The sequence below is a fragment of the Melozone crissalis genome, unplaced genomic scaffold (genome assembly GCF_028551555.1).
Source record: "Melozone crissalis strain CALT ecotype California unplaced genomic scaffold, PUWL_Pcris_2 ptg000008l_1, whole genome shotgun sequence".
Lineage (NCBI taxonomy): Eukaryota > Metazoa > Chordata > Aves > Passeriformes > Passerellidae > Melozone > Melozone crissalis.
In genome coordinates, this window is record NW_026535786.1 from 75,365 (window position 1) to 146,652 (window position 71,288).

Here is a 71,288-nt window from a genome sequence, read left to right on the forward strand (position 1 = left end):
TGATTAGATATAAGGAAAAAATTATTTGATATGAAGGAAGTGAAACAAAGGAAGAAGTTACTCAAAGTAGTGGATGTCCCATCCCTGGAAGTACTCAAGACCAGGCTGGATGGGGCTTTGAGCATCCTGGTTGGATGGAAGATGTCCCTGGCCAAGGCAAGGTGAGCTGGAAATAGATGATCTTCAAGGTCTCTTCCAACCCCCACCACTCTATGATTCTATAAGTAGGTGAGGTAGGATTTTCTCTTCATGACTGACTTCTGTGTCCTCTGACCCCAACACATGCCTGCTTTCAGGCAGACTGGCTCCTGTCAGCTCCCTGCTGTACTTGCAATGTCCTTCAGTTCCCTCCAATGCTCATTCTGAACAACAACTCACATCCAGAAATGGCTTCGTGTCTTTCAACAGGACAGCCTGAGACGTGGGTTAGAGTAGCAAATGTGTGGTCTGGGCATGTTTCCTCTGTTCCCCAGCCTGTGTTGATAGCAGTTTCACTCATGCTGCCTTCCTTACTCACCACTACTCAGTCAGTGTTAATGGAAAATAGAAATTACAAAATCATTATATTTGCTTCTGAATTTGCATTTGAATTTTTTGCCTAAAATATCATCATTCTAAGGTTTTCTTTCAGAGGCTAGACATATTGCCTCTTGTTTTGTCTATCTAGTTCCTGCCATGAACAACCTCTGAACCTGCTGTTTTCAAACAGCAGTATCTGCCACAGGTTTACAGATAGTTCTTCAGGGAGAGCTGAGAGAAATATGATCAAATTAATGCATACTTTCTGTTTCATATCCCTGGAAAGTTGGATGCTCAGAAAGTCACAAAGATAAACAGTGCCAATATGGAATTCCTGATGTGGAGACATAGCAATTTTCTCCCTCTTCTTGGTTTCATATGAATGCGACAGTTTGCTCTTTGTCATCCTTACACACTGGCTGCAGAGCTAATACTGGCTGCATTGCTCTAGAGTCGTAGAATTGTAGCACAGTAGAAAGGTGTCCTCTTTTGGTAATTACCTGGAAGGTTTTTCACTGATGAGAATTTAATCAAGTAAAAATTTTAAAAACAAAAAAAAAATCTATTCAACAAATTGAGTATGATCTGCCTTCTGCACCATCAGTGTGATTGCCATAGTCATACTCACATAACCTCACACCTTTTGAAATTCCAAAGGAACATCAACATGGTCAAAACGTACATGCACATTAAATAATGGAAGCGAGAAAGGAAAGAATAACCATGGTGCCCAGCTGAGCACTATGCAGTGTGTCTGTCAGCAGTTTCCTGCTCTGATGCCATCACTGTGCTGCTATACCCCTGGGAGCTCTCTGCTTAGACCTCCATCATTCCCCAGTGCATTCTCTTCTCCCTGAACTATTTTCTTGGGAGTCAACCTGAGCATCACTTCCTGGTCCTGCATTGCAAAAGCACATGTTCCTATTAGCATTTAATATTTGAATATATGTTTTGACCCTCAAAAGTGCTGGTCAGAAGAGAGATGGTGACACTCTAGCAACACCTCTATTTACTTTGTTATTCTGAAAGCATAAGTTGATGACATGACCCCAAGCAACCATAAAGTGATATAGACATGTTCCCAGAATTGTCTGAACAATAAAATACCACTGCATATAATTCAAAAGCAAGAACCCTTTTGCTCTGCTAGCTAGGGTAATGCTGTTATTATCATTCAAAGAAAATATTTGAAATAAATCTGACTAAGAATTTTGCTTTGACAGAAAGGATAAGGATAGTAAAATATAGAGATGTTGGGGATTTTTAGGGAGAAAAAAGCTTCTGACTTTTTTTTTTTTTAAAATCTGCTTCCTGAAGCCACACAGTCAGCCAAAATTTATTCTAGGTCAGCCTTCATTGCTCTGAGAAATTTGACCATTAGGCAATGCTGTTTTACAACACTCCATTTTCTGGCCACTACGGAACAGACACAGGATTTCAAAGCATGTGGCCAAAAGTCAATATTTTTAGCCTATTACCAGATTGCAACCTTTCCTTTATGATTGTTGTAGGCTTTTAGCAGTGCTCTATATCTCTGTCACCTTGATTTTAGATTGTAATGCAGCATTACCTTCAGAAGAATAAATGCATATTACAATAAATGTAAATATTATAAGAGGACACATGTAATATGTAAAATATATAAAAGGACACATTTTGTGTAATTCTCTTTAAACAATACCTAAAAGGACATTACAGTAACTCATCAGGATATGACAAGCACGTGTGGCTTCCTTGTATCAGCAGACAATCTTCCCCACACAAAGGGAAATTGCAATGTCAACAGCTTTGGATGTACTTAGCGCTACTTATATGCAGCTTTAAACAAAGCAGAACTTCCTAGACAGGATAATAAAATATTTGTATATCAATTAGATATTTTTTTAACTTTCAATGATACAAATACAATGATACAATGTACAAATTCAATGATACAGGTGCATCAGGAAGAGGTGACAAAGAGTTGAAAAGAGCTCTAAGGAACTCAAGGGATGTGACACCTCTAAACTCCTTATAACTGCAAAGTGAGGACACCAATATCAAAAGAAAAGTTGCTAAAGGTATTTGATTTCTCTGTGTTGGTGGTTTGTTTTTGTTTGGTTCTTAGGTTTTGGTTTTGTTTTGTTGGGGTTTTTTGTGTATCAGCTTTCAAAGAGAAGGTTTTCTTCTTAGAGAAGTGATGAGAATCTTCCTGTTATGTTGATGCCTTAAGTTTTAGCTTTCATATTTTTCATATTCTGTACTGCATTAGTAGATAACTCTGAACTTCAAAGAGAGTACTAGCAAGTTCTCCTCACAGTTCAGTTAGACAAAACAATCCTTTTCCAGCCTGAGAACCAAGGACACCATTGCTGCTTCAAGCCCAAGAAAGTATAAACAACAGTGAATTGAGGAGAGCAATCAAGGAGCAATCAGGGACTGCATAACCTGAAGCTTTAATTGGACAATTAACCCCAATATGTAAACAGATTAAAACTTATGGAAGTGTGAAAATTCATGACTCAGTGCCCAACTTGAGTGTAGCCTCAGCTGGGCTCTTGTACTGCCCAAGGTGCATCCTTTGAAGGCCTTTTTAATAAACACCTACTTCATTCCTTTAACTCTCTCTAGCCTCTGTTTTAGGTACCCCCTCATGGCATCAGTGTCACCTTCTCATGCAAGCACTGCTGAGGAAGGACAACTTATTTTGGTCTTAGCATGTACAGGGGATTTGAAAGTAAGTGAAGTTAACAGGGAAGAAAGATACAAGGATTATTATCCTCTAGGTTCAAATTACACTTGTTTCTGTTGAACCGAGGACAAGAACCGCCAGCTAAAATCCAATATGCATTTTGCTACAGCAACAAGAGAATTTTTCTTTCCATCTGATAGATGTCCTGTTGTGCTAGCACATGCATAAGGATGTGAAGGAGAGGAAACAGGAGACTATACTCACTGAGATGAAGACAAACTTTGGACAACAAACTATGTCCTACAAGCTCTGTCATCTGCCTCTTACCAGTAAAACCTTTCTGATAATTTCCATGAGCTCTGGATCCTGTCCAGAATGATGAAGTAGCAAACTAGGAAGTGTGAAAATCCAAAGCCACTTGTGTTCAGCCGCTAACAAACCTGTCACTCAGCAGGTAGGTCCACAGTGACCTTCAGTCAAAACTGGGGGTTTTCGATCACGGGTCTTCTTCTGCAGTATGTGCCAAAGGGTTGAAGAGCAATTCAAAAGAATCAGTGGGTTAAAATAACATATGAATTTGACCATTTCTTTGGTCATGTCCACAATATAGAAAGGTTTCAGCAGGGAGGAAATTCTACCCTGTTGTGCTCTTGGGCCGAATATATGTCCTGTATGGCAAGTTGAACTGAAATGCTCCCCATCTGTAGGGCTAAACTTCTCTTCCCCCCAAACATATCATAGTATATTAGCATTTATTCTAATCTACATATGGATGAATAATTTGCCAAGGCCCGGAGGTAATATAAAAATTATAGGTCAATGGAATATGTGAATGTCCTTTAAGAATATTAGTCCTCATTTAAGAAAAAAAAATTAGTAAGAGTCAACTTGCCTAGTGAGAACTTACATGTCCTCTGGAAAATTAGCTCAAGAGTATCTTTCACTGCATAACATTCTGGAAGAAATCTAAGTATTTTGATACATATATAACAGAAAAAAAATCTAGAATGCAGAATAATGAATAATTTATATACACTTATTTTTGCTCCAGCAAGAAAAAAAAATCCTGCTGATATGACTACTTGCACAGTGACCTTACAGAAAACCTTTAGATTAAGCTCACATTCCTCTTCACAGTATTATTTTCTTCTGTTTCTTCTACCTCCCCTTTAGGTGAGAATATTTACTATATATTGTTGGGAAGGGATAGTTCAATAAACTGTTGTCAAGTAATGTGCCACCTCTACAAGCTGTATCCAAAATAATAAATTCCTATTCTGCATTTGGTAAAATTGTCTTAGGCTTACAAAGAGATGTATGAGCTCTGGTCCATTTTTTTAAAATTTATTTTTAAGGCAAATCAGTGTTTTTTCAGTGTGTTTTCATCATTGTTTCAAAGTTTTTCACACCTCTGGGCTCTCACTCTTCAGGTCATCTGTGAACCAACACTCTCAGCAAGCCCCCAGCACTTCTTCACTCTCTCTAACACTGCAGGAATGCTTCCAGTAATATGTGAATAAAGGATACAAATGATTTGAAGATACCTTGAATATTTGCTAGTAAGAAATACCATGGGAATAGTTACAGACTGCTTATTTCCAGAATCAGCTTTTTCCATGAGGTTTTGATCCAGTTCTCTCAAGCAAAACTAGATGTAGACATTTCATTGTTGTGATGAAATTCACAAAATACTTCAAAGAAATATAGTAAGTTTTCTCCGGGATTAGCCGAAAATTCAGGTTTTGAAAGAGGACATAGTTGGCAAATGTAATGCTGAGAGAAAAGAAAAGGTGTAAGTGTAGTAGTTTTTTTACATGGACTTTTACATTTACTTCACTTTGCAGAATAAACCAATTGGCTTCATCAGTCAGCTGTCACTAACCCCTGTAAATTACTTCCATTGTGCTTGGAACAAAACCATGGATGTTCTATGATGGCTGTAGAGTCTTAAAACTATAAGCTGAGGCCACTAACATGCAGCAATCATTGTCACAGAACACAGGGAAGGAAAAGCAGATGTTCCATAGCCATTTACATTGACATCATGATGGTTTGCAGTCCAGAAAATCAATGCTGGCTGTGGTCCAGCACACTTTGTTTCCTTAATCTCAACAATGTTCATAGTCTTACATAGTTCATAGGAACTATGAGCAAGTAAAAATCAATTAAGGTTTGGTCAGCGATTTTTCTAGATTTCATTTTTTTTATTCACGTCTCTCATGAACATACATACAATTACAAATAGGAAAAAGTTCTGCCTGGATTTTAGTATCGAGAGGCATCAAATGGACATCAAATGCAGATGTTGATATGAATACAGAGCACTCCTTTACATGCATGCAACTTTGAGCACTTGTGTAGTTTGCACAAGTTCTTTCAGGATACTATCACCTCTTGTATTGCAAGAAAATGAAATGAAGCATGCAAAGTACATTTGGTCAAGAAAGATAGTACCTGATAGCACCTGAAAAAAATCACTCATTTTCTTTTGTACTACAGATCTAAAATTCAGACAATGTAGTTCTGGTTTTCTTGCTTCTGTTGGCCTTAAATCCAACTGTTCCTTAGGAATGAAGTTCCAGCTCTCCAGAGAGAGTGGTAGACAAATGAGTGGTGTCTTTTAACCCACATTTCTTACAAGTATCCTTATCAAGTAATCTGCTGCAACCTCAACTATCTTGGTGTTAGAGCATTTGCCCTACCTGCTAAGCTGAATCTATTCACAGCAGACACTTCCTTGCCCTTTTGCCAGTATCACCGTGTAGCTGTTCTTCAACTCTTTCTTCTCTAGATCTAGCAAACCTATTGTCTTCATCATTTCCGTGGAAGTTATGTTTAAAATAACATTCCTGTGGCTCAGGTCTCTGCCCTCTTCAGCTGGTTCCCACCTTTCTAGATAGATGGTGCACATAACTGTGTGTGAAACTCTCCTCAGAGATGTACCAGCACCTCTTGGGGCAGAACAATGACTTCATTTGTTTCACTTCCCGGAATAATGTTTGCCTTTTGCAAAAGAGCAAAACACTCTTTTTACTCCCATTCTACTTGTGATCAACTATTAACCAGTTACTCATTATGCCTGGTGATGTGCAATATTTAACCACAATCACAGCACATGATTCTAATTTCTTTTAAAACTGCACTGGCTGTTTGGCTGGATCTTGGAGGTCAAAGGATAGGTTTTCAACTAAAATGTGAATCACTGATTTAAAGCGCAACAGCAGATTCTTCAAGTCTCCATTGTTTCTAAATAGGATATTTGTACTTCACATGAAATTATTCATTTAAAAATTCATTATTCATTTAAAAATTCTCTACTTGATTGGGATTCAGAACTTGACAACTTATGATTGTCTTATTTTCTGTTACAGTGACTTCATATCAGCTATCTACTACTGTAGGATTCTCTTCCTTCAGTCCCAGAGGGATAAATATATTCTATAATCATTAAACACTAATGAAGCTGTTGGGAAGATGCTGGAATCAGAGAAGCAGCTGATTAAAGTCCTAGTTCACATGAGACCACTTCTAAGTACATCAGTGTAGCTCTTGCCTATCTAGTCCAGAAAAATTGCTTGTCCATCCTCACTCATACTGCAGCATAGTAAGCATGCTATAACTCTGCTCTGTTTGTAAGATAAACATAATTTAAGAATAAATAGTATAAATATTCAGATTGTTGTATTAGAAAAAACCCAAACAAACTGCTAGTCATAGAGTCAAACTGCTAATAGTCAAACACACCTGTTTTCCTCCTGCCTTACCACCTGGCTGCAGCTGTGCACCCTGTCAAACTAGAGCACATTCGTGGTTTTGAGGTCTCTCAGATTCTGCTTCTACAAATCCACAGACTTCTTGTAATTACCAAGTCATCTCGTTCACACATTTGAGATCACCTTTAACTGCCTGAAACATGCATCTGATATCTAGTCACCAGCCTTGGTCTAAAAGTTCTCCCATTCGTGACAGTGAAATGAAAGCTGTATTTTATTTCCTTTGGTAATGTTCAGAAGATGTCAGTGGCAGGAGTGTACACTTGCCTAGTACAGATGAAGTAAGTAAATCACTCCTCCCCCCAAGAAATTGCACTGCAATGGCTTTGTCTGATGGTGGCTGGAAAACTGCTGAAGAGGATACACATTCATGTTCAAGTGGGTTGCATTCCTAGCTCACTGAGCAAGTGTGGAAAACTTCCTGACCTTTGCAAGGGTGCTTTACATCCCATGATAGCTCAACAAGTGAAGCATTCACACAGTTCAATTGGTAAGTCAGTAAAGTTGCATGAGGTTGCAACCCTAAAGTGGAAGCTGGCAGAAACATGTTTTAAGTAGATTCATCATTACAGAAATTTTCCTTTTTACAATCCACAAAATTTTTCTCATTAGGTAAAGGCACATTCAGGTCTTTTCTCTCCACAATTTCTCCTCCTGTGTATCTCCAACCATAAAATTTCATCGTTCAAGTAGCATGATATCCCCTTAGCTGCTCAGCATATTCATTTCCTGCTTGTTCACCATATGAAAAGTGTATTGCAATCCTGATGTATACTCATGACACACTTTCTTCCATTCATAGCATTAAAATCTACTCATTTCATTTGCACTTATGTATAGTCCTTAATGACAGAACCTCTTTCTGTAGTCTTCTCTTACACTTGGCTTGCAAGATAGGGTTGTGCCACTATAGAACTACATGGCGTGAACAGCCTGTTACCATACATGCACTCTATAAAAAAATAAGTAAATAACCATATCTTCTAATTTCACATGTTTCTCCCCAGTTCAAGCTCTTATTACAACACAAAGTTGCAAAGAAATAAGGCACATAAAAATCCATAAAAATATTACGTAGAAATTAAGAATAATGAGAAATATCTGACTGCAACAGAGCCAAATTTTGTAGAGGTAAAGAAGACACTATAAGCCATAGAACAGGCCATCTATATATCAGGTCCAACAGAAAAAGCTGTCAATAACCATAAAAACAGTTGCTCAAACATTAAACCAAATTTACATCCTTAAGACCTCTGGTATAAGCATATGAACTTTGTTTTCATGCAACAGTGCTCACAGCTTTGGCTTGTTAAGCATCTCTAGAGCTGTTTTATGATCAGCTGCAGGTTTTGATTGGCACATATGGTTTAGGGGCTTTTTGAAGCCTGGGGGCAGGTGCTGCAAACCATGGCAGAGCTCTCCCGAAGCCCACTTCTCTCTTGCAATTAATGTAATTGCCCTCAGTGTTTTAGGTCAGAGGTCCTGAGTGAAATCAGAACAGTAAAAATTTTTATTTCTTCACAAGGAACAATGATAATAAGGCAAGAAATTAAGTCTATTAATTCTACAAATACTGGTATCACTAAGCACATGATGCAATTGCTCTTTAAAGATCTGTCACTTTTGTCTATATTAAGTGGGGGAAAAGTCACCCTTGCTTGCCAAAAACGTTCACATTTTTGAAATTATTACATATTTCTTCTCAGGTATTGGGAAGCTGTCAGAATTCACAGCACAGCAGGTAGAACAGCCTATACAGTCTAGTGTCCTGCTCTGACCTGGACAGAGAGCACATCCCTAGGGCAACACTGCTGGTTTCGCTGTACACAAGAGATTAATTTCAACTAACTGTAAACCATAGAAAAACATCTATTGCAGTTGTATTGCAGTTGTGTAAAGCATACTGGATTTGCTTTTTACCCCCCTCCTTGTCATGGTACAGCCATGGATCTATTATTAGTGTGATGTAGTCAAATTCCTTCCACCATCTGCAGAACAGTAATTGACAGCAACCTCCAGAGCAAGGCAGCAGGCTGGGGCAAATTAATTCTGCCTGCAAAGGTGCTGCTCATTTGTAGGAAGAAAAAAAGAAAATAAACCAAAACCAAATAAACTAACACACACACACACCCAAAAACATAGGTAAGTAGGCTAGTTTCCTTCTTTCATAAAAATTTAAACTTGCATTATGTAAAAATGCAAACTTGATTTACAGTAAATTTCAGGGACATAGAATGAGGACTGGAGTGAGTCCTCTTGCAAGGTGCAATCTCGTGTTGTTACACATTAATGCAATGGATAATTAAGGATTAACATATACAAAAGCCTATTGTTCCTGACCTGTGATCAGCCATAGTTACCTGGCAGTGAAAATTGCCTCTGGAGAAAATGTAATGATGTCAGTTAGATTTTAAAGGGCCAGGGTGCTGGGTGTGCCTCCAGAAGTGTTCCACACCGGACCAGGTGTGTGTTTCCAGCCTTGTAACCATCTGCTCTTGTTGCACTTGGGCTCACATCAGGATCAGCTGGGCATGAGCCAACTGCATCCCTTTGGGGTGGTGCTGAGCAATCCACTGAGGATGCTCAGCCTGCTGGAGGGGACATTCCTGAGCTGGTCTGGGACATTCCCCTCCCACACAGGCACCCAGGCCTCAGCACTTGCTGTTTCACCCTCTACAGCCACTTAACTCCTTGAAACAGACAGAGACTTTGGTTTACTCAAATGGGGTTTGGTTAAGCAATCACTCAGGCTACTGAGCAGCTGCATGAAAAAGTTTTCTAAAATCAGCAAGGCTTCTTTGTGACTCACTCCTCATCATCCCAGTGCTAACAGTCCTTATTTGGTTGTGCACTTTTTAATGGTTGGATTGCTTCTAAATGGTGCCAAAGTCAAAATCCACCATGTTGGAAAACTCAGTGTAACTTGATTTGTGGGGCACAGATGCTGCAAGTCTGTGCAAGGAAAGAAATTTTTTGTGAAAGAGAACCCCAGTGATATAGCCAGTTTTACCAATAAAGTGATGTTATTGTCTTTTTACTCAGTTACTGGAAACTAGACAGGGCAACAGAAAAGGACCCGTCCCACACCTGGAGTGGTGAGCAGCAAACAGCTTCCAGACATGAATCAATGCTGGGAATCAGGAATCATTTGAATAGTGACAATAGCATGATGAAACCTGACAACTTCCAGAGAAATGGTGTAGAGGTACACAAATTTTTTCACTTGTGTTCACATACATCTGGTTGTGGTCTTTTGTGAACTGGCTGAATCTCAGTTCCAATACACATGAGATAAATCAAACTTCTGCATTGAGCTTGTATTGACTACATTCAAATTCAATCTCACACTTCTATACTAGAGTATAACACCATGGAGGTAAGCCTGTAATTCCTCTGGAATTGCTTTACTGCATGTCAATTTGCAATGAAATCTTGTATCAACTCTTTGGTATTTCAGGGCCATTGAAATTTTGTATAGAAGCAAGATTTTTCAAATCAGACTAAAGGCAAAATTTTGGTTGATGTCATCTAGACTCCCAGAACATTTTCCAAATACTTATACAAGTCTATGAGGCTCAGCACACATCAAGTTCTGCAGTGTCTATCCTGTCTCTCAAACCCTGTTCTCCACAATCACCAAAGCCCAAACTCACCATGCTGTCTCAGCAGATCCCTACAGACCCCTGCAGATCATCAGGATGAGTCAGGAGGAGCTGTGCACATCAGCTGCTCCTCAGTTTGGGTTACAGTCAGTGTGGACAGGCCGAGCCCAGCATGCCTCCCATGCTGCCACAGCTTCTCTGCCCGTCCTTGCAGACAGAGAAGACCACTACAAGCTCAGTCTGTTTTAGATGGGACTCTGCAGCTCATTCACAGGGTTCTGCTGCAGGATTACAGGCAGTCTGAAGTTGCCTTAGTGCAAACGCTAAGTTAGGGGGTTCCTACACTAAGTAATATGGTTTTGTCAAGCCAAGATGTAGGCAGTGTTCTAGTTTACATCTTGTTTCAGTCATTTGAAGTATTGAGACAGACATACAAATGGATGGGGCTAGCCAACTACAAAAAGTGAATTCATGAATGAAAGATGACTATGGGAGGTTATGTAACTTTTCCTACCCAGGAAGGTTTCAAATCACGCTGCAGTGAAATGCAGCTGGCTGACTTCTGGCCCTCTTCCCTTCCCCATGTCCTGTGCACTACTGCTGGAAGACAGAATGACTGCATACAGCTAAAGTTTATGACTTCTACTTAAATAGAGTAAATTCAATTATTATGTAGACATTTTTGAGAGATCCACGTCTGTTAGCTGGAGGAAAGAGACTCCTTATCATTGACCAAAGGATAAAAGAAATCAAAGAATTGAGGGTGTCTGAAGGTCACACAGGTAGGTTACACTTACAGGAAAGCTATTTCCCTTGTGGTTTGTTGCTCAAGATTATTATTGTAAAGACTTATCTCTATACTTGCATCTTTTCCCACCAGATGTCCCAATTAAATTGTTGTAAATACAAAGTAATTAGAGAAACAAAGCACAACAATTCTAGACACTGTGAGAAGATGGTAAATTCACAAGCTGAGATGTGTTAAGTTTGATTGCTTAACTATTAGTGACATAGATGTGCTAGTTGTCATCACATTGTTTGTGCTGAATCTGAACATCTAATCCCTTCCTCGGGCCTTTCCCTAAAGCAGTGGGATCTTGCTGAGAAATATCTCAATGCAGCTTGATCCAGCCAAACAGGAGAGAAGAACTGGCTTGTCTTTCTCCTGAGACGAGCTGACGCAATGCTGAGGGGCCCTGGCACGACCTTGGTGCCCAGGCAGGAATGACTGGAGGGTTTTACCATCACACAGCATGAAAAAATGATACACAGCCCTGTATCACAGGTGCCAAGGTACTCCTTTGTAGAAAGACCCCTTGGATAAAATCTATGGAAATGGACTGCAGAAGCTAGGAAGATTCTGAATCAGATTGCGCCTCGCAGGACTTAGCTTCAGAAATTGCAATGCAGAAAACAAAACATTTTGCTCTGCAAAGATATTTACCATGTTTGAATTTTATTATAAGTTAGTCAAATTGAATAACCAGATAACAGAACAAAACCAGTCATGTGTCCTGCAGATCCTAAGAAAACAGGTCTATCCTGTTTGGTAGGACTTTAAGTACAATATTGCATAATTCACAAGTGAACCAAATGAAACATTTCTCAGGAATTTTTGGCAATACTTTTTTGCTTGATATTCACCACAGGGGGTAGAAACCAGCCAACATCTAATCACCCATACAGCCACTTACTTGCTCCCCATGCACAGCGGGAGAGATTAGGAAGTGCAGATAGTTTAATAATGAAAGGATGAGGTGAAGGTGGACGGAAGTGTTGCACAGGCTCACCACCTGCTGCAAACAGATTGATGTCCAACCAGCCTCCAGGCAATAAGCACCTTGGAAGACAACCCTCACTCCACCTCCTTCTTATGCTAGCTCAGTTTTATTGATGAAAATGACATTATATCATATGGAATTTTCCTTTGGAGAACTCAGGTGAATTGTCCTTGATGTGCCCCTTCCCAGCCACTTTTCCACCCAGCCTCTTCCATACAGTGTGAGAGCTAAGTGTGAGCAGAGAAAGTCATGACATTGTGGGAACACCCTTCACCAATACCCAGAGGATGGGAATAAGAACACAATGCATGCTGCTATTAATAAATTTAATCTATCCCAGATAGATCCATAACACCAATAAAGATTTTTTAACACTTCTTGACTAGTATGAACTCTTTTCTGCATTCAAATTGGGCAGAATCCAGCTGTGCCTTCTGCCCAAGTCAAATGACCAAGACAGTGATCATTCACTACTGAATCATTCATTTCTACTTCACTTTTTCATCCTAGTCATGCTCAAAGGAGACTCTGGTATTACTTTATACTGAAGTATTTTTCTCTATAACTCAAAAGGTCTGGTGTCTATCAATGAGTTACACCTAGGACATAGTTTTATGCAGCATTCTTAATCACAGCAGGGTTAATATCCTCAAAAATGTGACAGTATAAACTTTTCCATGGCAATGTTGTAAGTCTTCCTAATGGAATTTACAGCAATTTCTGTTATTAAATATCTCTACAGTGTTACTTTGGATCTCCTTGACCTTTGTTTACACAGGTCATACACTCCAACACAGACAGATTCTCTGCTGAATACAAGTCACATGACTATGATGTTTGTGCAGGAAATTATTTTTCCTGACCCATAATATTTTTTATTATTCAAGACCAAGACAAAGCAATAAAGTCTGCAAAATTCACACAGCTAAATCTAAAGGAACAGAATCTGTTCCTTTTTGATTTTCATTTTGAATTTCCATTTCCATTGAAGCCTAAAGTTCTTCAAAATCTTCTCACTTTTTTGAGAAAAAAAATACTAGATAGCAAGCTTCCAGCAGAAAATTAAATACAGCATAGAGCTTGTCCTTTTCCATCAGGGTCTTGTGTTTAAACCCTCCTTTTTAGTCTTGCTTATATACCAGTCAAAGATATATGTAAGTTGCTCAACAGTCTATCAGCTCTCAAGCCCTCAGATTCCTCTTGTGTCTATGAGGAAATAACCAATCCCACACACTGGAGTCATGGAGTTCAAAGTGTTTTAAACACATCCTCAACTCCTGCAACCCAGAACCTGGTCCAGAGACAACTTTATTAACACAGTCATACATAAAGGCAGCTGTTGAGGAAGAAGGAGGTGAACCTACTCCTAGCAATAAAATGTTTAGATTTTTTTAATCTAGCCTAAACATTTGGACATGGATTGATTTGCTGTAAGGTACAAAAACACACAGAAATGATCACATGTCAGTAAGTAGGCTGTTTTCAATAATAGGTGACAGCGTCATTCCTTTAGCAGCTGTTTCAGACATTGCTGTGTACTGCAGTCCTGTCCTGCATAGTTCAGCTGTGTGAGGTATAGATCATCTTTCTCTGAAATGAAATTTTTTCTGATCATCAGTCAGAAGTACATTGGATACAAGCTAATAACCCACAAACACTTCCATACACATTAAGCAATAGCCATAAAGAGCTCCCCAAGTGTGAGAAATATTAACCTTCTTTTCCTATTTATGCACATTTCCTTTCAGATTAGAGGTAATATGGTCACAAAACTGCACACCCTGAGATAAAAATCATAAGTCAGTCTGTGGACTGGTGTTTCCAGGCCCCAAAGCTATCCACTGGGATTTAGCAGAGCGAAGCTGGGACCAGTGTTGGTATCAGAGGGCCAGGGAGGTTACAGCTGCCCTGCTGTGTCAGTGCTTCATGCAGCTTTCTCATGTTGCACTGGTACAGCAGGAGGTCTAATATAGCTCCATATTGCTTAGGGAAAGCTCCTCTCTTACCCCTGAGAGGTTTCACCTACTTTTGCAAGCTATATTCTCTAAGAAGTTCTCAAATGTGAAGAGATTCTTCTGATAGGGCATCCAATTTGGAAGGAAAGGGACAAAGGCACTTGATGTCCTCCCAGTTCTAGAGTGCTTTTAAAGAGCTGTCTCCTGAACTGCAGGAACCTCTGCAAGTTTACTGAACGGGCAGTGCTGTAACATCAGTGGTTTCAGTGAGACACTGCTCATACCCATCTCCTCTCTGCCCCAACACAGACTGATACAGGCAGGCAGCCAAAGGGCTCTTGCAAAATGCCTTTGTGTATAAGGAACATGGGAAAAGCACAGTCTGAAGTGATTACACAGTAACTGTACCGATAAAGTTACAGAAAGTGAATTTCCCTATGACACTGTGGTTTCACTACTGGAATAACATAAAAAGAGAGAGACAAAGCTGGCTGCTAGCTGTGACGTGACATCAACAGGGAAGTTACAGCAAAGATTTGTTTAAGGTGATTTCATTTACTTCTTAAAGCATTGATGACATTACACTAACAGAACCAAAAAGTGACTCACATGCGTAATTGCTGCTTGGAGGTATCAGGATCTATATAAGGGTTTCAGCTCTGGTCTCGGGAGACAGAAAGTCAAACTCTTTCTGCTGCAGCAAGGCTCCTCATCAAGATGGGCACCATGCACTACCTCCTGCTTTGTGCTCTCATCTTCCTGCCCGAGACTCCTGCTTTTCCACTACAACAAAGACCACAACCACTGAGCATCATAGACCTTGAGAAAGTAAAGGTATGGTACATGGGGGGAAACAATACTGCATTAGGAGTAATCTGATTTTGATTCAATTTCTACATTCCTTTCCTACCTACTTGTATTATCCTTGCCTTACATTACAACAACAGTTTTTGCAGACATGATATAAAACAGTTTAAACTTGCTGACTAGCTTAAACCTCTTAAGGCTAACTTTAAAAGGAGACCAACTTCCAACTGGTAAATAAAGAGAAGCATTTTACAAATAAGTCCAAAATTTTATGTGTACTGTTTTAGAAGGCTGTAGATTTGAATGCTCAGTAAATTGTGGTCACTTGACAGGATTTCTTACTTACAGTGTCTCATTGCTATTACGATTCCTCTTATATATGCTGATCTCTATTACTGAGAGCAGAATTTGGAAAATTGAAATGGAAAGATTCAACTAAACCCAGACATGAATGATACAGGATGAAGAAACAATTCAAACAAATGCAAAATGCAATTGCCAAAATATCACAGATATATGTATTAATCTTTATTTTCCCTCTCTCCTTCCAGGGATATCTTGATAAATTCTTTCCAATTTTGTCAAAAACACAAAACCTAAGCATAGAAGAAAGGATTAAAGAAATGCAGAAGTTTTTCCACCTGACTGTAACTGGAAAACTAGACAAAGAGACAGAAGAAATTATGACAATGCCCAGATGTGGTATGCCTGATGTAGCAGAATATCAAACATTTCCTGGAACTCCAAGATGGAAAAAGACACATTTAACTTACAAGTAAGTGAGGTTTCAGATTTTCTGGGGAAGGGGATTGCTCTGTATTTGACTAGGTGGGTTTCCCTCACAGCCTGAATGAAATTAACCTGCTTTTCTTTCCTGACAGGATTCTCAGTTATACACAGGACCTACCCAGACGGAAAGTGGAAGATGCAATTAGAAGGGCCTTGATGGTATGGAGTGATGTGACTCCACTGCAATTCCGAAAAGTTGACAGAGGCCGTGCGGACATTGAGATTAGATTTGCTCGTCGTGGTGAGAATACCTGTCCTTTTTAACATACATTGCTCCATGTTTTACTGAAAGCATGTATTTTTATAGCCATAGCTTTAAGAAAGAACAAAGAGTTGGGAATTAAATCAAAGTCTGCATAAATTTTATCTACTTTATATCATGCCACCAACTTTCTATGCCATTCTTCAATTTTACTCCTGTAAGAGAGTTATACAAATCCTTTCAGAGTCACAGCTGTGAAATTAAGGGAGAATTCAGCTCCAGAATGAGACACTTAAACTCAGATGTTCAAGGTGTTTTTGCCTTGATAAAATGTGCAAACTACAGAGAAGAGCTCTGTAGAGCAAATCATAGGCTTCTGAAAATCCAGCCTCCATAGGCTGCATTCAAGCAGCTTAAGGCCGGTTTACTCAGGCCTACACCAAGCCTGGTTCCCAGAATAAGCACACTTTGGCAGTTGGCTTGCATTATGTTTGGCCACAGAAAGTCTCTTCAGGTAGATTTGTTTCTAGAAGGAATGGTATGTTGCACCCCGAGATTGCACCAAGGTGCAGCGGTGTGGTAAGTGGGGTGAACAGAAGTCACTTCAGAAATCAATCTCTGATCTGGAGGGGTCTGGAGTAGTCTATAGACATAGCTCTGCCTTGAATGTGTGCCTGGCATGTAAAATGACAGCTTAGCCTGACTGAATGCCCACTTTAAGCTTGTCTGGCTTGTTCTCTAGATCCATTGACAATAATCAAAAAAGATCCATTGACTGGCAGTGCAGATCAGGCATGTGGCCTGCAAGCAGATGAGCACCAAAATGTCCAAAGCCTGTGTGTCACTGATGGCAAGAACATCAGGGTGCCATAAAGAGGTGATCTCATGTCCTAGACAAAGGCAGAACTGATTCTTCAAGCTGGAATGGGTTTTAATTCCATGTCACACACTAGAATTAGGTCTCTACTGCCTGCGTTAGTCGTGTCCTAAGGGCCATCCACATGGTCTGGTAGAAAGGACACAGGATGACATCTCATTTCCCAACCACACCTCAGTAAAGTCAGAGACTCACTATGAGGGAGAGGGTGATTTTCCAAGTTAGTTCAACTCTGATCCAGCTCTTGCACTTGAGGTAGGAAACAGCAATATTCCACCTGCACTATGACAGAAGTAGAGGATAGACCAGACCTCAAGGCTGGGAATAAATGAATTTATCTCTATAGAAACATGGTTATCTATCCAAAATCACCATCCACACTTAAACCAGCCTAAGTGAGACTGTCTGCAACTAATATTGTCCAGCACTTTTCAATATCAAACACATTCAGATATTAACAAAATTGTTGTCAAGCATTAAGTATTTATTCTGAAGTCATCCCTGATTTCAGCCTCAGGATCCCAATGCTGGCAAAAGGTCAGGGAAAAAATATTCAGCTCTTCCTGAAACTTGCAGCAGACCAAACTATCAAATACAAGATTTGAACTTAAGTCAGGAATTTGGAGAGTGCTTCCCTAAGCCTCACTTCTCATTTTCACAACCTTGCTGCCATTGTAAGATCATTTTAAGGATTGGCAACCAGCAAAACGAGTACAAACTACCAGCATCAGCATGCTTCTACTTGCTGAAGTTAAATATGACAACTGATCTCATCTGATGACATTGATTTATTTCAAATGCAGAACATGGAGATGGATCTCCTTTTGATGGAAGAGGTGGCACGCTGGCCCATGCCTTCGCACCTGGAGACGGGATTGGTGGAGATGCTCATTTTGATGATGATGAAAAATGGTCAGATGTCAATCAAGGTAAATCTCACATGTGTAGATGAAAGGGAAAGGCAAATATTGTACTTGCTGGAAGAACACAGCCACAGGAACTTGTCACAGACATGTTTTATGAAAAATCCTTTCCTTAGGATTTTTTTTCTCCTGAGAAGCTGAGAGGCCTCAGGAACAAAATGTAAACAATGATTATCTGCTGCTGTGGAATGCAACAGCTGGATCTGTGATCGGTCTCATGTGGTTGTTTCTAATTAATGGCCAATCACAGTCCAGCGGTCCAGACTGTCTCAGTCAATTGCAAGCCTTTGTTACCATTCCTTTTCTCTCCTTAACTAGCCTTCTGATGAAATCCCTTTTTCTATTCTTTCAGTAGAGTTTTAATGAATATATATAATAAAATAATAAATCAACCCTTCTGAAACATGGAGTCAACATTCTTGTCTCTTCCCTCATCCTAAGACCCCTGCAAACACCATCACAAGAACTGCTTTCCATTCCTATTCTTCCTTCAGTGCTACTTCAGTACAAACATTTCTATCCTTTTCAACTACCATTATAACTACTCCGGCTTCATTACCATGAACGCCTTCATAATGCCTGTTCTGTCCATCATTTAAAGCACTTTTTGCAGGCTAAACAAGGACTGGGAGCCCTTGATTCCTACATAAATTGTGAACAGGTAAATTGACTTGCTTCTAGGAATGCGGTCAACCAAAAGCAGAAAAGAGATACAAAAGAGACTCAGGGTCTCTAGATGCATATGCAAGGAATCAGTAGATTTTTTATAAAATATTACAGTAATAAAAGAAAGCTCAGCAAAAATGGATCGAAAGCCTGGAGTTTCATTTCAAGATGGATTGAAATATACAAATTCTCCTGCACTTTCAATTAATTGTATTTCAAAAAGAAATGCCATACATTTCATATCCATTTATGTGCTTGTATTTTGCAGATGTCAATTTGTTCCTCGTTGCTGCTCATGAATTTGGACATTCTTTGGGACTTGCTCACTCCAATGTCCGTGGAGCTCTCATGTACCCTCTCTACTCCTATCAGAACCCACAAACCTTCAGACTCCCGGCAGACGACAGGAGAGGAATTCAGAAGTTATACGGTAAAACTCATGAATAATTTGATTTTCAAGATAAAACCAACTGGGGTACAGCCTTCACTCTCCCTGATTGCAAGGGCCTCATCATGTTACCAAAAAGAAAGAAAGTGAACAAACTTGGGAAAAACCAACTCCTGCTTACTCTGTCCACTCACTATGTTGCCTCTGTAGCCTGCTCCCACTGCAGCCAAGAGGTGACAAAGCAGCAGTGCATGGCCTGCTGCTCTGTCCTCCCACACTCCTGCATTCCTCTGGCCCTTGCTCTGCAAATGAGCTCCTCCAGTGAGTGGTGCTCCCGGCAGGAAAGGAGAAGCACTGTGCCACTCACCAAGTTCAGTAAAGGCAGAAACTCCTCAGCAACAGGGGAACATAACTAGAATTGACCCCACAGGACAGAATTTGTCAGGTTTGCTTTTCTTTAGGCACTGCCCAACACAGGGCATGCTAAAGGAACACTAGGAAGAAAGCACAGTTGTCTGCATTGACAATTTTCAGTAGGTCTCTATGTTTTGTGTTTCTCTTCCACAGGGAAAAAGCCATCAAACTCTTGAAGAAAGTGCTTAACCAAGAGCAAAGAATTCACATCTCATTGGTTTGGTCTTCCAAAGCAAATTTAATCCTCCAGCTAATTAAGATGGTAAACTCCTGGGCTGCACTTTCTCTCACTGAATTTTTATGTTCATTTATTTGCATTTTATGCCATTTCACTTAACAAAAATAATAATAAAAAAATGTGTTCTCTGTTTTCTAAAGTTTTCTTTTTTCTTCCGGCATTTCACTGGGGCATTAAGTTACTCCTGCATGCATGATAGACAGTCAGACAAGTATCTTTGTGAAAAGGCTTATAGGTACCTAAAGTGCCTGTGTGCATTGACTGATGTCAGAACAGAACAGGGTTTGTTCTTACATCAGTGCCTTGCTTTCAATTCCCATGCATGTCCTGCCACTTCACAGTATTGACTCCTCAGAATCAGTGTGCTTCCCATACGGCTCACACATAGAGGAGGTCTCCACAGTGCTTCCTTCAGTCTGGGCTGCGACGTTTTCCCAAAGGGTAGAGCTTTTCATCATCATGTCCTCCCTGGCTTTCCAGAGAAGCAGGTTTGAGAAGCAGTGGACTGGGATTCCCATTGGCCTCTGGGATAGTCAAATTCCACTGGGTATTTCTAAATTTATTTTAAAAAAAAAGAAACAAGGAAAAAACCCCACAGGCATTCTGCCAAGGACATTCAAAATCTCCCCAATTCGCAAGGTAGAAGATGTATTTATTAATAGTTTCCGACAGACGGCTCCCTGTGCACAGAGATGAGGAGCATAAACACCAGCTCAGTGTCATGGCCAGCATCTTCAGTCTCCTAAACCAGTGTTATCCAGTACAAGTAATGACCTTAACCCAGCCCCCAGAGTTGACACAGCACAGCAGGGAACGTGGTGCTCACACAGCCCAACTCGCAGAACACAAAACACCTCTGAGAGCAAATATATCACCACTCTGACCAGTGACTATTTAACTAATGCAGTGGATACTTACAAAAAGTGTGGTTTAACATGCTCTGATCAGATCTATTTTTATCTCAACCCTTCCTGCCTCATGCTGAGTGATCCAAAAAGGACTGACACTGTCCAACCCAACAGGTAACCAAACACCACACTCACTATGCACCCCTCAGTGGGATGGGGAGAGAAATGCAGAAAAAAGGTAAAATAAAGGGGTAGAGACAACTCAATAAGACAGGAAAGGAAGCGGAAATAACAAAAAATAATAAATACAAAAAGAAGAAAGCAAAAGAAAGTTAAAGAAAAGACAAGGAAGAAGAGGAAGAAGAAGAGCAGGAAGATGAAGACGAGGATGAAGACGAGGACGAAGATGAAGATGAAGACAAAGAAGAAGAAGAAGAAGAAGAAGAAGAAGAAGATGAAGAAGAAGAAGAAGGAGAGAAATAGGAATAGGAATATACAAAGCAAATGATGCACAATAGAGTTGTTCACCACCCACAGACCAATGCCCAGATGGTGCCCAAGCAGAAACCTCTGTCCCGCTTTCCCTCTAGTTTATACACTGAATATGACATCCTGTGGTATGGAAAATCCCTCTGGCCAGTTTGGCTCCCAGCTGTGTCCCCTTTCAGCTTCTTATACCCCCCAGCTTCCTCACTGCTGGGCTGCTGTGTCAAGTTGAAGAGTCCTCACTCAATGTAAAGGCTGCTGAGCAACAACCAAAGCATCAGTGCGATATCAACGTTAGTTTGAAAATGTTCCTATCAGTTACCAGCCATTTCTTCCACACAAAGCTCAAAGATGAAGTAGCTGATGCTAAGTGTGGAGATTATACTGAGGACACAGCTGTCTTCAGGTGTGAGAAAAAATTTGAAGCCCCAGAATGGAGGGTCAGATCCAATCTGTGTTAAAGGCTATGAAGAAGGGCTCTCTGGGCTATGTGGATGCTCGATCCAAATGGGTTGATCTGCACTGTCCTGGAAAGATGCAGTTTGACAGAAAATACCCTCTGTTCCCTTGGCCAAAGTCCCCACAGGGAACAAAGCACAAAACAGAGACACACCATGCCCTTTATCAAGCTCAAGTCACTTGCTAAAGTTTCATAAAGAGAAAACAGCCATAGAAGATGGGCTTTATCAAAGACTCTGCAGAAAAAAACACTCCTAAGGCCACATAGAATAATTCATGGACAGTGCTGGAGGAGGCACTCTTATCAAATGAAGCCAGGAGAAGAAATGCTAGACTGAACGTAGCACGTTTGTTTCCTAGTGTACAATTAACATCCTTATGAACAGAGACAAATGCAATAGGACCCAGAAGCGTAGTCCTAGGAATACTGTCCTGACAATGGCACACATCTGGGAGACAGCTTCCTGTGACCACATGAGGTGACTGGCCTGCAGTAGGGCCAGCACAGGGGGCAGCAAGGCACCCTTGTGTCTTGAAGGATCCATCTCAAGAGAGGCAGCAGCACCAAGTTAGCATCACCGCAGCAAGTGAAATAAAATAGAAGTCAGGAATTTTGTCCTCAGAGACAGCCACTGATGAGGCTGCCAGCAGCATTTTACTTCCTGTTGAGCTCCCATTGCCTTTCCATCCCCATAAGGGACCTCTCCTTTGGGGAAAAGCGCTGCCATCGGCGCACCTCACCCTGCTGAGCAGGTGGGAACTGCGCAGCATTTGCCTCCGCCTAGTGGCACAGCTCGGCAAACTGCACTGGCTTTGCAGCCTGTTGTAAAGTGTGTGTCTTGTCTGCAAGCACACAGATGGGCAGGAACTACCACACAAACCATCGCTGGGGGAAATCAGAGGCAACAGCAATTTGGCAAACTTGCCCCTGCCTCTTCCTTCTTCCCTTTATCCCACTGCATTCTGTGTCAGTTTTTACATGCTCTCTCTAATACAACTCTAGGCACCTAATGCTACTCAAATAGCAACTTTCCCTCCTTTTCCACACCAAAGAAGAAATGGCAAACCACAACATTTAGTTTGTTGGGGATTTGAATTTTTACTTGCTTTTACTACTGTTTTTTTAAATAAATTATCTTTAAATTTATGCTTGCTGTTCCAGATAGTACAATAAGCAGCAAATGAATTCTCAAATGTGTTAACATTTTTCACAGGTCCTTTGACCATGAACATTTAAAGGATAAACCCTACTCCTGCACTATCTAGAAATGCTATTATGGGGACTTACCCAGTCACTTAGGTACCCTGAGCCCACTCCATCAACACAGACTGATATTCTGAGAGGGCAAAATCAATAACTGCTATACCTGGTATTAACAAGGGAATAAGATCTCGGAAAAGTAAAATTAATGATACCAGCAGCCTTACCAGTGCTTATCAAAGCTGTCACACATAAAAAGTCCAAGATATGTGATGGGAAAGATCTGATGAGATGCAAAAGTGCAAGTATGCCTTGCCCCATTGATGTCCTCTTGATTTTTTTCTTCACAGTGTAAACTGCAAATTTAATCCCAAATCTTTAATCTTCAAATTTAAAGCATTTGAAGATGCCTTTTCCTTTTTTGTTTTTATAAAATTAGATCTTCAACCTGCCTCAGACAGGATGCTCTTAATGCCATCATTATGATGTTTTCAGTTTCAGAAATGCCAGTATGAAGTAGCTCCACTGACATCAGTGGAATTATTTGGAATTAATCTACTAGAGTAAAAATGTGAGCAAAGGACTAGAGAAAATATTAAGGGGTGAAAATTGTTACTGTTTTCTGTCAACCCTAAAGTGTACAGACAATAAAACAAAAATCATAGAGAGAAGCAGTAGGCTGCTCTGGTATATAGAAAAATATGGAAGTCTATCCACATCAGGGAAACAGAAAACATTAGAGGTCTTCTACTTGGTGACATGCAATGATCTGACAGAGCTGCTGTCCTGTGGGCAGTGAGAGAGTCACTATTTCTTGCAACTCAAAAAACAACACAACCCAAATAAAACGTTGCGGAAGATTTGCAAAGAAGAAGGATGTGTTTTTACACAGCAAGCAAGTCAGCTCTGAAATTCATTGAAAGCATATTCAAGGGAACTGATGACACAAATTCATAACTAGAATTTTAAAAGTGAGTCACATGCGTAATTGCTGCTTGGAGGTATCAGGATCTATATAAGGGTTTCAGCTCTGGTCTCGGGAGACAGAAAGTCAAACTCTTTCTGCTGCAGCAAGGCTCCTCATCAAGATGGGCACCATGCACTACCTCCTGCTTTGTGCTCTCATCTTCCTGCCCGAGACTCCTGCTTTTCCACTACAACAAAGACCACAACCACTGAGCATCATAGACCTTGAGAAAGTAAAGGTATGGTACATGGGGGGAAACAATACTGCATTAGGAGTAATCTGATTTTGATTCAATTTCTACATTCCTTTCCTACCTACTTGTATTATCCTTGCCTTACATTACAACAACAGTTTTTGCAGACATGATATAAAACAGTTTAAACTTGCTGACTAGCTTAAACCTCTTAAGGCTAACTTTAAAAGGAGACCAACTTCCAACTGGTAAATAAAGAGAAGCATTTTACAAATAAGTCCAAAATTTTATGTGTACTGTTTTAGAAGGCTGTAGATTTGAGTGCTCAGTAAATCGTGGTAACTTGACAGGATTTCTTACTTACAGTGTCTCATTGCTATTACGATTCCTCTTATATTTGCTGATCTCTATTACTGAGAGAGCAGAATTGGGTACATTGAAATGGAAAGATACAACTAAACCCAGACATGAATGATGCAGGATGAAGAAACAATTCAAACAAATGCAAAATGCAATTGCCAAAATATCACAGATATATGTATTAATCTTTATTTTCCCTCTCTCCTTCCAGGGATATCTTGATAAATTCTTTCCAATTTTGCCAGAAACACAAAGCCTAAGCATAGAAGAAAGGATTAAAGAAATGCAGAAGTTTTTCCACCTGACTGTAACTGGAAAACTAGACAAAGAGACAGAAGAAATTATGACAATGCCCAGATGTGGTATGCCTGATACAAAATACCCAACATCTGCTGGAATTCCAAGATGGAAAAAGACACATTTGACTTACAAGTAAGTGAGGTTTCAGATTTTCTGGGGAAGGGGATTGCTCTGTATTTGACTAGGTGGGTTTCCCTCACAGCCTGAATGAAATTAACCTGCTTTTCTTTCCTGACAGGATTCTCAGTTATACACAGGACCTACCCAGACGGAAAGTGGAAGATGCAATTAGAAGGGCCTTGATGGTATGGAGTGATGTGACTCCACTGCAATTCCGAAAAGTTGACAGAGGCCGTGCGGACATTGAGATTAGATTTGCTCGTCGTGGTGAGAATACCTGTCCTTTTTAACATACATTGCTCCATGTTTTACTGAAAGCATGTATTTTTATAGCCATAGCTTTAAGAAAGAACAAAGAGTTGGGAATTAAATCAAAGTCTGCATAAATTTTATCTACTTTATATCATGCCACCAACTTTCTATGCCATTCTTCAATTTTACTCCTGTAAGAGAGTTATACAAATCCTTTCAGAGTCACAGCTGTGAAATTAAGGGAGAATTCAGCTCCAGAATGAGACACTTAAACTCAGATGTTCAAGGTGTTTTTGCCTTGATAAAATGTGCAAACTACAGAGAAGAGCTCTGTAGAGCAAATCATAGGCTTCTGAAAATCCAGCCTCCATAGGCTGCATTCAAGCAGCTTAAGGCCGGTTTACTCAGGCCTACACCAAGCCTGGTTCCCAGAATAAGCACACTTTGGCAGTTGGCTTGCATTATGTTTGGCCACAGAAAGTCTCTTCAGGTAGATTTGTTTCTAGAAGGAATGGTATGTTGCACCCCGAGATTGCACCAAGGTGCAGCGGTGTGGTAAGTGGGGTGAACAGAAGTCACTTCAGAAATCAATCTCTGATCTGGAGGGGTCTGGAGTAGTCTATAGACATAGCTCTGCCTTGAATGTGTGCCTGGCATGTAAAATGACAGCTTAGCCTGACTGAATGCCCACTTTAAGCTTGTCTGGCTTGTTCTCTAGATCCATTGACAATAATCAAAAAAGATCCATTGACTGGCAGTGCAGATCAGGCATGTGGCCTGCAAGCAGATGAGCACCAAAATGTCCAAAGCCTGTGTGTCACTGATGGCAAGAACATCAGGGTGCCATAAAGAGGTGATCTCATGTCCTAGACAAAGGCAGAACTGATTCTTCAAGCTGGAATGGGTTTTAATTCCATGTCACACACTAGAATTAGGTCTCTACTGCCTGCGTTAGTCATGCCCTAAGGGCCATCCACATGGTCTGGTAGAAAGGACACAGGATGGCATCTCATTTCCCAACTACTCCTCAGAGACTCACTAAAGTCAGACTCACTGTGAGGGAGAGGAAATTTTTCCAACATGGTTCAACTCTGATCCAGGCCTTGCACTTGAAGTAGGAAACAGCAATATTCCACCTGCACTGTGACAGAAGTAGATAATAGACCAGACCTCAAGGCTAGGTATAAATGAATTTATCTCTACAGAAACATGGTTATCTATCCAAAATCACCATCCACACTTAAACCAGCCTAAGTGAGAATGTCTACAACTAATATTGTCCAGCACTTTTCAATATTAAACACATTCAGATATTACCAAGCATTAGGTATTTATTCTGAAGTCATCCCTGATTTCAGCCTCAGGATCACACTTCTGACAAAAGCTCAGGGAAAATATATCCAGCTCTTCCTGAAACATGCAACAGACCAAACTATCAAATACAAGATTTGAACTTAAATCAGGAATTTTTTGAGTGTTTCCCTAAGCCTCACTTCTCATTTTCACAACCTTGCTGCCATTGCAAGATTTTTTTAAGGATTGGCAACCAGCAAAAGGAATACAAACTACCAGCATGCTTCTACTTGCTGAAGTTAAATATGACAACTGATCTCATCTGATGACATTGATTTATTTCAAATGCAGACCATGGTGACCGATCTCCTTTCGATGGAAGAGGTAGAGTACTGGCCCATGCATTTCTACCTGGAACAAGGCATAGCGGAGATGCTCATTTTGATGATGATGAAAAATGGTCAGATGTCAATCAAGGTAAATCTCACATGTGTAGATGAAAGGGAAAGGAAAACATTGTACATGTTTGAAGAACACAGCCACCGAAAATACTTCCCATTCCTCTTCATCCTTCAGTGCTACTTCAGTACAAACATTTCTATCCTTTTCAACTACCATTATAACTACTAGGACTTCATTACCATGAACACCTACATAATGCCTGTTCTGTCCATCATTTAAAGCACTTTTTGCAGGCTAAACAAGGACTGGGAGCCCTTGATTCCTACATAAATTGTGAACAGGTAAATTGACTCACTTCTAGGAATGCGGTCAACCAAAAGCTGAGTCCAAAAGAGACTCAGGGTCTCTAGATGCATATGCAAGAAATCAGTAGATTTTTTATAAAATATTACAGTAATAAAAGAAAGCTCAGCAAAAATGGATCGAAAGCCTGGAGTTTCATTTCAAGATGGATTGAAATATACAAATTCTCCTGCACTTTCAATTAATTGAACTTCAAAAAGTCAATTGTAGATCAATTCTAAAAAGTCAGTTGTAATTCAATTGTATTTCGTAACTTTATCATCCATTTATGTGCTTCTATTTTGCAGATGTCAATTTGTTCCTCGTTGCTGCTCATGAATTTGGCCATTCTTTGGGACTTACTCATTCCAATGACCCTGGAGCTCTGATGTACCCTTACCACTCATATCAGAACCCACAAACTTTCAAACTTCCAGCAGAGGACAAGCGAAGAATTCAGAAGTTATACGGTAAACTCGTGATTAATTTGATTTTCAAGATAAAACCAACTGGGGTACAGCCTTCACTCTCCCTGATTGCAAGGGCCTCATCATGTTACCAAAAAGAAAGAAAGTGAACAAACTTGGGAAAAACCAACTCCTGCTTACTCTGTCCACTCACTATGTTGCCTCTGTAGCCTGCTCCCACTGCAGCCAAGAGGTGACAAAGCAGCAGTGCATGGCCTGCTGCTCTGTCCTCCCACACTCCTGCATTCCTCTGGCCCTTGCTCTGCAAATGAGCTCCTCCAGTGAGTGGTGCTCCTGGCATGAAAGGAGAAGCACTGTGCCACTCACCAAGTTCAGTAAAGGCAGAAACTCCTCAGCAACAGGGGAATATAACTAGAATTGACCCCACAGGACAGAATTTGTCAGGTTTGCTTTTCTTTAGGCACTGCCCAACACAGGGCATGCTAAAGGAACACTAGGAAGAAAGCACAGTTGTCTGCATTGACAATTTTCAGTAGGTCTCTATGTTTTGTGTTTCTCTTCCACAGGGAAAAAGCCATCAAACTCTTGAAGAAAGTGCTTAACCAAGAGCAAAGAATTCACATCTCATTGGTTTGGTCTTCCAAAGCAAATTTAATCCTCCAGCTAATTAAGATGGTAAACTCCTGGGCTGCACTTTCTCTCACTGAATTTTTATGTTCATTTATTTGCATTTTATGCCATTTCACGTAACAAAAATAATAATAAAAAAATGTGTTCTCTGTTTTCTAAAGTTTTCTTTTTTCTTCCGGCATTTCACTGGGGCATTAAGTTACTCCTGCATGCATGATAGACAGTCAGACAAGTATCTTTGTGAAAAGGGTTATAGGCACCTAAAGTGCCTGTGTGCATTGACTGATGTCAGAACAGAACAGGGTTTGTTCTTACATCAGTGCCTTGCTTTCAATTCCCATGCATGTCCTGCCACTTCACAGTATTGACTCCTCAGAATCAGTGTGCTTCCCATACGGTTCACACATAGAGGAGGTCTCCACAGTGCTTCCTTCAGTCTGGGCTGGGACGTTTTCCCAAAGGGTAGAGCTTTTCATCATCATGTCCTCCCTGGCTTTCCAGAGAAGCAGGTTTGAGAAGCAGTGGACTGGGATTCCCATTGTCCTCTGGGATAGTCAAGCTCCCTTGGGTATTTCTAAATTTATTTAAAACAATCAATCAAACAAACAAACAAACAAGAAAACCCGAGGAATAAACACCACAGGGATTCTCCCAAGGACATTCAAAATCTCCCCAATTCGCAAGGTAGAAGATGTATTTATTAATAGTTTCCGACAGATGGCTCCCTGTGCACAGAGATGAGGAGCACAAACACCAGCTCACTGTCACTGACAGCATCTTCAGTCTCCTAAACCAGTGTTAACCAGTACAAGGAACGACCTTAACCCAGCCCCCAGAGTTGACACAGCACAGAAGGAAACATGGTGCTCACACAGCCCAACTCGGAGAGCAAATATATCACCACTCTGACCAATGACTATTTAACTAATACTGCGGATACTTACAACAAATTTGGTTTAACATGCTCTGGCCAGATCTGCTGCTATCTCTGCCTCCTGTAGTTGCCCAAAAGGACTGACACTGTCCAACCCAACAGGTAACCAAACACCACACTCACTCCCCACCCCTCAGTGGGATGGGGAGAGAAATGCAGAAAGAAAGGTAAAATACATGGGTGGAGACAAAGGCAATTCAATAAAACAGAAAAGGAAGGGGAAATAACAAGAACTAACAAACACAAAAGAAGAATGAAGAAAGAATAAGAAGGGAAAAAGAGCTCAGAAAAATACAATTCATTATGTCAGCAGCCTTAGCAATGCATATTAAGGGTGTTACACATAAATGTTCACAGATATGTGATGGGAAAGACCAGAGGAGCAACAAAAAGTGTAAGTATGCCCTGCCCCAGTGATGTCCTCTTGAATTTTTCTTCACAGTGTTAACTGAAAATGTAATCCCAAATCTTTAATCATCAAATTTAAAGCATATTAATATATATTTTTATTTTTTGGTTTTTTTTATAAAATTAGATCTTCAACAAAACCTGCCTCGAACAGGATGCTCTTCATGGCATCATTATGATGTTTTCAGTCTCAAAAATGCCTCCAAGAAGTAGCACCACTGACATCAATGGAATTATTTGGGATTCATCTATTACAGTAAAAATGTTAGCAAAGCACTAGAGAAAATATTATGTGATTTGGCTATTTTTACAACAGGAGCCACCACAAGCCAGAGAGCTACAGGTAATCACTCTTTGTTTGACAAGGCTGAGGAAAATTATTAAGAGGTGAAAATTCTTACTGCCAGCCCTAAAGTGTACAGACAATAAAACAAAAATCATAGAGAGAAGCAGCAGGCTGCTCAGGTATATAGAAAAATATGGAAGTCTATCCACATCAGGAAAATAGAAAACATTAGAGGTCTTCTACTTGGCCACATGAAATGATCTGACAGAGCTGCTGCACTGTGTGCAGTGAGAGAGTCGCTATTTTTTGCAACTCAAAAAGCAACCCACTCCCAATTAATGCTGTGGAAGATTTTAAAAGAAGAAGGAGGTACATTTTTACACAGCAAGCAATTCAGTTATGGAATTCATTAACACAGAGTATTCAATGACAGTAGTGACCCAAATTCATAAATGGAATTTGGAAGGTTAGATATATTTTTGTAGCATAACAGCTACTAAGCATGAGGGTATGGTGGGATGTAGAGTCTCACTGTTTTGCTGAATAACAAAGGTAGGATCCATGTGAATTGACCCAGTTGTGCTAATATTGCAAGATTTTCTACAGGGCAAACGAAGCACCATGTCTACAAAGGCTGGTTAAGGAGTGCATCGAACATTTCAATGACTGCCTCGCATTAGACGATCACGTGGATCTACTCATGTACCAAGATTTCAAGTTCTTTTCTTGGAAATCACTTGGTTCAGAACCACTGTCCCAACAGCAAGGCACACCACTGTTCTAAAGGCCATAATGAGGCTGAAAGGGATCTGTGGTACTACTGTGGGCTTTCTCTAGATGAATTCTTGCCTCAAAGAAGAGATATCCAGGAGCTAAGTAAGGTGGTGCCAAAAAAGCAGTTTGCATTCAACACCAATGGACACAGCTCAGGCATGAGTTACAGAATACAGTATGAGTAAGCATACTCACAGGAATGCCAAGAGCATGGGAATGCCTTTCCATTAATGCTGAGCAAAAATCCTGAAGGTAAAACTGAATCTCTAATGTTAAATATCTTTTATTTTCAATTACTGGACAACATGATATTGTTCCTGAATGCAGACTACTTTAGACAATTATTTCACTCCAAATTCAACCAGTACTCTGAAATGAATGGTTTCCCAATTAAAAATCAATTTGTGCATCACAAAAATGAGATTTGTAAAAGATCAAGAACAATGTTCTTGTCATTTGTGACTGGACATAGGATCAGGAACAGCCTGAAACAGTACTGTCTCATCTTTCCTTAAAGGGAATCAGTCTTATTATATTCATAGTATTTATGCCTAACAGAGCCTTTCTTTCTCAGGATGGTTACAACTCACAGCAGTTAAGGATGAAAGGGAAAAGTATTACAAAACACACTAAAAGATTTCCTAGTGTTACTTTAATGCTTACAATGTTGCTCTATTTTTGAATATATGGGGGCCTATGCAGTATGAACTGACATTGCTTTGAAGTAGAAAAGTATATAATAACAGTGCTGTTGTTGGTAATTTGGCTTAGCAGAGACATTTTTGCCTCAAAATTCTTGCAATATTTTCTAGGTGTTCCAAATATGGATGGAAAAAACAGTAGAAGAGGTGGGAAAGAATCATAATGAGCTGAATTTAACTTTTTCTCCCTGGTTGTGTTATTTTCTTCATTCCTACCTTCACTGCCAGAAATAGGAATGAGGATTGATTCTTTGCATAAAAATATTAAGACTTTTACCTCCTGAGAGCAAAAAATTAGGTAATAATTTGAGAAGAAGTCAAAATGCTGGCACTATTCTAATATTGGCACAATATTCTTTTAAATGCGTCTTAACTTTGTAAATAGAACAAAACCACTAAGAGTTCTCCTTGAGATAATTTTCCAAAACATTAGGTGATCATCCAGTCCTTATTCAAAAATATATAATTTAAATTTAGCAGTGAATAGACTACTTTCTGATAATAATAAATATGATCAAGGAAAAATCACTTTTCTTATTCATGTTTGCTATGGCTATGAAGCAGAATGTTTGTATCACATCACTATCAGGCTACTTCCATAGTTCCAACAGCTCAGAGTTCATACACATTGCAAACCATCATCAAAAGAGGATGGATAATTAATGGTCAGTATTTTCCAGTGAGCTATTTGCTCCCACAATAAGATGTCTACAGTACAGAAATGTGGATGTGGGATGCTCTGTACACACTCCCTGTATGTAAAATGAGGAATGAGATCACCTATTTGGAAGTGTCTGCCAGCTGTGCAGATCTAAGCTGCTTGCCAGATCAGCTCAATAATTTCTCCATGTTCTCTCATACAAGCTTTAGGAAAGCCCATGCAAATTCCACCCCCCATTACACTGCCCTTCTTCATATTCTGGTTTAAGGTTTAACACTGGATTTCAACAAAAAGGTGCTTAGGAATCCAGCATACCTATCACTAAATGCACTAATCCTAACCTTTGCACGCTGTTATCCTGAAATTTTTATTACCCTGCTATCTCTTAGTTCTAATTTCTGTTGTAAATCTTTCAGTTGTTAGCTGTGCTTTCATCATGTTTATATGGTACCTAAAATGATTTGCCCTCTGTTCTGTTTGTTTGGCCTCCTTGTTATTACAGAAGAGGAAGCAATAAAAAATAATATTCACCCCTTTCCCACAAATTAATTACACCTTAGAAGTAGTACCTTGGCACTAGTTTATTTAACAATTTAAAAAATCACCTAGCAAGAATAACAGTGTGAATACCCTGGAAGTGCCTGACACAAACACATTGATCTTAAAAGGATCCTGTGTCCCAGAGTATTTTTGTCAACTTGACTGACATTCCTCCAGGCATCTGGAGCTTCTGCACTTCACATGTAAAATGTTGCCACTACATCTATTTGAATAAAATATATTGCAGTGCAATCTATTCATCCATTCTGAGAACATCACAGTTTTTTCACATCTTCAATTCCATTTATTGCTCATGAGATCAAAGTTCCATTTTACCAAGCAAACAATGCCTGAACCCACATGAAAGTAACCAGAAGTTTTATAAATCAAGGCTTAAGTGCCTAAATGCATTATTTATTTCAAGCAGTAATTTAAAGAGTTGAAAAAGAAACATCATCTGGTAATTTGTGCTATCAGAGAAATTCAAACTGTGAAAGTTACATTATTCCCTGTTGGCACTTCATTTCTAGGTTATGTCTATAAAGCACAGGGAAAAGTACCATCTTTGTAATTACTTCAAATTTAATTTCAGGTATCAGACGATATAAACTGCGCATTCACAAGCTGATGTGCAGCATCCACAGCTACAGATGCTTCAAAGTGTACCTGCTTCAGCATCGGCCACAATCCCTTCTGCAATCACTGCCATAGATGCTTAGAGATATGTTCTGCTGGGGACTTGGCCATGGCCACAGGTGTTTTAGGATGCCCTGCCCTTGAATGGATTCATCCACAGGGCACAGTCCCTTCAATTCGAGTTCCCACTGGAATTCCAGCCTGTCCAGCACAGCCATACAGACAGCAGCGATGCCCGGGCCATGTGCCAGCCCAGTCACATTTCCATTGCTGCTATCAAACTGCTCCCAAGCAAGAACGGGGGTCTGCCAATCAATACCTAAATAGCAAGAAAAGCTGTTAATTCAAGGCACATTCCAATGAAATCAGTCGTTATCTCAAACCCTTTGAGCCCCTCTTTAGATGTCAAAAAGGACTGCTGTCATTTAACCTCAGAGGATTCCCAGGAATTTGTGTCAGCAAAAGACTTCAAAGAAAAAAGTGAGATTATGAGATGCATGTACAGGCAACCACAGTGAGAAGTTCAGATATCTGGAAAAGCTGTCTCAAAGTACCAAGAGTTACTGATGGAAAACAGTTTCTTGTGATACTGGTTTTTGCCTTCTTGAGTCCTGCAGCACATTTTTTCAGTTTAGGACCAAAGTCTGATATTTCACCCTGGCTGGTTGAGGAGAATGTGCTTTCCAGCTGCTTTGTGTCATTGCTACACATACAGTATTGGACCATGGGTGCCAATATCGTGGTGCCCACAATGAGCAGTGTATCAAAAGCCCAAACGAGTTTGCAGCTCACAAACTGTTAATTACCCTAAAGGTGACCCAATCTGCCAAACAAAATGATGGTCTAAACAAAATAACTCCAGTATAAATAATTCGTCTTACTATTATGGTAGATTTGAGCAGAAACAGAAGTAAATCCTCTGGAATCTAAAACATTTACAAAATGAAGACTCACATTGCAGCATATTGCGGGAATGACCTAGTTCACTTGCATTTTCATAGCAATAACTGGCATATCTGCAGTCTTTGCTAAAAAGGCATCAGTCATAATTACTCTCTGGAAAAAAGGATCAGTTAAAGTGGATGAAAGCGTTTTAAGACCATCAATACTGAAAGCAAGGAAGACTTGCATGTCTAGAGTATTTTTGTCAACTTGACTGACATTCCTCCAGGCACCTGTAGCTTCTGCACTTCACATGTAAAATGTTGACACTACATCTATTTGAATAAAATATATTGCAGTGCAATCTATTCATCCATTCTGAGAGTACCATAGTTCCCACTATGAAAACAATGAATTCTACAACAGATATAATTTGCAGATTTTTTCAGCTGCTAAATCACAAACTCTTGCTTTCAGAAAGAATTTGGTCTGCACTTTATACACCAGGACTGATTAATTGTCTCAACTGTTTTCCTCAACAGAAATAAGAACAAACAAGAACATATGTGAAATCTACTAGAAATTTCATCTTATTTCAGGATGCTCAATAACATTAAAATTAAAAAATTAGGAAAAAAAGGAAGAACTCGGTAGCCCTGTAGTTGAAGTAGACTGCTCAATGCTGCTTTCCTTGCAATACACTGTCACAGAGTGCTAGGCTCTGAATTAATATAGTCTGAAGTTGAGAATTCTTTGCAGCTGATCTAGAAAGCTTAGCTATTTAAAAATAAAAACAATTACATATTTTACAATTATATCAGCAGACACTTTTAAAGGAAGCAAAAGGACTGAAAAAGAAGCTTATTAGATAAGACTGTGAACAATGTATTAGTAGTAAAATTATATAATGATTTTTTTCAAATAGAAAAAGAGAAGTCTGAACGTTAGAGACTGGGATGGTAGTGAAGATAAGATAGAATAAGCCAGGCTTGGCAGAGAAAACCTCATCCTGGGAATTTTTGAGTGCTTTAACTGTGGAGTTTTAATGTAGCTGTTTTTTAAAAGAAATTTTGTAATTGTTTGGGCCTTCCATCAGCCCTGGCTCTCCCAGTGCTGAGGTGTCTGTGTCACAGTGGGCAGAATGCTGGTAAGGGCCATGAGCCATGTCTTTGGGTCAGTGGGATGAGACAGGAGGCAGAGTTCAACCTGTGGCACATGGGCTCCATGCAGGCCTCAGTACAGGGTCATTTATTCCAAGCCCACAGCTGGGATGTTTTCTTCTCTGTCTCTGTAGGTTTTCACCTAAGGCTGTTAAAGGAAAACATTTCACTGTCTTACATTTTTTCTCCTAGAAAACACCCACTGGACATGGAATTCCCTACAGATTCATCTGAAGATGCATATGGCTGCTATTCTGGATTTATTGATTGCAACATTACCATACAGTGCATGAAATCCAGGGCAGACTTTTTTCAACAGTTAAATAGTTTCTCTTTAATATTTCATTATATCTATTTTAACCCCCTAGAATTCTCAGAAACTCATTAATCTAAGTCAATGTCAACAAGACAATACTGGTATTTTACAAAAATATATTGGTAACTTCCCAAAGTCATGGTACAATCTAAGTGTTGACATGGCATGTAAGACAATTTTTTATGATTCAGGTGTCTCTGCAGTAGATTATGTCATGAGAACTGGCACAGCACTCTTTTAATTCCTGCTTAGTCGAATATTATTTGCCATCTTTCTGTGATTATTTTAATTTTTATTTGAATAAAAAGAATAACAGAAATATTTGAATAAAAGAGAGTGCTAATCAGATAATACAATGCAAGTAATGCAAAGAAAGAGAATACTGTCTAAAGGAGACTTACAGACTTACATTGGGAATGTAACCATCTATTGTTTTCCTTCCTTGCCCTCTGTTATGATTTTTCAAGGCACACCTCTCCCAGAAATCTCACTGCATAGAAAAAAGTGCATACAAATCATGTTCTTCAAAGCCAAGTGTGACACCCTCATGTCACTCAAAGTGTTGAGAAAAGAGATAAAACATAGAAAGACTGTTGCAAAAGATCTGTCAGATAAATATTAGTCATGTTTCCAAACCACACTCTGAAATAGCTTTTTACCTTTTTTGTTGCAAGGGCATGCCAACCTGTGAGATGACACATACTACAGCTCCCAGTAAGCTTAACAATTGCACCAGACCTAATCAGACTGGATTTTTGTTATCAGGATCAGTGCAAATAGAGGCCAGAAGCAGCAGCAGCAAGACTTCATCTTGCCAAGAGTTTACCTGGCCACCCTGTCAGTGCAGTTTGTATTTGTATTATCCTGCTCCTCTGGACTCTGACAAGATCAGCAAAAGCTGCTTGCCCCACTTATTTTTAAATAACATAATCATAATTTAATATTACTTTGCTATTAGTTATTATAATAATAAGTTTTCTTAGTCTATCTACTGTTTCCTCAACCTGTGTGTTTGCTCAAGAAACGAAAAGTAGAAATCTTCCCCAATATCAACACAATATTCAGCTGGGGAAAAAAGGACAAGTATTATTTTCCAGAATATACTAGAAACAGAAAAATAAAGGAAGTAAAATTTTTATTGACTTGTCTTCTGCAGACTCTTCTAGTCCCTATTTGAAACCACTTTCTGTCTAATTTTTGATGGTTTTTTTCTCAGTAAATTGGTCTCGATGTCATTAATTTTCTAGTAGGTTTGTAATGAGGTCAGATCACTATGTGGAACATTTTTTTCACAAAAATTAACACAGCAATATGTTCCTAACAGGTATGGATGAATGACTAATGGAAACCAGGAGAGCACTAGGATCCTATTCCTTCTCAAACACAAAAGAAGAAAAATTTAAAAAAGTCAGTGAGCACAAGCCAGCCTCAGCTCCAGTACAAATACAAGAGAGCTAAATACTCCTTGCAACAGCAGCAGTCATGCATGACCTGCAAAGGCCAGAATTAGGGCTCAGGCTCTTCTGAGCTGATGAAATTGTAACAATGCAAAGGCAAACCAACAGATTGGTAAGAAAATCAGGATAGTTTTAGCAATGAACACTGTAAGTTGCTGATGCTTCATGTGGCCACTGCTTCTGAAAAAAATATGGCTAATTGTGGTTGTATCAATATAATAAAGAACTTAATTCCTTACTTAAAAAAAAAATGCATGAAGAAACCCATATTTGCTAACAGTCTGGATTAAGGAGATTGACATTTTGATCAACCTGTGTTGTTATCTCTCCTTCTACAAAGCTCAGGTGTTAACTCTGCATTGCAAAGAAGCAAGGATTAAAGCTGCCCTTGCTAGTATTTCAGCAAAACATGTTGCATGTTCCTATCTTTTTCCGACTGAAATACTTTGCTGTAAGCTAGCAGTGTTGCTCTAACTCCAACATCTAAGAACATAAATATTACATGGGATGTGAAGCAAGGTGTCATCTGTTATTTTTGGAATACAGCATTTAGGGGTGGAGAATAAAAACTAATTTTCAAGTGGGACTTGTACAGAGCAGACACCAAGCCAAGTACAGCCTGGGAGTGACTGCTCTGGCTGTAACTTAAATTAACATTCCTTAAGAGAGCAAGACAGCTCATCAAGTATGTCAGCTAGGAGAGCTGAGAGATTACAGAAGTGAACTTCCATGGCACAACAATGGGTTACTAGCTAATGGGATGTACAGAAAACTACAGTACTCATAAAACATTTACTAATCAAATACTGAGGCCAGTTTTGAATACTGACTGGAGCTGGTATTCTGGGTTCCCAGGTTTGCCTTTGTAGATCTTTCCTGAGGACCAGGTTTCACTATGTGAATAAAAAGTTTTCCTTCTTCAAGGTGGGTGTTTCTTGTTTTTCACTGATCATCCTTGTGAGTTAACCCTACTCTGGGCCTGTGTTGTTTCACCTTCGCCATCTCCCCAAAGCCATTTTATCATCTCATGAATAAAATGCATCTGAGATGTTTATGTTTAGGGTGTTTAGGTTTTTAATAATTCTGTTGTGAGGCTTTAATTTATAATCCTTGTGTGAATGTCCTAAGAGTTACACATCTACCTCAACAACACAAGAACAACTCTCACCAATCAAGGACATTCCTCTAAGAGGTCAGATTGTACCTCTGAAAGCACTGCCTTCAGGCAGTTCCTGTCAGGGCTCTGAGTGCTCTGGCAAGCCTAAACTGGTCACAACAAGCCGTGATCAACCTCACCTGTGACCTCCATGCACATGTCTATGCTCATTCTCCCAGCAGCTCTATTTCAGCTCTTGCCTGAGCCTTCAGCCCCTGCCTGAGCTGCAGCACAACTGTGCCTGTCCCCAACTGTCCTGATTTAGACACTGGTTTTGCTAAAAGGACTCCAGACTGACAAAAGTGGTAGCCTTATATCATGTCCCTTGGAATGACATTAGATTTATGACATAGCCTTGTTTCTAAGCCCTCTCCTGCTGTTCCTTCCCAACTGGACTCCCAGGATCAGGCTCATCACCTTGACTGGGGAACCCTGTCACTATCACCATCCTGCCCTGCTCAGCTCCTGTGGAAGTGCACCAGGTGAGCTCCTGTGGTTACCCTCAGCACCCATTCTCACTGCTCCCTGCCACTGGATATCATACAGAACTGGGGGGGAAAGAGTCCTCTCACCATTTGTATCTCCATGTGGGAATCTGTATGGGAAATCATTATTTACACCATGTCCCAAAAGCGTACGATTACTCCTACTAAGTTTTCCCAGAATGGCTCTTCCACAGTGTAGGAACATCTCCCAGCTACCCCAACACTTTGAAATTCACCTCCCACAGAACAACAAACACCAAAATTAAACAAGACTACGCAATCAACACAAGAACTTCCAGCATCTCTGCTTTACACAGCAAAGATTCTGTGCAACTCTGCCTCAGTGCGTGCTAACTCATCACTTCTAGGTTAGCTACACTCCTACCTCCCACAATCCCATGACTGCTCTTTGTTCCATCTATCTTAACTGCTCTTTTCCTGCAGTTAAATTAAGCAATGTTAATTAGGATGCTCCCAAATAAATTGTTCCCTGTCTGGTTAAGCCTGGTGGTCACTGGAGGAGTGGTCACTCTTTCAGCAAGAGCTGAAAGATCTAGGTATGTTAAAGATACAGATATATCTTATATGGAGAGATATATCCTCTAAATGTATGTTAGTTTAATAAATTACTATTGTTTTTCTCACTATAAGTTTTGCCTCTGTAACCATAGGCCCTTATACTTAGTAACATATGGATTACTAGTATTTCTAAGCTTTTCTGGAATTATGCTAGCTGGAGACACTAGTCCTACAGCTATCATAAAGAAAAGCTTTGGAGGATCATCTCAGAAAATCCACAGTAAAAAGGTGCATATTGATCCTTGGGTACCTTAGTCATGAAAACCACACAGGAAGCTCTGCAGAACAAAGGCATAAGAGAATGCTGGAGGAGAATGCATGCAGCTGTTTTCTCTGAATGCAGACTGAGGGGCCTAAACAGGCTAGAATTAAAAAGGAATAAAATATCTATTCACCACTTTCTTGCTGAGATTTACAGAGTAAATACACGTCTGCCTGCAGGGAAGTGAGCTAGGTTTCACACAGTACCTGAGTACAGCTTCAGTGAGACACTTCACACTCTCTGGCTCAGATATGTGGCTAAACATGGGAACACCGTTGTGCTGCAGCGAACATAAGTGTAGTAGTACATGCAAAATATTCTACTGTGGCTTTGCTGCTGATCCTTAATTATCCACATTAAAAATTGTTCTTTCCTCTGATAAATATTTTTCAAGTTGTTTTCACTCTTAAGAACATAGTGACAAATTCCCTTTGAAAAATAAATTCCCAACACCACATTTATGTTAGAAGTTCTCAGGAAAAATTTGAAAGAACTGAACAACACGATTGTTCCCTTTCACTTTTCCCCATCGCCTTTGTGGTCGGTTTCACAATTTTCCAAGCATATCGGGAAATTTCAGGCACCTCGGGAAAGTGTGTGCAGTGAATCCAGGTGTTGGTTAGGTGGATACGATTAACAAGGAAGATAAATCCACGGAGTTGAGGCTCTGCTGGCAGATGTTGAATGGTATTTGGAAAACAGCCCGACATCACCAGCCGTGAGCGCTGTTCGCAGGCGGCGCTGCAGGAGCTCGGCCCTGTTTCCACAGGTGCTCACAGACCGCCAGAGCGCCGCTCGGGTGTCACCTCTGTAGCACCTGGTGAGGCACACGCATCTCCCCGCTTGCTAGCCTCCCCTTACGACCACCGCAGCGTTTCGCCGCCCACTCTGGCGGAAAATACTGGGAGAAAGGAGAGAGAGAGGAGAGCCCACCTCGCCGCGCCCATGCCCAGCCCGGCCCCCGCCCCGCGGCCCCGCCCCGGCCCGCCCCTCGCCCGGCACCGCGCAGACCGCGCCCGGCGAGCTCCGGCGGCCCCTCCGCGGCCATGCGGCTCCTCGGCGGCGCCTCCTGCGCTCTGTGGGCGCTGCTGCTGCTCGCCCGCGGCTCCCGTGAGTAGCGCCCGCGGGGGGACGGGCCGGGCGAGCGGAGGGGCTGGCCCTGCGCCCCTCGCAGCCGCTCTGCCTGCCGGCTGCCGCCACAACTCCGCTGGGCCCGCCCAGGCCTCGTCCCGCCGCTGGTGGCCGGAGCGGGGCCGGGGATACGCCCTGGCTGCCCCCGAGCGTCCCGGGGCGCGGCAGCGGGACGGGCCGGGCCGGCGGTCACTGACTGCTCCCGAGCGGGAGCCGAGGGGGCCCGGCCGGCATGTCCGGGAGCTGTGACAGAAACGGGGAGGAGCGGGAAACGCTCGGGGTGTTTGTTAAACAGGAACAACAACGAGAGAAGAACCCCCGGGCAGCGCTTGGGCTGGGGGAGCGCGGGGAGCCCTCAGGGATGCGCGGGCGCGGCCCCGCCCCCGGGAGCCGGAGCGTCCCGGGAGGGTCCGGCCGGGGCAGCCCCGGCAGGGCCGAGAAGGGCCGATCCCTGCCCTCTCTGGGGCTGTGCTTCGGGCCAGGGGCTTCGGGCCCAGGGTGGCGGTGCGGGTGGCACAGCCGCCGCGCTTTGTCGCGCTTCTGGCAGGCGCTCGCAGCAGTGCCCCGTTGCAGTGGCCGGTTCTAGCAAATGCGCAGCCTTGTGCCCGGGCTCAGAACACCACAGTCAGGGGATCAGCCTTGACAGGCATGAAGTAAACCGAGAAACGTAGAGCTCTGAGCTGCCGAAGTTGCCTTTTCAGAAGACTGAAGTGTCCCATACGGTGCCACACAATTTTCCAAAGTAAAGAAGTCAAAAGATGATGGGTACTGGAAGTAACCTGCTGTAAATATTGCCGAGCAATCTCAGTCCGGCAGTGTTAATATGTTGTTGTTTAATCTGGTGAAGTTATAATATAAATTGATTTTTAAAAAATAGAATGAGGAATGTAAACAGCTTTATAATTTCTCTTCCCAAAAGAAGGGCAAGTTGTTTTTAAAAGGAGTTAACAGTAACTTGTTTATTGCTTTACTAAGATCTTATGACCTCCATTTAACAACAATAGCCTGTCATTTCATGTGATATAAGATTTCACTGATCTGTCTTCTATCATGCTGCTTCCTGAGTGCATGTGGTGATTTAACTCAGAATACAGTCACTGCTGTCTCCTGGGGCAGGGCTGCTCTCATGTAACTCCTCAAACTCAGTTGTAGTCCTTCCTCTGTATGTGAGCTTCCTCTGGAGCTCAGCTGTGATATGTTGAAAGAAATTGTGCCCTTTTAAGGCTCAGTTTAATGTATCTGTTGAAATAGCTTTTATTTTTTTCCCCTTTGTCCGCTTAGAAGCTTCCAGAAAGTACTGCTGAGGTTTGTGTTGATTTCAGCAGACATTTGTGATTATCTAATCAGCACTACAGGAGGAAGTGTGAACCTCATCAAATACTCCAATATGCAAAAAGTGAAAGTGGCAGATGTGTCTCACTCCAGTTAATATTTTTGTGCAGAGTGGTTATTTCAATATAATGCTGCTCTTTTACTCTGCTGGACAGTTTTATTTCTATGTGTCAGTCAAGCCAGTGGAAGAAATGTTATTTAACTAAAATAATATGGTTTAGAAAAAATCCTTCCCTCTATTATGTAAAATCCATCTGGCTTCCTGGTACCTGAGTAAGGAAAATCCCCTCTCCCTGTCAGGAAGCGGCCCCCACCCCCTTCCTGTTGTGCTGAGAAAAGGTAGCGAGTGACATCTTCCAAGAGCTTACTTGTGTACAGAACTACTCACAGTAAAAAAAACAGCAGCAGCAGCAGCAGCCTTCAGGCCTGAAAACAGGCTTGATATTTTGATTTTAGTGTATCATATTGTCTTAGAAGAAGCTATATTCATATTCATCTAAGATCTGTGCTTTAACCGTTCCAGCACCTCAGCTCTTCCTCATCTGGATTTCTTAGAGATTACTGAGCAAGTGAGTGACCTTTCTGATGGACTGCACATTTTCAGTGCTTCTGTACTTTTGGGGTTTTAAACCAACAACAGCAGAATGACTTGGGCATAAAACTCCCCTCTGTGCCTGCTATGCATTAATCTTGAAAAGAGACAATGCCCAAAGAGAGTTTTAAATACAACTTTTGCCATGTCCCCAAAATGAGTATGTAAAGCTGTGCTTAGTAACATTGGAAGTTCATATACCAACATTTTGTGCAGCATAAAGTTTAGCTACACTAGACATAAAGTGTGTGAGTTCTGAGAAAGGAGTTTGTCATTTATGTAGTGGTTGGAGTGAACAAATTGACCTTTGTCACATGCAGGTAGTTGAGTGACTATTGGCATTCATTTGTGTAGGTTCCTTCTACCAGGGTTCAGCCATGGAGAATAGTAATTTGGTATGTGTCTAAGCTGAAGACTACAGATTCCAAGTGACTGCTATCCACTGTGTTGATTTTTGCAGCACCTGGCAAAATCAAGTCCATTTAACATCCCGTCCTTTTTATTTTTAGCAGGTATCAGAGCTATTCCTATCACACACCCTGTATGTATTTGTTTAACACCCAAGCACAAATCTTCAGTCTCTGCCACTTTAGAAATCCCAATTCCAGCTATGAAACTGGAATAATTGGACTGATTTTGCCCTTTTGAAAGTTTGCATATCCAGATTGTCTTCAGTTTGTGACTTCTGATGCACTAGAGCAACAAAACCGCAAGAGGCCCTGAAAGCACTCGAAATGCCAGACTCTGACAGCGGCTTTCACAGGAAGCACGCTTGCCTTCAGATACACCCCAGCCAGCCACAGTTCTGTGGTTTTTTAGCTGTATCTGTGACTGACCTTAAACACAGCAGAACAGTGTTGTTGGACAAAACTCATGTTGATCCCTCATCTCTGTCCTTTTCCAGTATGTGGTGCTCTGATCCAGGTTTAAGTTGGGTATATCCCTGTGTTGGTTCTTTTTAGCTGTGAAAAATGAAAACAGGAGATCCTTTCTTTCTGTCCTCTCTCCTCTGGGTCACAGGGAGAGTAAACCTCAGCACAGAGTTTCTCTGCTTAAGATTCATAGGCCTGATGTTGCAGCTGATGCTGTGGCCCCAAGAGCTCTGCTTCTGCTCGTGCACAGGATGCTGCAGCTGGCTGCTGACTCTCTCCCCTTCCTTCCTGTGCTAGCCCATGTATCTACACCTGGGCCAGTGTGGATTTCTAACCCCTGCACTTCTGCTTCCTGGAGAAGGCCAGATCCCCTCCCTGTTTTGCTTTGGGACAGTTGAACGGTGAAGCCTGTTGTCTGGGATGAGAGGTTCTACTTGTCAGAGCCAGCCCTGCATAAAAGGAGTCCTTTCTCCCTGCATAAAAGGAGTCCTTTCTGCCTCCATTTGAAGTCTCCTGCTTGCCATTGCAGTGATTCATGCAGCTTCAAATTCAAGGGCACAGTCTCAGGCTAGAGAACACTTTGGGAATAGTGTCATTTTAAGATGTTCTTTTATCTGCCTTGTCCCATTCACTGTGATGTATTCCAATGTGGAATATGCTTATGCAAAACCCCATTTAAGAAGCATTTATATTCTGGAGCCAGTGCATGTTAGTCAAACTAAGAAACTTACCAGTGTTTTGGTTTGTTTAAGAAGGAAAAAAATAAGCATCTTTTAAACTGGATAAGGTCCTTGACATATTTCAATATGTGCAGTCCAAGCTGGTCCGAACTAAACTGAGACAGTCCTGCCTTTACTTCCACCTCTATTCCCTGCCTGTCTCTTTCAACCAGTAATATACTGAGCCCTTTCTACTGGTTAAAAAATTTCTCTGCAGAAACAACCATTGTGTGCTGTTGAAGAAGGAGGTAGTGTCAGTTTTGTGGTGGCTTAGCTTTCCCAGTCAGATCATTGTTTCATGTGGGATATAGAACAGTTTTTGCAGGATTGGGTCCTCTGTGGGGAAGCTTAGTTTAGCAGCGTCCCATCCTTTGTTTGCTTGTTTTCCCTAATCTCCCTAATTAAACAGTGTAACATACTTTGCCGTGCTGCCCTTGGTCTTGATATTGAAGGGATGAGATACAATGAGTTATTTTGCCATTTGCAAACTTCACCATTTTGAGTCCTTGACTAAGGTTTTGTAAGCAAGGAGAAAATGCCCTATTTCTGTGATACTCAGTTTAGGTTATTTGCTTGTCTTTTACACGATATTAGGTGATCAGAACTAAACTGGTTACCAAAGGCAGAATCCACGGCTGATCCTCTTGTATGTGTGATAATGTCAGTCTAATCATTCTCTGTGGTTTATCTTTAAATTTTATCACTTCTTTAGAGGCGTGATCCTTCTCAGTCCCATTTCCCACCTGCCAAATGCTCAGTGGATGCATTAGTGTGCCCTTAGCCCCAAACTGAATAATGTAACTTCTTAGTGGAGCTTTGTGTTACCATGTTGTCCATTTAGAGCTAGAGAAGCACCTATCTGCCTGAAAAGGCCTGCCAAACTTCACAGGAAGAGATAGAAGTGAGAAATTCTTTCTCTTCTGCTGTAGGTGATTTAGGTCAGATGTTATTACTGAAGGAATGTGCCTGAGATTTTGCTTCTTTTGGTCTCATTTCATCTTAAGGAAGATAAAAACTTGGGATGGGGATGATGGAGAAGATAAAGGGTAGGAGGAGTTTCATTTGGTGGTTGGGTAGTATAAATGATGTCACTTTTAATGCGCTCAGAGCAGGCTGTTGTGCTAACATGCTTCTATATCATCATTATGACTGATTCCTGTCCATGGTAAATTAGTCATTTCTATACCCAAAGCAAGTGGCAGATGCTATAACCTTTTGTTCTTCTTCCCCCTAAAACGATCTTATTATTCCTGTGGTTTTTAATGTAGGTAATGAAGGGACAAACAGCACTGAAGGTGTGAACAGCACTACTCCGATTCCAGGCAGTAGGTTGCCAGGTAATACTTTTGACATTTCTGTTGGTGTTCCTCAGTAGCATCAAGAAAAGCAATATGCATTGTTTGTTGTATTCCTTAAACTGTCTTGTAATAATTTGCCCTTTATTTTATTTTACTGAATTGTGAGCAGCTGTAGGGCAGAAGGGAGGTACTGTGATTGCCACACCTATTCTGGGACAATTAAAGATATTTAAGGGGAACGGTAAAACCCAATTCAATTCTCATATCCTTGGGTACCGCAGAGCAACAGAGAGAGGAGAAGTAAAATGGGAAAATATTGTGTACAGAACTAGAAACACCCAGCAATGTGAATTTATAGTTAAAAGGAGAACCAAGAATGGTGCTAGATTAGAATTCAGTGATCTTCATGTAAAGGCAAGGCATTTTTTCATTTGAGTCATTTTTGCCCTGTATTACTTCAGTCATCTCATTTACTGGTGGCCAGCAATACTCTGCTGGTTAACTCACTCTGTCTTGTGTGAATTGCAGTACTGACTCACACCCAAATTCCAGGCAGTAGATGTGGCTCCTTTTTACCTGTATGAACGTGCAGTCCCCATCCAGAGCTGTCCCAGGGTTGCCAAAGTAAGCACTTGGAACCTGGGGAAAACTGAAAGATGTGTTCTGGTTACCGTGTTGGGCCTTTGTGGAAAAAGTTTAACCCCAGGCATATCCATGGCTTATGCTGGGATAAAAGTCAACATATGTAAGAAAGAATGTGCTTGTAATTGTACAATCATAGACCCTTTCTCAAAGGCAGTTAAATCTGCAACTTAATGTCCCAGTTGTGTCAGTGTAAGGGTTGATTGTGCAGTACACAGTGTCGGGGGCTACTTGGCTGTGATTATACCAAACAAAAAGCAAAGTAATGCCCTCTGTAATTTCCACCCCTCCTACCATTTTTTGGTATGAAGATGTAAATTTGGTGCATTTGTTCTTAACCTGACCTTGCTTGTAATGTATAGTTTTAGACTAGACTTTTCCAGTGGTAAGAACAGCAGATCCATTCAGAGGAAATAGGTGTAGGTCTGCTTCTTGATTGCAGTAACTCTGTCGCTCTCCTCTTAATCTCTGAGGTTATACTTTGTTCTTCAGCCATGCTGAAAAGCAGCAGAGCTGTTGCAAGGCACATAGCCCTGCCAGTGTTGGAGGGTGCTGTAAAAGATGACTTACTTCAGAGAACAGAATGGTCACAGAATGGGCATTCACAACAGTGCAGAATGAAGGGGGGAAGGTATGGGCAGTGACACTCCCAGGAACAGCCCAGTAAATCTTTGCCAGGAGGAAGAGACACTTAATCTCTGAAGAGGGATGCAGCAATGTGGAGAGAAATGAGTGGGGGAGTGCCTGAGAAGGCTAGAAGCAGGAAGGAGGGCTATAAGGAGGAAGGAGGGACAAGAAAAAGAGAACAGGAAAAGGAGAAGTGAAACAAAGGAGAGAAAGGCAAAGCCACTAAGACTGGGTTGCATTTTATGTTTGGAAACTGGTACATTCTTGGGACTTTTTTGTGTAGGGAACTTAGGTATGCAGTAAGATGTTTCTCAGAGTATCTGTCTGCCCCTACTTGACTGCAGTATATTCCCAGTATCATTCCAGTTTGCAGCAGAGATGCAACAAAATGAAAGAAAAGATCAAGAGATGGCAAAATGGAACTGAAATAGAGGAATAAAAATAAAAAGCTGCCTTGCCTCATAGTGCATAAGTAGGTTAAGAAAATTAGTGACAGTATGACTATTTTGCAGCAAACAGAATAAAACATGACATAGAAGTGGAAGACAACAAACAGAGGATGTGTAAAGAATCAGATGCAAGCCATTTGGGCACTGCTGTGCATGCAGTGTTAACTGTGTTCTTACTGCACTGAGATCTGGAAGCATTTTGCAGAGGGATAAAAACCATCTGCTTTGGGATGGGCTACTGTCTGCTGTATTCCCAGCTGTAGTCTCTAAGCACAGATACCCTGAGGACAGTATTGTCTTGTGGGTACCTTAATTATAGTATGTTAAAATTAACATGAATAATACTGATTTTCTTGTTGCCTTTTTTTTCCTTGAAGACAATAGCAGCTCACCCAATGCCACTGCATCATCCACACAAACTGCAGCAACACCTACAGGAGGTATGTATCTGTTCATGACTGTGAACCTAGAAGTTAGTTCCAAACCCCTAACCCTGATCATAGCAAATTCTAAAGAACAGGCCATCAAAAGTGAGTATTTGAGACAGGTGTTACCATTTTAAGGCTGGAAGCAACATGTAAAACAACTCTGAAGAGAAGCTATATTGTTTCTCAAATTTAGATACCATACTTCGTCAAAAATTATATTTCTATTGCCATTTAGACACAGGAATCAAAATTTAACTTTGAGGAAGAATTGCAAGAAGTTGGGTTTTTTAAATGTTTATTCTTCATCTTTAAGCAAGCTTCTTCCATTTTCATGAAGATGAATAGGTTGTTATGCAAACAGTGCACATCTGTTTAATGTTATTTCACAATAAACTAATTTAGGGTATAATGAAATACTGGGAGCTTGAGTTTCAAGAGTAGGACTCCATTTCTTTTTACATAAGACTCACAGAATCACAGGATCATCAAGGTTGGAGGAGAGCTTCAGGATCATCTGTCCAGCCATCAGTGTAGCACTGCCATAGTCACCCCTAAACCATGTCCCCATGGGCCACATCCAGGCTTCTCTTGGACACTTCCAGAGCTGGTGACTCCACCAGCTCCCTGGGCAACTTATTCCAATGCCTAACCACTCTTTCAGTGATTTTTTTTTTTCTAATATCCCCTGGCACAACTTGAAGCCATTTCCTGTTGTCCTTTCATTTGATACATTGTTGAAGAGACCGATGCTCACCTCACTACAACCTCATGGCACCTAATACCTCAGAAAATAATCCTTAGAGAGCTCATAGCACAAAATAGTGCCATTTAAGTCCGTGTCAGTCAAGTGGAACAATTTGTCATGAGTATGTTTTCATTGTTCTATCACTACTGTATTTTCTTCACAACCTGCCAGAACAACTGTAAGTAAGGTAAAAAAGGGAGTTAAAACATTAATCTCCTGGAAGAACTTGCACAGAGAGATTTCACTGCATTAGTAAGGACTGGATATAAGTTAATGTCATGCAGTTGTTCAGGCTGTGGTGCACAGATAGAATATTGCATCTGAGAGAAGCTAGAAACTGGGGCTCCTTTGTGTTAAGAGCCATGTGAAGGCAGGGCAGAAATGTTTAGTCTGCTTAAGATGCTTTGTGTTTTTGTGGAGTTTTATGCTGATCCTAAAGTCCCAGCTATGTAATTTCATTTCTAGTACAACTCTTATATTTTGTCTCTGTAATTTCCAGATAAGCTCTGAGCTAGCACACTCAGAAGGTGCTTCTTTTTTCATTTAAGTATAAAATACTCACTTGGGGAAGAAAAAAAACCCCGAAGGTCTTTACAAAGGTCTTTGCAAAGACCTTCCTTTTGATAGGAAGCAAGTGGTGCAGTGTCTCATTCCATTGCCTGCAGTGTAGCAGTTCAAGCATGTCTGACTTGGAAAGTCCAGAGATTTCTGTATTCTCCTTGTTGCCTTGTGGCCATCCCCTAAGTGTGTGAAGCCACAGTGTTTCACCCACTCTGTGCTCCTTCTGACTTCTGCTCCAGCCCTTGCAGGTTTCTTGGAGAGCTCTGAGTTTTACTAGTTTTGGATAATAACACTAAAAAGAAGCCTGAGCCCTTTACTGCTAGACATAGGCTAAACCTAACAGATAGCTGTGCCTTGCTTTGCAGGTTTTGTGATTCCCCTTCTTTGTCTTTTTTTCCCTCATTAGAAATGTCATAGATTTTAATACAGTGTTCATGTATTTTGATTATCTGTCTCACCCTCTTCAGAAAAAAGAATAGTAGGTATATGTGCTTAATTAATTTTGGTTAAAGTCTCTGCTATTATTTTTTTGGGGAGGAGTGGGAGGAAGGGAGTTCTTGGTGAGGGAGGCAAAAGTCTGTTTCATTCAATCATTTTCCTTGCAAGAGAAAGTATTTATTTTCGGAAGGGTATTCCATAATAATCTTGCATGTTAGCACAGTGCTTGCACAAATTGAGTTTTGTGCTTGTTGAGTTAGCAGCACATGCTGCTACTCCTTTAGTGCTCTAAGGATTCTTATCTATATGCTATGTATATATTTTTTTTAAGTTGATGATTATAGCATAGTTATTTAATACTTAAACACAGGTAGCAAACTATGTAAAATACTTGTCACTTAAAAACAAAGCATCATAAACCTGAACTATATTACTGCCATGCATCCTTTTTAAATAATAAAAAATAACTCGGGCAGTCAGGGTTTGTTTAGTGCAGTGTTTGATGAAGCCCAGCTGGTCTTTTGGGGGAAAGTAATTAGGGCAATAAAAGATAAAAAGACAGATGTTGCTAGTAAATATTCTTTCATCTTCACTGTTTGTAAAATAGTACAGGTAAGATTTTTCAAAGATGGAGAGGAACAGATTCGTGCCTGATTCATGTCAGCTTCCCAAATTCTCCAGCTGCCTCAGGTGGCCTCCCAATGATGTTTTGAGATGACTGATGCTAAATACATTATGAAAGATAGGTCTAGAGATTAGACAGATTTTACTGTTAAAGTTACATCACCAAGGATTGTAATCTTGATTAAGTAAAAAAAAAAAAGGATTGCTACTAGAAAAGAGAGGGGGGGAAAAGTAATGTGCAAATGTGCTGAAATCCCTCATAGATGTTTGGATTTTTTTCATCCTGACTCAGGTGTTCCGTAGGGTAATTTAATACCCATGGAATGAGTACCAGCTTTGTGTAACATCATTTTATAATGTTATACATCTAACAGTTAGCCATTGTATTGCTCAGAAACAGAAGGCTCTTTGACACTCAGAAATCTCAGCTCAAAAACAACCCACAGAAAACTGCTTGACACTTGCATCCAGATTGGTCCTTTTTTGGTATCACTTATGTTAGGAATGTACTTACCAGGGGTGGTTTCATGTCATGTAACTGTAGATGGTTTCCACATACACATTTCCTTGCTTGCTGCCTACAATGAGGAACCATTTGATATTTATGGATCATTGTGCCTTTGGGGAGTTTTACCTGTCAGTATTAAAACATGCCCTGAATTTTGTCTGATGTATTTTATGCATGCTTCACAGAGGAACTGAATTTTTGTAATTGCAACAAGGTAAGCAAATCAATATAGTGTTCCAATTGTTCCACCTCAATGAATGCTCATTTCAGAGGGTTTTCTGGGTTTATGGCACAATACAGTTATAACATTAAAGAACAGGAAAACAAATAACATTTACAAAGGATTCTCTATTTTGGTATTTCAGTAGTTTTAATGCTAAATGACTCAGAAGCATTGTGTAGGCTAGTTCCTTTCTGCATGTTTACATTGTTATATTGATGAGGTTTTTTAAAGTTTTTGGTGCTCATATGAGCACTGGAAGCTGTGATACTTAATCTTAGCAAAGACAGTTTTGTATGTAGTTCTTCATGTTTTACACAACAAGAATTCTATTCTACAGAAGCATTTTAAATGCTGTATAAAAAAAGGCAGAAATTGAGCATCACACTTACTGTAGAATTGAGATGAAACTATCCTCCAATTTTTCTATTTTTAGACAATTTCAAGAAAACGTGGCTATAATTAGATAATAGATATAGATAGAAAATAAATAGATAATAGATTAGATAATAGATAATTAGATACAATTAGATATTTGAAATTCCATGTTGAAAACTTTTCAAGGGGTGTAAAATGAGCCCAGCTTGTGTGAAGCTATAGAAACAATACAGAAGTAGACAGCTGCAAAGGAGCTGTTTCTCTCTAGAATTCTTTCATACATAAAAGCTATTTGCATACTACTGTCTGCTTAGAGAAATGTTTAGTTGCATGACAGTCTCATGGTTTTTGTTAGTTCCTTCTTAGAAAAATAAGTAATTGTCTTACAATCATTCTGTCTGGCTGCCTTCCATGAAAGTTCTAAGGATTTTGCTATAAATAGAAATTTCTATTATTCTTGTGTTTTGTATAATGGTATTTTTATTCTGAACAGTTCATTAGTGTTTTCTGAGGAGGGAAGGGGAAGTGTAAGTAAAAGACACTACGTCAATGAAACTTGAGAAAAAGCATTCCAGCCTTTGTTTTAACCTTGGCAAGACTAAATAATTAACTTAAGCAGTACATGTATTTAGTTTAAATTTTATCATGTTTTATCCCTACCACATAAATTCAGAATTCTCTGTGGTATATTTTAATGTATATGGAACCCTGGTAATGCTAGTGTTTCGTTCAAAAGCAAATGAAAGATCAAATCATTACTGAAATTCTTCTGTTCTTACCAGAAAAGCTTTGTTGTCTGAAAATGTAGGCACTTCAAATCAAAAGTAACGCTTGATTGAGAACTTCATTACATTTTAACATCTTATAAGTTAAGCGTGATTCTGTGGAACTAGGTTGTTACAAAAAAAAAAAAAAAGTCATCACCTAACTCATGACTCACCTAAAAGTCATCATATATTATCCATATTATCCAGGTTTTCATTATAGCCTTTCCTTTAAATAATTCTTGACCTTGAGGCCCAGAAATCAGAAGTTAGATCTTCCCAAAGGAAAGTCTGTATGCAAGCCTGGACACCATGCAGTGGCATTTTCATTGTTCCTCTGTCGTTCTATTTGGGCATGATAAATGTGGTCTTACTCAATGAGTGTACAGTTGTTTCTTTTGATTAATTTTTCTGCGTGGTATCACAAAAATTTCCAGGAGTGTCCAGCAGTACTGCTCATGTGACCAGTACCAGTCAGCCCAACACCACCACCACCCCCACGTCTGTCATCCTGACAATTCAGCCCACCAAAACCAGCCAGACAGTGACACCCACCACAGCCTCAGCAGTCACATCGCCACAAGGCAACGCTACAGTGGTGACCACTTCTAAGACTTCCTCCACCTCTGTAACAGGTGAGTTCATTTCAGCAAGCTCATTAAGGCTTGGATGCACATTCACATGGGTTGTAGAACAGTTCATTCTACAGCAGTGTCAAAAAAAAAGAAGAAAGAAGGTATTTGCGTGCTAAAAAGCAAGAGTGAAGTGGGAATTCATTACTAAGCTGGATAATGTTGCTCTGAGTACTCCGCTTACTGAGAGACTTGACAGATTTAGGGAAAAGGAAAAAAAGTACAAGTGGTCTTATCTAGCAGCCACCAGCAAGGAGATCAGCAGTGCAAAGGAGAAAGCCTCAATTTTGAATACAACTTCTGTGTTTGTTCAGCTCTCCTTTCTGCAATTTATTTGAACTCATCTCTAATACTCCCTTTTTCACAGCTGACAGCTGACCTGTATCTCAGAATTTGTCTACTGGCTTGGTAAAAATACTGAGTTCTGTTAGCAATGTAATGAATATTACCCTGACAGAGAATAAAGCATGACTGTGCATGAGGCACCCCGTATGTAAAAGTTGTCAAATACAGTTTAACTGTACCTGATAATACAAAAACAGTGAGTGCAGAATTCAGTATTTCCTTGCACTTTTGAACACATCAGGAGTGCTCACATGTCAGTGAAGCGTCATTGGGTGGGTGAAGGTGTCACCAGAAGAACTTGAGGTTGATCATGTAACTCTCTGTATGTAGCAAGTACAAATAGAACCAGGCACAGACTGGTGTGAGTTTGTAGCAGATGTAACCAGTTCTAGCTGTGGCTTATCTGAGGCCATGTTGTCTGTGTCAATGTTTGTGTCAGGCTGCAGGGCTGATCTCACTTGGGACTGTGAGGGTACAATTCCATCAGACAAGGTAAAGCAATCCCGGCAGCTCATTGCCACCAAGTGTTCTGCTCCCACTACACTGACTGACTTGGAGGCTGTTGGACCCCCTCTTGCAGGATGACTCAGTTATGTTCATCTGGATGAAAGCAGCTTCCTTTGATGCTTAGGTTCGTTTCAGGCCACCTTAGTGAGTTAAATTGGCTCATGGAGGGTATGAAAAACACTAGAACTGGCCTAAGAAGGGCAGGAGCTCCACGTGTAGGAGGGGAGAGCAGGAGAGAGAAAAGGGAGGGAGAAAAAGGGAGGTGGAGAGAAGGAGCAGTTGGTCTTGCAGAGACAGCAAGCAGTTGGATCAGCTGTGCCTGTCACCAGAAGATGGCACTTAAAACCAGAGCCCTAGGTTTGTGTGCTTGGCTTGTGTCTTGTCAGTTGATCTTGGTTAAATTTGTCTAAGTGGGTCTTTAGGTGATAAATCAATGGTGAGGGCAGGATGTAGAGTAGTTCCTCAAAACACAATTTTGCGAGCTCTTTAAAATGTGCCTTTTGTTTCCTTCTTTTCAGCCACATCAAAATCAGAGGCTGTCATAGTCAAAACCTCCAGATTTGATGTGGGCAGTTTTGTAGGTGGCATTGTGCTGACTCTTGGAGTCCTAGTCATTCTCTACATCGGATGCAAAACTTACCACTCTCGAAGAGGTATTCAGTACAGAACCATGTAAGTTTCCAAGGGGTTGTCCCTTGGCCATTTATTACTTTCTTGAGGGGGAAAAGGAAAACCAAATGGGTAGAATGAACTCTGATACATTTGTTTAATGTACATTATATTAGTATCATTAAGAGATTTAACTCTGATGTTTTGTCTTTCACCACTTTTGCCATTCTTCATAAGCCTCTATTCTGTGTGTTTTTCTTTTCTCTCATCTATTATATAAAATAATTCTATTCTTTTTAGAAGGATCCTTGTCTTTTAGCTAGTCCATGAATAGTTAACATTTCACTGAAACTTCCTGCAGTTTGCAAGATTTCTTCTTTCTCCTAGACTCTGTTTGTCTGTTCATTCTTTGGTGTTTTTGTCCCCCTTGCCATTAATGTGTAGTGAATTCTAGTCAAAGTTTCTTGTCCTTACCAATTTCTTATCTTACCCTCCCACTTGCTATTATTTATGTTTGGCTCTACTGCAGGCTTCAGGACTCACCCACATTTAGTTTAAGAACTAGGTTGCTTTACTTTTCCTCTTCAGTGTCATCCATCTCAGTCAAGAAGCTTGTTCTAAGTGAGGTGATGTCATTACAGTGTTGAGATACTGGTATCCAGGCCTTTTTTTCACTCCATCTTGACTCCTCCTTACTGGTCATGGAGTGAAGCCAGTCCCTGCTGCACCATTACCCAAAGTGGTGTTTGTGAATGGGTATTTTAAAATTCACATCAACAGCATCTTCAAAACAAAGGGAACCTGCTGCTGAGCTTATGCAGTAGCTTTGATGAACTTTACTACTGGTTATAGGTAAGACAGATAGGATAAACAGGCCTGAGCAACAGCTGATGTAAGAGTGCATGAATGACATGTGGAAGACAAGGTGTTAATGAGGCCAGTGAAGCTGGAGGAATGTTGACAAAACAAAACTGTTCAGCTAAATTCAGGCCTGTCTCAGAGAAGACTGTAACTCCCAGATCAGTGTGTCCTTACTCCTTCCTAGCAAGGCATCCTGTGCTCACAAAATAACCTTCTCAGCAGCATCTGGGTGGCTCTTTGTCATGTTGGCTGTTGCTTGTAGTGCAGAGCATTAATTACTGTGTTCCTGTTACAGCGATGAACACGATGCCATCATTTAAAGGAGACTTCAGAGAAGGACAATGTTGGAAACCCATCCTGTCACGGCTGTTCTAACTACTGAAAGAGTTTCTTTCATGAAGATTATCACAGTCTCTAAACCTGTCTTGGGTGTTATCCTGCAAAATGTTGAGAAGTTTTTAAACATCCTGATTTTTACATTGGCTCTTGTAAGAGGAACGCAGCACTTTGTAGAGACAGTATTTTCTTTTTCCAGTACTTGTAACCAGATGTAGAGAAAATCACATACTGAGTCATTTTAAGGTACACACACAGCTCTCTGAAATAGCTAATTACTAGCACAGGCTATTGCATCCATGTGATTCTAAGTAAGTTCAGGGGTTTTTTTCTAAAATTTTGTATTAAATTGTATTTATTTTGAAGTTTGATGTGAATGTTAGTTTAGAAATTTCAGGTTTTGAACAACTCAGTTAAGTTTTAATAGGCTTCAAAGGAGGTGTGGTTAGACAAATGTATAGAAGGTGATAATAATTACTCCTAAATGTCAGTCATTAGCTCACCAGTGAGCTGCAGATGCTTTCCTTAATAGGCTGTATAAGGAGAGTAGCTGCAGGAAACATGGACAGAGTGGAAGTATCCATCCATAACCCTTTTCTCTAAAAGCTTCTTATTTTCTAACGTGTACTAATGAAGCTTGTGCAATTGAAGATTTAATGTAAATGGAGAAAAGTAATTTTGCCATTATAAATATAAAAAAATTCTAAAATTGGCTTTTAAGTTGAAGGTAGCAATCACTTGGCTCTTGGTTTTTATTATTATGAAGCTGTCTGCAATGTTTTAGCAGCATTTGATAATAATTCAAAGTTATATAAAGAAGGGAAAACCTATAAGACAGCATTTTAGCAGACTATAAACTGCATTTTTACAGCTGTTTTCAGAACTTGGTCGTGCTGCACAGATGAACAGAGGTCTGGTCAGAAGCCCAGCTGAAGGCACTGGGGCGTCTCTGAGCACACCTTCAGCTGAAGGCTCAAATGCTCCGGGGGTCCTGTGCAGGATGGCTGGTGCTGTTCCCGTGTCACTTGTGCAGGTAAATCTGCAGGTAAATCTGTCACCACTCAGGTGAACCTGCTGACTTCAGCACATGGGCTCCTGACTTCCACTGCTGTAAGGAAAACTAGAACAAGTCTCCTTAAGCCACTGAATGATTGTTCAGTCGTGCTCAGGCTTCACTTTAGACCCATCCCTGTTGAAGAGGGTTGGTGTGTAAGGTTTGACTGTCCTGGTTACTGCTGCCACCAGTGCCTCATGCTGGGCACAGGGGACATGGTGACAGGTGAGGAAAGTCACAGTGGGAACTGCACACAGGTCTGTTGAGGGCTGGGGAACAACTCATCAGGGAAAATGGAAAATGTAACTACTCTGGAACAGATTATTTTCTTAAGCAATAGATTATTCTGACATGCAATGTTGAAGTGGCTATATGGGGGTTTTTCCTTTTTCACATGGACTAAGTAAAACTGTTTCAACTCTAGCAAACCATGGCTAGTGAGGCATCTTAGTAGCTGCTCACCTGAAAAGGGGGTAACAGGGCTGTTTCATTTTTTTACTGCGTTTGAGGGTCGGGGGAGAGAGAGTGATTTGAAGCAACTTTTGTATTTTTTCTTAATTGTATTGTTTGGTGGAATATTACTGGATTTGACTTGAAGAGTTACGGAAACAATTCTTTCATAGAACTGTAATTCCTTACTTTGTAGAAATTAAGATAGTTAAGTGCAACTCAGTTACTGGGATTGTCTCACCTCTACTGTACAGACAAATAAAATTAAATCTTTGGAGTTACAACATTAATTTCAGTTGAATTTTTAATTTATTAGCTGGTTTTGTAATTCCCTCAGTCCTTTCCAGAGTCATAACCATAGCCACTAGTCATTTCATAGCCACTATATATACTTTTAAATGCTAGAATACCAGACCTAGTTCACTTTGCCTAGTTCAATAATTTTTAATTTATTCTGTAATCTAATTACTACTGTAAGTAAAGCAAAACTATGTGCTTAAGACTTCAGAAGTGTCAGTGCAAACATAAAACCAGACCTCCTTTCAGGTGTTTGGAATCTAGACAAAGGGCAGTGCAATTGATGAATTTTACTTTATCTTTGCTTTCCAACAGGAAGTGAAATCCCAGCTTTTTTACTGATTTATAAAGGGAGCTGATGCTAAGGTCATTCAGCCCTTCCTTAACTGAGTTTGCTAATACTTGTAAAGGTGATTCAGTCGTTTCTAGTCCATCCACTGTGTGTGTTTTTCAGTGGTGGTGGCTGAGCAATGCAGTTCCTAATTCCGACTGCCTTAGGAGCCCCTCTGCTGACACCTCAAGGAATTGCATTTACAGGATCCCGTTTTAAGCTGGCATTTGATTCGTTATTGCAGCTCTTTCTATGCAAACATTTTACCCTTCATATTCATGGGTTTGTGCTTCATGCTAAAGTGTTTTTATTTAATACTGCAGGCTGGGGGAGTCACTCACTGACTACGGAACATGGCCAGTTTAGGTTAGCTTTCATAAATGTTACTTTTGCCCTTCAAACGCATCAAGGTCAAGCTTACAGTCACATCTTGGGGCTGCAGTATTCTGCTTTCATCCCACAGGTCTCAGCTCTCCTTTTGCCTGTATTGCAGTACCAAATCATAGCACTTCCAGCTTAATTGGTTTGATGGGGCTCTGCATCAAAGGCTTCAAGGCAATCTGGAAATGTAGTGCTATACTTGTGTTTTTATTTAAAAAAAAAAAAAAAAGCCCATACTGTTAAAGCAAGATCATGTTGCTGTGATAATATTCAGTAACTTGAACATTATCCTTTTGTAAATATTTCATACCTTTCTTCTTTGTTCAGAGCTCTTACCTACTCATGCCACTCCATTTTTACCCTGAAAAGTTACATAGCATTCTTAACAAGCTTTGTTGAAAAAGATGTAAGCAACAATGTGACAGTATTGCCAAAAGCGAAGTGGAAGGCACCAGAGACTGGAAATTGCCTAGAGAACTCAGGAGGTTAAGAATTTAGCTGTGATAGGGAAGCAGAGGGAATGAGAATGGACCTGTGGAGAAAGTAAATGCATTTGTGAGACAGCACTGAAGGAGTTCCAGCTGGTGCTCCTCACAGCTGCTGTGTTATTTCCAAAAATGTTGTGCTCCAGCTGGGAATACTGCTGTGCTCCAGACACAGGATGTATGCAATATTCCTGCTATCTGTATCCCTCAGCAAGACTGATCACTAAACTACAACGATCCTGAAATTCACATCCTCCACGCCCTCTAAGCCTTGCAACCCACGCTGTCACCTCATGACAAGCCATGGGGCTGAAACACTGATGTCCAAGAACTTGAGCTGCTCAGTCAGCAGAGCTGCACAGGATGCTGGGGGTAGGGGCTTTTTTATTGTTTAACCCAGACAGAGCTCTGGGAAAAACTTTCAAAGAAGGAAGTTGATGCAGAACGAAGTGTGAGCATTGTCAGCTGGTTCACAAGTGACAGAAGTCACTTGACCCTCTCCCAGTGGAACACTAGACTGTTACCCATGGTTTAACCTTTTGCCAGGGTTGTTTGCAATGTGCTACAGCCAAGCCTGACTACAGCTTTCTTGGACTAGTCCTAAGGAGACCATAAGGAGACCACAGCATTATCAATCACTGCACCCAGTCATTACAGCAGGGCGTAGCAGAGTCATAACTTACATCAGCCTTCCTGGCAAAACTAGGTCACAGAGTTTTACCCATTAGTTTCTAGATCAGGTTCTTCCACTTCTCAAATATATTCAGGTGCCTAGTGCAGACAGCAGATGCTGTTTGAAGCTGCTATTTGAAGGGATATTCAAACATTCAGTTATGGGCTGTGTTGCAGGACCTGAGGGAGATACACACAGGCATCACAAATGACACTGAGCACTTTTTAAAGCCCTGAATATCCTCTCATCTGATTTATATGTAGTTAATTGCAGTGTCTGAAAACCTTTCACCCTGTACAGTTCTAAAGAATAATGCTTTGCTTAAAAAGTCTGCCTGCCAGTATGTTTATTCCTATCCTCTTCCCTGCTCAGAAACAAGGTGTACCTGCAACTCCACACTCTTCAGGTGAGCCTGACCTCCTCAGCTCCCCTTGCAGGTTCATCTTAATCTTTCGAAAGTACACTTGGTTCTAATATTACTAATTTCTCACCTGGAACAAATCAATGAAATTTCCAGTCCTGAGCTTTCTTACTTAAAACGTTGTCAAAGGTTGTGAAAACTTCTTGTTGCACAAGACAGAAGAGCTTTTAGAGGCATTTCAAAACAAGAAAAGGAAAAGTCCATGAATCAAAGCTGTTTAAAACTCCATGCTAGGTTTGAAACATTTACTTTTTTAGTAATAAAAATAAATGGAAGATATGTACATGTAGTAAAGTTGAACAAAAGTCTACATTTGAAAGAATTACAGCAAGCCACTCTACAGGTAAAGAATCCAGGTCTGGACTGAAGACTCTATTATCCCCAAACTCTGTTATCCACAGTCAGGCTCCAAGTGTGGGCAACTGTGGACTGGAGATGACTGACTTTACATGAGAGCCAGACCAACCGACTCCACCACTGCAGGACCTGCTGCCATTAACCTGGCAGCATTCTTCCCGTGACTGACATGAATCCTTGCAAACTATCTATGAACACCTCTCTTTGGAGGTCTCCACCATGCAAGTCGAGGGATAAAAAGCTGAAAAAGGTAATGAGTCAACCAGTAAGGGAATAGGAGCTCCCAAAATACCAGCTTACAAAACAAAATCCAAGACTTCAGAGGTGCCTGGGAGATCCTATTATTTAACTGCACAATCCCTATAAAGTTCTAAACACAGAAAAGTAGCTTTTACATTTAATCCCTAGCACAGACTGTATAGCTACTCTCGGTCTCATCTTCAAGGCCATGAGGACCAGGATTTCTGTCATTTGAGGAATCAATTCAGAAGGAAGTACCAGATGCTGTTGCGGTTTTGGGGGGCAACTATTTGTTTTTAAATAAAGAGGAAATCACCAAATATCAGGGAAGTTCACTTCTCTGTTCAAAAATGAAAGAAAGACAAATTGAATGAAGTTTTATTGTACTTTTACAGGCAAACAATCCCAAACTTTTGTCAGGAAAAGACAGCATTCTAATCACTGCAGTCTACAGATAAAAGTTAACAATGGCAACAGAGTAAACAAGCCCAAGTTTGAGAAGTAGAAATATTTTAATTCAGTCTTCATAAAAACTATTAGTAATAGACATTACTACACAAGTAATGTATGAAGACATGAAAAAACTTTGGAAGTCCTGCTGTTCCTGCAACAGTTATCCTCTTTTCTCCTTAAGTCGAGAAGAAAGCCAAACCAGAAGTAGCTGAAGTTAATTAACATTAACTATTAATAACAGCAATTTTAGTACATTTCCTCACATCCACATGGAGGAAACTCAAGTGTTATGTCAAGCTCCATTTTAGGAACTTAACAAAAAACTTCTTTGAATAAAAGTGACACTAGTGAAACTACTTTCCCTACTCAGAAAGGAATGCCGCAAAAACCTCACCCTAATATTAAGTTAGTTTTATGAACAAAGAATCTTTAGCACCAAAGGCCTTCTATATATAATTATACACACATCATAATGAGGATACACTTTACTATCACAATACTTTGCTAGGTAGTTGATTAATCCTCTTCTGAACCACAATTTTCCATTCTTAAGATACTGCTGTGTTAAGCTTCAGCAGCTGGAGGATGACAGAGCAAAGACTTTGCAAATTTCCCTCTTTACGAAAGAAAAGTCCGGACTGTGCCTTTTATTGTCCCCCTGCAAATAGGGCATTTCCTAAGGGATGGTGCACATTCTTTGCACACCACTAAGTGACCACAAGGAATAAAAACAATAGAAACTTCTTTGTCCATGCAAACTTTACATGTTCTTTCCTCTTGCAATCTTCTTAATTGTTCTTCCATAGGTAAACCTGGAAAAAACAGTTATATATTTGTCAGTCTGAATATATGTGATCAAAAATATATTTATTTAGAGTGTAGCCATGCCCCTTTTCACCTTTTATTTCCCTACCTGTATTGACTAAATATAGATGGCAGTGAGCATTTTTAGAGCTCAGAGAGTGTCATGCAAAGAACTAATCTGTACTTGTAAATTCTGTGAGATGATGGACAGCCCAGGGGTTGGAGGCCAACCAGTGTTTGCAAATGTTGTACTTTTCTTGGTTGGATATCAGAAACACAAACTCAGCCTGACTGGTGGAAGTGGGCTCTATCCAGGCTCATATACTTTTCTGCAGTTTATTAACAGATTAAACTGCAGGACCAGAGCAAACTCAATCTCATGTCTGACAAGTTTTTATCTACACACCTGTTGGTCAAGCTAGATCTCAGGACACCTATACCCACTCTGAGCACAGAGTGGGTATAGGTAAAAGCAGAGATTATACCTGTTCCAAAATGCTAACCAACTACTCATTCTCCAGTCTTTACCAAATGCTTGAATGCTTCTATCAGGATCAAGTCCAGCATGTGCTTCTTGAATTGCTGAGCCCCAGAAAGCTCTGCATCCTGTGATGTGCAAAAGCATGAGCAAGGCAGAGGATACAGCTTAGAGCTGATAGACTTACTTGCAAGTATGCACATGCACTTATCTTTTGGTTAACTTATTCGGTCTATATTACTAATGTAGAATAAGAGAGAGGGTAAAGCACCAAACTTTTTCTTAACCAAAGTAATTTTCTTTTTTATGTTAGCTGTTTGTTCTACAACAATCTTTAAGATAAGAAGGAAGAATTTAAGGTACCTGAAACATCTTCTGTGGGAACATACTTGATGGTCTTCTCCACTAGAATAAAAGAAAAAAAATCCTTATCATTTAACTAATCTATGTTCAAACAGCATCTGTTTATTTTTCTTTAGACTGTTGTGAGAGCACTGGTAAGACTTTTATAAAAGGGTATCCTTTAAAAACAAAAGGAAACCAGAGAGACATACCAAATAAATCCTTGTAAAGCACAGGGTCACAATCTCGTAGACAGTTCCTGAAGATGCTAGCTGCTTCATTTCCTTTCACTAAAATTGTATCTATCAGTTCCCTTGCCTGCAATGGTATCTGAGTCTTCTGCTTAATAACATCATGCTCAAGTTCTGTTATCACTTTAGCTGACAGTAAACTGCCGAGGATCGGGAGTACACATGTTAAACGCTGGAATAAAGCCATTCGATTCTTCTGGATCAAATACAAATCATCTGGAACATAAGGGGGAATTAGATAAGAGAATTAGGAATACACTACTCCAAGTTGCACTTCTGTTTAACAATAATTGATACATTCTTTAAACTCTACTTGCAACGTTTGCTTTTTACACATCATTAACAAAACACTCAGCAAGTTTTAGTGGTATTCACGTAATGAACAGACTTAAGGAAACCACAACAAGCAGCTTCTGAGCCACTTCCTGCTCCCATCTCTAGGTTAAATGATCAGAGAGGATCTTATGTAACTCTGTATTAGTGAGATCTACACTGTCTGGACGATTGCAAAGAAAAAACTAACACCAACACTAACCCATTGACATGCCAGAGGTTAACTTTTGTCAGTGCTAGGCTGTAAATAAAAGAAAGCTCTTCTATGAAGTGCCCAACACAATTACATACAAGAAAACCAGAAGTACAGCACAACCAGACTCTGGAGACTATTTTAATCCTCTACCATAAACAAGAACAAGAAAATTTCCAGCAGGATTATAATGCTGAATCCATCTATGTTTTTTTGAGAGAAATATAACTAGGAAAGAAGCATGCTTAATTCCATTTATAATTGAGAAGTTTCATTATGCTTCACAGACTCAAAATCAGAATGATTTCTTCAGACTTCAAAACTTACATGGCATTGAAGAAGCAGGAAATGTTAAAGACACATCAAATAAACAAATTGCTGTCACATGGGCTCAGTTAGACAGAAAACAGATCTTTGGCCATCTTAGAGAATCTGAATTTGTAAAAGTTTATGGCCTAGCCTTAAGAGCTGGATATGGTGGCTCCCTGATTCAAGCAGCTTAAAGAGCAGGCAAATTTGGATAAAAAATAGTAGTGTACCAAGTGTTTCATTAACAGCAACATAAAGGCACACAACCGAAAAAAAAAGGCCTTGGAAAGAAGAGATGATTCTGAACCCTTGAACTCTGCTATGAACCATTCTCCTAAAAGGGAATGAAACAATTCTCAAACTGCTGTTCCATACAGGTATCCTGATGCTTTTAGAGAAGCTGATCCTAGCAGCAATTAAATTAAATCACTTAGTGCCTAAAAACAAGTATAAAAACTATACATATTACTAACTGCTTCAGATTCCACTTTTATTTATGCCTGATGCCTACCTGATGCCACTTCTTCCAACTGCTTTTCTTTCTCTTCTTCAATCTTCTCATCTTCAGCCGTGAGCAGATCAGACACAAGATCATTAACAGTCTTGTAGTTTTCTCCAGTGGCCAAGATCTTACTTTGCACTGTTTGCTTTATCAGCTTTCTACTGAATCCCATCTCCAAGGCAGCTTTAACCACAGGTGTGTTCATCATGATTGCATCTTCTGAATGGCTCTCTCCAGGTTCAAAACGAATAACTAATCAAAAAGGAAAATCCTCATGTATAATATAAAGAATAAAATATCCATACAACCCCACAAGTCAGACACATCAACATTACCTACACACATGAACACTGAGCAGTAAAAAGTTTCAAGTGTTTAAGAAGAATTTTTTTAATGTAGTTTTAAAAATGGAAGCCAAGTCATGGATTGAATCCAAGATAAACATCAATCCATGTCAGGCCTTTGTTAAAACCTATGTTAATCCAGAGAAACCACTGAGAATTCCATTGTGTCCTAGCAGCTTTTTTTATATTTAGTTATTTCTAACTTCAGCCTTGAAAAATGGCCTGGGGGTGTGCCAGGGGTGGGGGAGGGAAGTCAGAGTTTATAGTACAAACAATCACTCTATTCCAACTCTTTGTCAGTAATTTGCATTCAATTTAGTAAACACCAGACACATGGGATTCTGAGTCATTGTCTTCAGTCAGCAGGGACTAGGACAGCATAAACCCCCAGAGGGTGAGTGGGTTTTTCCACCATAACTAGCGTCCAGCCTAGAAAGACTTCACTGTATCAGCTTGTCCTATCTTCTTCCTTAACTGCTGCTGCTCAGCTCAGAGCATTTACCTAGTTACCTGCCTAGAGACAGAACTGCATAACTGCATAGCCATGACACCCTCTAGCAACTGCCCCACCAAGCTCAAATACTTGCTTTGCTTAACCCAACCCTGCAATGAAAAAAAAAAAACCAGCAAGCAAGTGTGCGAACCCAAAAATTTCAGTATGAGCTGCCAGTATGAAAATAAGGAAAATTAAAAACAAGATCTCTTAAAGGTGTTTCCTTGGAGCTTGTCAACACAACATGAAAATTATTAAACTTTTAGGAAACAAATCTAAGAACTGGCTCTACAAAGCTAACTCACTTAGCAATCATTAAGTTTGCAAAATGCTGAGGGAGTTTAAAAACATGCTTTAATATACATACTTGGAGGATCAAGGTTTTCATCTACAGGTGGATCAGAAGTCGACAAGAGCTGTAGAACACAAGAGAAGTATGTTGGTATTGAAGCATTGCTTTTCCCTCTAAGTACCTTTCTAACATATTGTCTGTCACCAATCCTGCTAAGCTTCCTACCCATTAGATATTTCACCTGCAGTTACACAAGTGAAAATCTGTGCAAATGTATAATCAACACAAAGCTAGTGCTGACCACTTCCATGAAGAGAAGTCTGGTTACTCTTGCCATAAGAATTACAAATAGAAACATTTCACATTGTCTGTGCCTGACTTCTGAAATAATAATTACTGATCTGCACTATTCAGTGTATAATCAGAATTTCCATCTGCTAACACAAAGGAGATCACTGCCTCATAGGACTCTCCATAAGTAATCTGTAGAGGCTAAACTCTACTAGTCCAAGACTAGCCATGGTTCAGCATCAGCTTCTTTCATGTGCTCATGAAGAGCATTTATGATGTTAGAAACCCAGGAGAAACATACACAGAAATAAGGCAGAAGAATGAACTCAAGGAGAGAACATAGCACTGTTCAACAAAGGAAAACCAAAGTTACAGGACAGTAAAAGTTTACCTGTTCAAGGAGATGGGGGAATCTGGCCTGAATTTGTTCTACAAACTCTCTTCCTTTTACACGAAGCAGATACTCACACCTGAAACATTGACAAAAGTGAATCAAATAATACTTTCTACCTGCCAAAGGAAAAAAAAACATAGAAGAATGAACAAGTTTAAATCCAGTGTAAGTTTCTCTTCTTTCAGAAGAGAAAGAATACTCTTTATTTGAAGCTTGGTGCAGCCTAGTGTCCAGTGACACTTAGATAAAGTTTTTGCATGACATCCAGCTGTCAGTAGGCTTATGTATATAAATGCAGCAGCTTTACATTCTGCTGCCACTTGTGATCAAAAAGGCAAGTCATGAGAAGTGACACTGCGTCAATCACTACAAAACGCAGTGATAAACTGTTTCTATCTTGCATCTCACCATTCTTATCTCCTACTCAAATCATTCAAAAGAAGGACTTTTAACAAAATATAACACTATTATCAAAGCCAGATCTACTTCACTAACACAGGTTTATCACTTATGTACATTTACTGACAGCTTTAACACAGTGAGAAACAACAGTGACATTTAGCCCTACATACATCACATAGTCCAGCAGTAGCTGATAAAATTGCCTATGAAAGCCTAGCTGGAGATCTACAATGAGAAGAACTATTATTAGCTTTCCTGAAATTAAGTGCAGCTATTTCTGTAATGGAGGTGGTGATTTCCATGGGCATAGATAGCAATTAGGTATGAAATTGCCATTTAATTATAGGTGACATTAAAAAGTTATTTCTGTCCTTTTTCCAGTAGAGACATACTAAAGAGCCACTGAAACTTTCTTCACAAGCCCTTCCACATGTAGGAAACGAAACTGCACAAGCAGAAAAACTGGTTCAAGAGCATTCAGCACGGGCACAAAACCATAACCCATGAATTAAACATTCCTTCTACTTCATTCTTCAGCAGCCTTTGCTCCCCTCAATCAGCTTACTGACTGCTTCTCTTACAGAGAAAAGTGTGCTCATTAACAATGCAGCCTCACTTTCTGTTAGTGATCTGGGGATGCAGACAGTTTTTAATAATGAAGGGGAAAGCATTATATGCCATGGTTCATGAAGAAATGTTTTAATTACACCCACCTACACACTTCAGAGCTTTTAGACATACATGCAATACATACATCCAAATGAAAGAGTGAACCTGTACATCAAATAAAGTTAAACAAAACTATTAAGTGCAGTACATATCTGCCAAAATTAAAACAATTAAGAATATGAACAAATTATGATAAAGATTTTGCAAGTTACCTTGGAAACCACTTTGCATGCTCAATCCATGGATCATCTCCAGACTCCCAGCACCTTAACCCACCATCACAGCAAAAACACTTCACATCATCGTTGCGACCTTAAAAAAAAAAAAAGGCAAAATATCTAGCAAACCTTGACACAACTTTCTTGAAGGTAAATCTTGACATAGCAGTATGAATAAAACTGGAGAACTCTGGGTTTCTTACCTACATAGTAAAAGCCAGCATCTGCAAGCTGTTCAGGCTGAACTGGAATTCTGGTTGGCCAATTTATGAATGTTTTAACACGTGCTTCATGGGTCTGCATGCTCACATTTGAAACATTGAAACTCTGCTGCTCTCGGATAAGGTTTTCCACAAAAGGGCAGTTGGGATAGTGTCTCCGATGCTCTGACACAGCATTGTCTTTTGGCTCCCAATTACACAGCTGACCACCACAGGTAAAACAAGCAACTTTGTCTGCTGTCCCCAGGTAATAAAGTCCAGCCTTTGCCAGATCAGTGGGTGAGAGAAACGTCAGTGGCCACGACTGAAAGGTGCGCAGCCTAGCATCTTCTGTCCTCATAGAATGATTGTGAAGCTTAGGGCTCAAGAATGGAAGGTCTTCAGCTGCCCTAGTGGTTACTGGGTCTTGAGGAAAACTGGAAAACGAGCCACTGAAATACCCAACCTGTTCTAAACTTGGAGAGAGTGCTATGGAATGTAGAGACGGTGGGAGACTGTTTGCAACTGAGTGTGGAAAGGCAGAACGAGACGAGAGTCCAACGTTGTTAACTGAAAGCATTCTTTGAACAAAAGTGCAGCTAGGATACAGCTGCTTATGTTTTTCCATAGCATTATCTCCTGGCTGCCAGTTATCCAGTGTCAGGCCACAACTGAAGCACTTAACTTTATCCTGCACGCCCGTGTAATAAAACCCAGCCCGGGCAAGGCTGCGCTCAGACACCGGCGTGTTCATGGGGAAGGTGGAGAAGGTTGACATTCTGTACAGCTCGCAGGACAGGTCATACTTCAGCTCATCACATGGAGCACTCTGCCTCATGATGCTAGCCAAGAAAGGGCTATCTTCCACTATGTTCATAATGGACTGTTTTGGGAAAAATGGGACAAGTCTTCCTCTGGGAGGTAGTTGTGTGCATTAAAGGCAATTTGGAACAAACCCCCCCCACCTGTACAAAAGCAATAAATACTTTAAAGTGTAACTTCAGATGCGCATATGAATAGAACTGACCTCATGATTTAACAGCCTATAAACATTTGGCAAGTTTTTGTACCTTAGTTTAGCAACTGCTTTCAGTGCAAAAGCTTCCCCATCCCATTTTAACATTTGAAGAAAGCATGTTGAAAAGCAATTTCCATTGACTCATATAAGCATCACATCCTTTACTTGTTCTGTGTATTTGGGAGACCAGTAACAATTTGTCAGGCTCGTGGAGGTCAGATCAAAAGAGGAAAAACCAGTGGGTTTATCAAAATCCTTTGTCAATAAAGAAACTAAATTGGGGGGCAATTAAAAGAACAGTGTTCTTATCCAGAACATATGTTAGGTGATTTAAGGACAAGATTTCACCCTAGACAGCTGATAAATATGTAGCTTATACACACACAAAGATTTTAGTTTGTAAAACCTCACTAGGAGGCTGAAAAGAAGGGTTTATCAATTTCAAAGGGCACACAAAAAACAGAGACCCTGAACTGATGTACTAAACGGATCTCAGTATATTTGCTACTACTGAACTCCAAAAAAAACACCTCAAGTTCTGCATATTGCTGTAACAAGGTCTTAAGACTAAAGAAGTTAGTTTACACTCAACTTCACACGTATAGAATATTCAGCTATTAGAGAAACAAATCCTATACACTGTCTCAGACAAGGATGAACTCTCTTTATTAACAAACCTGGGATAGGTTTGTCTACAAGTCAACACCGAATTGACAGAGCACTTCAGTTTTAACCTGGTGCTTTAGTTACAAGAACAGAGTTATCAAATTTAACATTAATTAATTGCTTTGTGTTGAGACATTCTGATGCTTTATATTGTTGAATTAAGTTTTGCCTGTATGCCATGTTTATGGCATACAGAAGCAAACAAACTCTCAGATTTATAAAAAGAATTTGATGCCTTAGTTTCTTTATTTCTGCACAGAACTACCTCCCAGAGGTAAGACCGAAGTCCCTTCTAAGGTGCCTACGCCTCCATATCGGTACTGACTGTCCTCAAGAAGAAACTGTAAGTATCCGTAGTTTAAATCATTCAAATTTTTGTGGCAGAACAAAACCTGTAAGGAAGAAAAAGAGTGTTTTAAAATACACAATGATGAGGCGCATGTAATGTCTATGCAAACAACAATTACACAAACTGAAACAGCACAAGCTTTTTGCAATTATAGACCGTTAAGGGCTTAAAGATCATCTAGTCCCAAGCCTCCTGCCATGGGCAGGGACATCTTCCAGCAGACCAGGCTGCTCAGAGTCACATCCAACCTGGCCGTGAACGTTGTCGCTATTGGGGTGTCCACAACCTCTCTGGGCAATCTGTTCCAGTGTCTCATCACTCTCACAGTAAGGAATTCCTTCCTAATATCCAACATCAATTTCCTCTCTTTCAGTTTGTACCCATTACTGCTTATCCTGTCACTACAGTTCCGGACCAAGAGCCCCTCCCTGGTTTCCCAGCAGACCTTCAGACTCTGGCAGGTTGCTATGAGGTCTCCATGCAACCTTCTCTTCTCCAGGCTGAACAGCCCCAAGTTCCTCTGCCTGTCCAATGTCAGCTAGAAAGTTTCAGGGAGTCAACTTCACACGCTGTGACACAGAGTGATTTCACACACTTCATTTCCCTGTTATTGACGCATATGCAAAACTGTGTAACCCACAAGCAGAATTTTTGGGCAGATGGATTAATCAGGCTACTTAATCACATTAAGTATTACTAAAGGTAAGATTCCATACTAAAGAAGTTGTATCCAGTTCAATTGGTTTAAGCTTGCAAATTCCCAAACAATGAAGACACAGTTTTATAACACTGACGTAAAGAGTACTAGACTTTCTTATCTAGGTAAATCCAATTATATTTGAAGCAAGGACATCGGCAAAACTGAACTTCCCCAAAAATTCAAGGAAGGGCAAGCACAAAGTTCAAAGGGTTTTTATATACGTAGCTATGAATAAATATAAAATTGGATATTTAGCAGTCTGGTCGATCGGTTTTCAAACAGTTTTTCCAGGAAAGATTCTGTCATGATGACACAGCACTGCAGAAATAGCCCCCTGCGCTAAGGCACCAGATCCTGAGCACCAGAGCCCGCACGGCACCCAGCCCCGACAGCGACAGCCCCGCGTTCCACGTCCCGCCCCGGTTCCCGGGCCTCGCTCTCCGCTCCCTCTCCTCCTGCGGGCCCCAGCCCCGCTCCTGAGCGGATTCCAGGGGACAGCCGCGCTCCCATCCAGCGCCGGGGCCACAGCCCGGAGCCCCACAGCTCCTTCAGCCCCCGCCGGCGACGCCAGGCCGGGCACAGGCGCCCCACCCGCCCCGGCAGCCGCGCCCCAGCCCGGTCATACCCGCAGCACCCCCCCCGTACTCACAGCCGCCGAACAGGCCCCCACAGCGGGCCCCAGCAAGGCCCAGCCTATATGCGGGGCCTGGCAGGGCGCGGGGGAGAGGAGCCAGCCCCGCCGGCACCGCCCTCCCCCAAAACTCCCCCTGGGGGCTCCGCCCGGGCGCAGGCACCGCCTGGCGGGGCGGGCACAGCGCCGCCCTCTCCCCGGGCCCGCGGGCGCCGTCGTGGGGGGGTGGGAGGGCTCCGGGCACCAGAGCTCCGCCTCGGCGGGGGCGGATGGCTTTCCGTCAGCGGGGAGCTTGGGTACTTTCCTCGGCTCTCTTCCTCGGGCGGGGGAAACCCGCATGTGCTTCCCGGGCGGGGGAAACCCGAGTGTGCTTCCCAGGCGGGGATTTCCAGGCCAGGGGCGCCGGGCTGGCGAGCAGCCGGGAACGGAGCGGCCGAGGGGGCAGCGCCGGTGGCGGCGGCCCGGGCCCGCGGAGCCCGTGCTGGGACAGGCGGCCTGTGGGTGACGGCAGCTCCCACAGCACGGGCCCGTCGGTGCCGCAGCTCCCACGGCACGGTCCGGTCGGTGCCGCGGCTCCCACAGCACGGGCCCGTCGGTGCCGCAGCTCCCACGGCACGGTCCGGTCGGTGCCGCGGCTCCCACAGCACGGGCCCGTCGGTGCCGCAGCTCCCACGGCACGGTCCGGTCGGTGCCGCGGCTCCCACAGCACGGGCCCGTCGGTGCCGCAGCTCCCACGGCACGGGCCGCACACGCAGCGCCGCTCCCCGGGCGGGCGGCCGGGGCCGGGCTCGCCTCACGCCCCGCGGTTTCACCCTTGATCCCTGACACCGCCGTACATCACAGCTGGCTCGGCCGCATTTCCTAATATGGGCAGCTCTGCTGCCTGTAAGAGGGGAAACAACATGACCGGTCACTTGAAAGCACTGGGGAAGAACAAGAGGAAGACAAAATAAGACCATAAATTTCCACTGGGGGGGTTTAAGACTGTATCTCTGCGTATCGAAATCTGAAAATTTCCACAGCACCTATCAGAACGCTGACCAAAAGTTCAAAATGTCCCAGCACAGTCATGATCTGGCATTTCCTATGAGCAAACAGCAGATAAGAGATTTTAAAAAGCCCCGTTTTGTGATGAGAGATTGGTAGTAGGGTGTTTACACAACTGAGAACTGAAGAGTTAAAACAAGGAAGTGTAACAGCATTATGACACTGACATTCTCTTTATCAGAGTTCCAGTAACATGAGTTTGCAAGAAACTCATTCATATATTTTCGAAAACTCTTTCAAAATTCCTGCCGTATGTGATGACATTTATCATATATAACAGTGCTGTCAAATTTGAACGCTGGCAGTGACATCTAGTACAGCACAGCTTCTACTGTAACACTACTTAATATCATATAATTATAGACAAAAATATTTGCTTTGCAGCAGTTGCAGAGAAAAAGAATGTTAAAAACTTTCTTTTAAAGATTAAAATGGTTGTCAGATCCCTGATACATTGTTTTAAGGAAGCTGCTGACACA

The 71,288-nt window shown here is 40.9% G+C and overlaps 4 protein-coding genes across 4 annotated transcripts; 3 read left to right on the plus strand and 1 right to left on the minus strand.

Annotated features, from left to right (window-relative positions):
- The first annotated feature begins 15,027 nt into the window (after window positions 1–15,027).
- MMP7 (matrix metallopeptidase 7) lies at window positions 15,028–19,543 on the plus strand. The gene is made up of 6 exons (XM_054269939.1): window positions 15,028–15,135; window positions 15,660–15,883; window positions 15,990–16,138; window positions 17,780–17,905; window positions 18,834–18,995; window positions 19,521–19,543. Exons 1-6 carry the CDS (start codon window positions 15,028–15,030, stop codon window positions 19,541–19,543), a joined length of 792 nt encoding a protein of 263 aa, XP_054125914.1.
- Window positions 19,544–23,696: 4,153 nt separating this feature from the next.
- Window positions 23,697–27,845, plus strand: LOC128933075 (matrilysin-like). Its single transcript, XM_054269940.1, has 6 exons — window positions 23,697–23,804; window positions 24,331–24,551; window positions 24,658–24,806; window positions 26,436–26,561; window positions 27,137–27,298; window positions 27,823–27,845. The coding sequence occupies exons 1-6, from the start codon at window positions 23,697–23,699 to the stop codon at window positions 27,843–27,845; spliced, it is 789 nt and encodes a 262-aa protein (XP_054125915.1).
- Window positions 27,846–40,149: 12,304 nt separating this feature from the next.
- TMEM123 (transmembrane protein 123) lies at window positions 40,150–55,865 on the plus strand. The gene is made up of 6 exons (XM_054269908.1): window positions 40,150–40,233; window positions 45,038–45,106; window positions 47,163–47,225; window positions 51,889–52,086; window positions 53,454–53,607; window positions 54,701–55,865. Exons 1-6 carry the CDS (start codon window positions 40,170–40,172, stop codon window positions 54,723–54,725), a joined length of 573 nt encoding a protein of 190 aa, XP_054125883.1. The 5' UTR covers window positions 40,150–40,169; the 3' UTR covers window positions 54,726–55,865.
- Window positions 55,866–59,792: 3,927 nt separating this feature from the next.
- On the minus strand, window positions 59,793–69,881 carry LOC128932944 (inhibitor of apoptosis protein-like). Its single transcript, XM_054269735.1, has 9 exons — window positions 69,781–69,881; window positions 66,402–68,474; window positions 66,193–66,292; window positions 64,907–64,985; window positions 64,300–64,348; window positions 63,105–63,347; window positions 61,720–61,974; window positions 61,529–61,570; window positions 59,793–60,695 (listed from the first exon to the last, which is right to left on the minus strand). The coding sequence occupies exons 2-9, from the start codon at window positions 67,273–67,275 to the stop codon at window positions 60,502–60,504; spliced, it is 1,836 nt and encodes a 611-aa protein (XP_054125710.1). The 5' UTR covers window positions 67,276–68,474; window positions 69,781–69,881; the 3' UTR covers window positions 59,793–60,501.
- Between the last annotated feature and the right edge of the window lie 1,407 nt (window positions 69,882–71,288).

Bases quoted from the DNA above. Each gene is read 5' to 3' on its own strand.
- LOC128933075 (XM_054269940.1), top strand. From the start codon at position 23,697: ATGCACTACCTCCTGCTTTGTGCTCTCATCTTCCTGCCCGAGACTCCT. The intron at 24,552-24,657 runs GTAAGTGAGGTT...CTTTCCTGACAG, and splicing joins AAGACACATTTGACTTACAA to GATTCTCAGTTATACACAGG. The intron at 27,299-27,822 runs GTAAACTCGTGA...TCTCTTCCACAG, and splicing joins AAGAATTCAGAAGTTATACG to GGAAAAAGCCATCAAACTCT.
- TMEM123 (XM_054269908.1), top strand. From the start codon at position 40,170: ATGCGGCTCCTCGGCGGCGCCTCCTGCGCTCTGTGGGCGCTGCTGCTG. The intron at 52,087-53,453 runs GTGAGTTCATTT...CCTTCTTTTCAG, and splicing joins TTCCTCCACCTCTGTAACAG to CCACATCAAAATCAGAGGCT. The intron at 53,608-54,700 runs GTAAGTTTCCAA...TTCCTGTTACAG, and splicing joins GGTATTCAGTACAGAACCAT to CGATGAACACGATGCCATCA.
- MMP7 (XM_054269939.1), top strand. From the start codon at position 15,028: ATGCACTACCTCCTGCTTTGTGCTCTCATCTTCCTGCCCGAGACTCCT. The intron at 15,136-15,659 runs GTATGGTACATG...CTCTCCTTCCAG, and splicing joins TAGACCTTGAGAAAGTAAAG to GGATATCTTGATAAATTCTT. The intron at 16,139-17,779 runs GTGAGAATACCT...TTTCAAATGCAG, and splicing joins GATTAGATTTGCTCGTCGTG to AACATGGAGATGGATCTCCT.
- LOC128932944 (XM_054269735.1), bottom strand. From the start codon at position 67,275: ATGAACATAGTGGAAGATAGCCCTTTCTTGGCTAGCATCATGAGGCAG. The intron at 63,348-64,299 runs GTATGTATATTA...CTTTTTGATTAG, and splicing joins TGAAAACCTTGATCCTCCAA to TTATTCGTTTTGAACCTGGA. The intron at 61,571-61,719 runs GTATGTCTCTCT...CTTTTATTCTAG, and splicing joins GCTTTACAAGGATTTATTTG to TGGAGAAGACCATCAAGTAT.